General features: G+C 32.8%; 4 protein-coding genes, 2 long non-coding RNA genes and 1 other non-coding gene across 7 annotated transcripts in view; 1 reads left to right on the top strand and 6 right to left on the bottom strand.

Annotated features, from left to right (window-relative positions):
- The window catches only part of LOC128294125 (uncharacterized), a 2,224-nt gene extending 99 nt beyond the window's left edge, over positions 1-2,125 (bottom strand). The window contains exons 1-3 of the long non-coding RNA XR_008284388.1: positions 1,942-2,125; positions 983-1,024; positions 1-101 (exon numbers count right to left, since the gene is read on the bottom strand). The exon at positions 1-101 is cut by the window's left edge and continues 99 nt beyond it. This is a non-coding gene — a long non-coding RNA (uncharacterized LOC128294125). The remainder of the gene's footprint in view (positions 102-982; positions 1,025-1,941) is intronic.
- Positions 2,126-26,941: 24,816 nt separating this feature from the next.
- Positions 26,942-30,119, bottom strand: LOC108484183 (uncharacterized). Its single transcript, XM_017787878.2, has 3 exons — positions 30,059-30,119; positions 29,350-29,895; positions 26,942-27,340 (listed from the first exon to the last, which is right to left on the bottom strand). Exons 2-3 carry the CDS (start codon positions 29,891-29,893, stop codon positions 27,078-27,080), a joined length of 807 nt encoding a protein of 268 aa, XP_017643367.1. The 5' UTR covers positions 29,894-29,895; positions 30,059-30,119; the 3' UTR covers positions 26,942-27,077.
- A 4,356-nt stretch (positions 30,120-34,475) lies between these two features.
- Positions 34,476-36,812, bottom strand: LOC108485939 (uncharacterized). The gene is made up of 5 exons (XR_001871383.2): positions 36,537-36,812; positions 36,194-36,244; positions 35,994-36,066; positions 35,796-35,864; positions 34,476-34,673 (listed from the first exon to the last, which is right to left on the bottom strand). It is a non-coding gene; the product is annotated as an uncharacterized LOC108485939 (long non-coding RNA).
- A 19,757-nt stretch (positions 36,813-56,569) lies between these two features.
- On the bottom strand, positions 56,570-56,641 carry TRNAE-UUC (transfer RNA glutamic acid (anticodon UUC)). The gene has a single exon. It is a non-coding gene; the product is annotated as a tRNA-Glu (tRNA).
- Positions 56,642-58,870: 2,229 nt separating this feature from the next.
- LOC108486118 (nascent polypeptide-associated complex subunit alpha-like protein 1) lies at positions 58,871-61,582 on the top strand. Its single transcript, XM_017789953.2, has 4 exons — positions 58,871-59,002; positions 59,080-59,161; positions 60,633-60,772; positions 61,028-61,582. The coding sequence occupies exons 1-4, from the start codon at positions 58,934-58,936 to the stop codon at positions 61,358-61,360; spliced, it is 624 nt and encodes a 207-aa protein (XP_017645442.1). The 5' UTR covers positions 58,871-58,933; the 3' UTR covers positions 61,361-61,582.
- On the bottom strand, positions 61,159-67,012 carry LOC108486117 (protein ELC-like). Its single transcript, XM_017789952.2, has 2 exons — positions 65,550-67,012; positions 61,159-65,306 (listed from the first exon to the last, which is right to left on the bottom strand). Exon 1 carries the CDS (start codon positions 66,860-66,862, stop codon positions 65,603-65,605), a length of 1,260 nt encoding a protein of 419 aa, XP_017645441.1. The 5' UTR covers positions 66,863-67,012; the 3' UTR covers positions 61,159-65,306; positions 65,550-65,602.
- Positions 61,784-63,211, bottom strand: LOC108486116 (protein ENDOPLASMIC RETICULUM-ARRESTED PEN3). Its single transcript, XM_017789951.2, has one exon. The coding sequence runs from the start codon at positions 63,209-63,211 to the stop codon at positions 61,784-61,786; it is 1,428 nt and encodes a 475-aa protein (XP_017645440.1).
- Positions 67,013-72,089: the final 5,077 nt, after the last annotated feature.

Below are 72,089 nucleotides of genomic sequence, written 5' to 3'. Positions count from 1 at the left end.
TTAAAAGGATGTCCAGTTCACCAGAAGAAAATCAAACTTTCAGAACGGGTGGCCACTCCGAATTCCCTCACAGCTCCAAGCCCACTATGGTTGGGGATTACCTGCGTGGATGAAAATAAAAGGGGTGAGTTTGGGGAAACTCAGTGTGTAAAATAACCCAACCATAGCCTATATCAGCTCAACCCACAGAAACATAATAAGTTGGCCTTAGCCCAGAACAGAATTCAGAATAAAGCCCATAGGCCCATAACAGAACAAAACAGATTTTACATGTTTATGCAGAAACCCAACCCAGATTCATCCATAACACCCCCGTACCAACCTTACACCGTGTGGGGAGACAACTCGACCCACCCAACCGCTACACACCACAGAATTTGCAGCATGGCTGCCAGAACAGATAATGTGACAGAGTCACCAGATACAGATAATCGTGGCAGAGCCACCAGAACAGATATATGTGGCAGAGCCACCAGATCAGATATTTGTGGCATAGCCACCAGAACGCTTCCTCCATAATATAACCCATGTCCCCATGCAACAGATATATAATCATGGAATACATCATACAGAATCAGATCGTCATGCTTTTCAGTCAAAATTAACCCTAGGGGTATAACGGTAATTTTACACCTAGGGGTATAACAGTAATTTTCCATACATAAGGGTATTATAGTAATTTAGCTACTTTTAGCGTTTTCATGCATATCCTAACTATTTACGTACTATCAGAACACTTACACAGATACTTATCGAATTGGGCCCGTTGGCCCATGAACCCGAGCTTTGGCCCATTAAGCCCAAATTATCAAAATGTACGAAATCGCGTCTGCGCAGTTTATTACTTTAGATTACCAAATATACAAACCCAACTATTTTACGAGCATTCGCACACTCGCAAATTCCCAAAATACCGACTTTTAAGCATTTCGGCTTTTCGGCTTTTGCCAATCTAGTCTATGAGAGGGTGTCAGTTACACACCTGTTTGCGACGATATGCTGACGAGATCCACACATGAACCGCCTACAATTGGATTACTAACACGTTAATCTAACTATTCAAATACAAACTACGTATTAACCCCTTACAATATTCGGCCAACCACACCTACAGATCATAGTAAGCTTATAAGAAATCAATAAGCAACTCATTAACAAATTTTTGTCAATGTTTACCACATACTCATAATTTCACTGCAAGCTGTCTTCCTGAGCAACAGTCACTAAATTATTTATAACTGGAGCTACGAAACTCCAAATCAAGTTCCGTTAATTTTCCCTGAAAATAGACTCATATATCTTCTATCCATAAAATTTTCAGAATTTTTGGTATGGCCAATAAATACCAGATTTTTCTTAAAGTTTCCCATGTTTCACTGTTTGACTAATCTGACCACTCTTCATTACGAATCAAATTTCTCATTGTACAGAATTCAAAATATGTTCTCGTTTATTCCATTTGAAACTAGACTCAACAAGATTTAATTACATAATTTATTCAGCTTCTAATTCATCTCCCACAATTTATGGTGATTTTCCAAAGTCACGTTACTGCTGCTGTCCCAAGCAGATTTATTACCAAATCACTCTTTCACACATACCTTGCATGCATGTTATTTAAACATGTATATCACCAATCAATCATCACATATCTATGATTTTACTTAAGTATAATCTCTATTTCATCATTTTAAAGCACAACATGTTAGCCGATTTTTCCCTTTAACATCTAAGGCATATGCATGCTCATTTGTTTGGCTCAACTTCACCTATTTTCCATTTTTTCATCAAAAGAACATGAAACAACAACCATTTCCTTCATTTTAATTCATGACTAAATGCTCACAACACAACTAAAAATCAAAATATACTTCAAGAGTTAAGGTAGAATCAAGAAGAACTCATGAACCTCAAAATAGAAGCAAGGTACCAAGAACTTACCTTCAATTTTCCTCCTCCTAATGACCGAATACTCAAGAGCTTTCTCCTCTCCTTTCTCTTCTCTAACTTTCAGCTATGATGAACAAAGATGGACAAAACTTTGTTCTTTTCACCCCTTTTTCTTTTAATAAAACTTCATATTTCATCCATTTAATTCTTTAATACAAAAGACATGAAATTCTTATCATGAAACATTTAACTAACACATTATCATGAAACATTTACCTAACCCATTATCATGAAACATTTACCTAACACATTATCATGAAACATTTACCTAACCTATTATCAATTTGTATCAATTTGTACCATAAATTATGGATATCAAGTGTACATTTTGTCTACATTCAACATGATGGCTGGCCACTTCATGTAAAATGGGAGGTTTGTCATGCAAATCCTCCTATTTTGCACTCCTATTTATTTGGCCACTTCAATTTAGCCTATAGCATTTTCAAACATTTTCACATAGGTCCTATTTCATAATTTCACCCCCTTTTTCTTATGGAACAAAAATTAACTAAAATTGTCGGGTTCTATCTTAAGTTTGGGCTTTCTAGAGGCCCACTAACATAATTAAACCTATGCCAACATTCACAGGATTCCCGAAAATTGGGGCGTTACAAATTATTTACTAATATTTTATTTTGTTGTTCACTATTTACCATTAGTAATTTCATAATTTAATAGTGCTTTCTATTTAAATATTTTTTAAAAATATTTATTATAATATGCTTTTTGGAAAGTTATCTTATAGAATATGTTTTTATTATACCTCGACACCTCGAGTTTAGTGATGTTTATTTTACCATCAAATTTTTTGTCATTGGAATTAGAGTAATTATTTTGAAATTATTACAACACATTTATTGATGTTGAATTTTTTGTAAAATTTAAAAAAAACATATATAGTAATTTGTAACCGTTAATTAAAAGGGAGACACAAAACTTAATTGATCTCGCTGCCCATGAGAATATTTAAAAAACACTAATAAAACTCTAATTTTAAAACCTATAAATTAATATGCCATGCAATGAAAATGCAAAATATTTATCATTTATATAACTATATTAAAATGATTTTAATTCTTATAGAAAAATATATAATTTAATTATGAATTTTCGAAAAAATTCTTACATCACTCTAATTCGAACTTCAAAAGTTACTCGAATAAAAAAAACAAAAAGGAAAAATCAGAGGAAAGTTGTATAAAATGTATGTAGTAGGAGGGATTAGATATTTATAAATTTAATTTATGTTTTATTATTTAATTTTTATTTTACATTTCGTTAATTAAATGAATTAAATAAGATAATATATAATATTTTTTCTCTTGATTTTCAATATTTTCCTTTTAAAAAATTCAAATTCAATTAAAAAATTAGAAATCTGATTTATCATTCTTTTATTAAAAGGAATAGAGATGACGTGAAATCACAATTTCATACAATTTTTTCTTCTCACAGTTCCTCATCCTCGTTGTTTGGTTTCCAAGTTGTGACCCAAAGTCAAGATTGATTTTTGAATGTTTGGCCATCAGTATCCATTGTAAAGCACATCAAACAAAGATACAAATTGATACAACTATTCTCAAGTTCAAAGAAAACAATATATTCTTAGGTAGAGTGAACAAAATCACTAAATTATTTTTTATGTCAATTAGATTTATAGTTTTTATTCAATTAGTTGGATTGATTAATTTGATAAAAAAAATAACTATAATTTTAATTTTAGATAAGTATTAAAAATATTAATAATTTATAAACACATTCATTTAAATTAATTTTATGTTGTAATAATTGTTTAATAAATTAAAAAATTTAAGTGAAAAATTAAAAAAAGAAAGATGTTTAATAATTAATAAAGTGTACGAGAGTGAAGCGTTAGATATTTTTGGATATGTTTAATGTACTCGTGTTGTCGTTGTTTGGACACCATAATCAATTCACTTTTGCTTCATCCAAAATAAATGTGCACAACTCTCAAGTACAATACTTAATCTATGGATTGCGAGATAGAACTTTGTCTTTGTTTTTTTTTTTTTAGCTTAATAGATAATAGCAAATTTGTGGAAATACAAAAACTTAGCTTTAACATATTTCATATCTAGTACTTGGGTTAGGATAGAAATTTAGCCTATCCATCGAAAGTATAAATAATCAAACATATAAATCAAATCATGCGTTCTAAGGCATAAATAATAAACAACTTCTCAATAATGTGGTATTTAATATCTATCAGTTTTGTACGAGAGTAAAGTAAGTATAAAGTGTAACACCCCAAACCTGGCCTAGATGTCCAGTTCAAGTTTAGAGAGTTACATCATCGATACTCAAATACCACACAAATAACACAATAATACTAAACCATACTTCACATAATATTCATCACAAAGATTAGTTAAGTGCATAATCTTCCAAAGTCCTACTATCATAGATTACCGAAACTCCTAACGTAATACTTAAAAAAAAAAGGTAAAAGCTTGACTGAGCTTCCGTGTCACCGACCCGTTCAAGACTGAGAACCACTTGATATCCAATCAATAACAAAATGAGTTGTGAACTCAGTGCGTAAAAGAAATTTGTTCAATTAATGCACACTTATAAAATAATTCCAAATTCGAAGATTCGCTTTGATACAGTCGTAATTTCAGTTCAGATTCATAGCAGATTAGTTACACATACATATGTAAGCAATTTCAGTTCCAAATATAGTACAGATCAGATTCAAATGCAATATTCCTACCCCCAACCGCTACACGCCGTCTTCGACCATCCCAACACGCCGTTAAGGACATTCAATGCCCAACCAACCCTGCACACCTTAGAGTGTCCGCTTGAAACTTTTACAGAAACGCAACTTAGCTGCAAGATTAGAATGCAACAAAATGCCAGAATCAGATTTATACGCATTGTAACTTAGCCACTATTTTAGAATAGATTACTTCTTTCTTCGCAATATCCCAACCCATGCAAATGTAGAGCACAAATACCCGTATCAAATATTCCGTCATTCTAATTTATTTCACAAACAAATAAGACAATTCAATCTCAGAATAAGTATCATAGTATACATACAACTATGTTATTCATACATCAGTCTCTGATATCATACAGTTCTCATATAATCAAGTTTAATCATTCATACAATAAGGAAGCCAGTACCAGTGTTAAACAACATTCACGGCCTCAAGAACAGGTTTTGGGCCCCAATAACATGCCACACAGCCTGGTCACATGCCTATGTGCCTTACTCGTGTGGTTCCAAAGCACAAACAGTGAGTTACACAGCCTGGACATATGCCCATGTCCCTACCCGTGTGACTCACACGACCTGGGTACATGCCCGTGTCCCTGGTCGTGTGGTTTTGTACCACAAACAGTAAGTTACACTGCCTAGACACATGCCTGTGTCCCTGGCCATGTGGTCTTGTACCACAAACAGTGAGTTACACTTCCAAACACATGCCCATGTCCGTTGCCTGTGTGAACCCTGTACTAATATGGCCACACAGAGCTTAAACACATGGCCGTGTGCCTTGCCCGTGTGGTCCCAAATCAATAAAAAATGAGTTACACGGCCAACCACATGGTCATGTGGCTTACATGGCCTAGAGACACTCCCGTGTGCCTGGTCGTGTAAAGTCGAAAGCCACCATTTCCTGTGACCAAAATTTGCAAAAACTAAGGTTTCCAGTACGCACCTGGATAGATTTCAAAGTAACAACAATGAAAAAGATCCTCGAAGCCTAAAACAATCATTCAGTAATACAATTTAGCCATTTTAATCGGTAAAATTTCCTGACTACACACTTAATGCCTATGTCGAAAGTTTTGAACCGAAACCTTCAACAGACCCAAACTCACCGAAACTTCAACAACAATAACAGAAATTGTCTAGTTGCTATTCCTTATTGCTAATATTCTCGCCTATTAGGAAACAAATGATCATTTATCAGATATTGTCGAAACTCACAAAATAATCAATTCAACGCAAGTTACAAAAACGAAAGAAAACCACAAAAACGCTCACATTGACAGTTACTTACCCGATAGCCTTTTGACTAGTGACTAACAACAAAATTTTTGTTAATCCCGTATCCCTCAGGATTTTGATTAGCTAAATAAAATAAAATAAAACGGATGAGAATAAAGAAGAAGATAAAAACGGTGAAGAAAAAAGAAATAAAAATTAAAGAAGAAAAGAAAAACTAACGTTAATTAAATTCCTAACTTCCAAGAAATCGACAAAAATGTTCCTTATTATTCCCTTTAGGACTCAAATACAGAACTAACAAAATATAGACAGATGCTTAACCACTGAACCAGTAGGCTCATTCTTGGCACAATTTCACACTGAATTGGACTTAACCGGGTAACGTATGATTAAGGGTTGATTTTAAAATAACAAAACTTTTAACGATGCAACTTGAACTTCAGACCTTAAACTCAATCGCAGAACGCAAAACCACAAATACAAAAATTTAATTACTGCAGATTCTCACAATAAAATTCTTAAAAATTTCGAGGTGATACATAAAGACTAAAAAATGATTAAATTAAAATAAAAAAAAAACTAAAGCTACAACTTACATGTACCAATGAAAGTTTTTTTATTAGGCGAGGGATACAGCTGGATCCATTATCTAGTTGTTGTCCATGGTGTGATAGAGTTACAGAAAATGTTAATCATTTATTTTTTCTATGTCCTTTTATTAATATATACTTTTTGATCTCGTATTTTTAATTGGTGCAGTTTTGATTGGAAGAATGTGGTAAATTTTGAAGAATTCTTTACTTTTTGATGGAACATGCCCCTGATAGGTTATAGCTAGTGGCGATTATAGCATTTTGTTGGACGGTGTGGTTATCTCGGAATGGTATTGTGTTTGACAGGTTGGTTACAACTATTGACGCTTTATTATTTCATTCTAAGATGAGAGCGTTAATGTAGGCAAGAGCTGTTCATAATGAATGTATCTTCTCGGAAAGTGATTGGTGGAGATGGCCGGTGAAATGTATTGTGGGTGGAAGATCAATGAGGACTCGAGACTTAGTTTGGATCCTTCTCCCATGGGTAGGATAAAATTCAATGTGGCAGGGGTTGTTGTGAATGAGATAGCAACTTGTGGAGGAGTGTTGAGGGATGATAATAGGGTGGTTTCGGCTTGATTTTCTAGTAGATATGCAGCGAGGGGCTTGGAAATAGCGGTTCTAATGGCAATTAAAGAGGCTGCAAAGATGGTTATAGAGTTGATTCGAAAGAGCAGGTCCCTTTAATCATAGAATGTGATTCAAGTACTGTTTCGGATTGGTTGAAATATAGTTGTCTTCGACCGTGGTCGTTTAAGAATTTGTTCGCAAATATTGAAGGAAGTTTAAGGCGAATGGCTGAGGTTCAGATTGAAGTCACAAATCGAGGTAAGAATGGAATAGCAAAACCCTTGGCTAAAGCAGGTTTGTCAAGGAATACCTTGTTTAGAGCATATTGGTAATTTTTTTAGGGTTGTTATTTTTCTGGTTGTTTGTGCTCTATTTTGGAATAATTTGGTTGCTTTTGATTCCTTGTTCGAATTGGTATGGGTTGGGTGATCCCAATGCCTTTTCCTATAATCAATTGACTGAGAAAAAAAATATTGTGGTTATTTGTTATATGTATATACTGGCATTGATACAATATTTTCATTTTAATATTAACTTAAAATTGTTAGATAAATATATGTTAAATTATACTTTCATTATAATTTAAATAATATAATTTTAAGTTACACTTTTACTATAATTTCAATAATATAAAACTAAGAGTTACTACTATAAAACAACATTCAATATATAGATATTTTCATTCAATTAATAGTTAAAAAAAGTTTTAAATTTTGTCTTCCTAAATCTAGTAAAACTCTACTTGCTAGCACGTTTTCCTCTACTTGTTAGCACGTCCTACCTTTTTTTCTTTTCCTTTCTTCCTTTTCGGGTTTATTTGGCCTTGTTCATTTTTGTTTTTTGTGGAAGAGACCTTTGTTGGTCTGTCCATCAGGGAGGAGGAGAAGGTGGCGACGATTCCACTGGGTTCAAAGGGACCAGATGGTGGGGTGTCCTATGAGCATTGTTTTGTTGGCTCCTTTCTGACATCAAATGTGATTAATTTCCCATCGATGAAAATGACATTAGCAAATGTATGGCATCCAATTAGAGGCATTTCAATTTTTGACTTGAATGAGGGTCGCTATCTCTTTCGATTGTGTCACAAGGTGGATGTAGATAGGATTGAGGCTGGTGGTCCATGGTCTTTTAACTCCCATCTTCTTGTTATGCATCGTCTACGGGGTAGGGCAGATCCTATGGTTCCTCTGGTTACCATTGATTTCTAGGTTTTAGTTCATGACTTGCCCCATGTAGAAGATGTTCCACTGGACGTTGAGGCCATCATCACAAAAGAGCAATGATGGTAAGAGAAGATTTTTTTCATTCTGAGTCCGGAGTGTTTGTTTTCTGTTTTGAAAACTCCGAGGAGCTCAAAAATCTACGGAGTTGGGACGAAAAGAGAGGCACTTGTGAAGTGAGTAAAGGTTTTCAACTCCCATAGAGAAATTCCTCCGGTGCGTCGGAAGCAAATGATTTTGCAGGGAAGATTGAAGGACTTGGGTTTTTTGTTTGCGTTTTGTTTAGAAGTTTTTTTTTTTTTTAGGTTTTTCATTTTAATGCTTTAAGTTTTTCCAGTCTTTTTAGAGATACCAGAGGCACCACCCATTAGCAGTAATAGGCTTCTGCCAGCTGGCTGATGGGTTGAAACGTTGCAGGGTTTAGGATTGTGTTCCATCCTTTAATCTTCTATTGTAATGCATCAGTTGATTTTATTTGAAAAAAAAATTGTAAGTAAATCCCTTCATATATATATATATATTAAAGTTAGTTTCTAAAGGGAAAGGATTAATATACCATTTGGTATGTAGGGTTTTTTTGTTTAAATTTAATACATGAGTTTTACTTCAATGTTCAATTTGGTACCCATACCAAACAAATGTGCCTAATGAAAACTTGGCACGTATATCCTAGTAATAAAAATAATCACCTACAAAACGATCTGATAAAATCGTCACCCTGGATTACTTGACAACGATGATTCAAGTATGAAAATTACCACCCCAGATTGCCAAGAAACGATCGTTTCCAAATAATAACCTGACCCTATGTATGCCAACTAACTCAGTCCGACAGCTAATAGGGTAACCAAATTTCAATTTCAATATACAATCTGATTCATGTTTATTTATTCTAATTTTCATAATCAATTAACCAATTCAATACATAACTTATATATATCAACTGATATTCAATGTTTATTCACATATCAAGTAAGTCATAAATTTTCTATTCTATTCATTTTAGTCCTTGCTTCGATATTCAATTCAAATCATACTTAGCTCAAACAATCATCAAGAACATCTCACTTCCAATTCCATATAATGCAAAATGATATAAATATGCAACAATTAAATGGTTCCCAAAATCATAGAATTACAAACCAAAAATTTTGATCTACTCATCGACATCTTTGGATATTCCTTTTCCTCTCGATGAATCTAGGTCAACGTTAGTTATGGATTAACATAAACACATAACACTATCAATAAACAACCAATTCACAATCAACTGTCAATTTATACAAAATTTTTAATTTATTCATTTTAGTCCCTAAAACCAATACTAACATAACTTTCAATTTAAAACTCCAAATTAAAATTTGATTTCACTATGGTCCATTAGATACCTCCTATTTCTTATTTCTATATTCAATTTTACATTTAATTCAATTTAGTCCTTATTATATGAAACTATCAATTAGCTTTAGAATTTAGTTCTTTTTCATAACTAAGCTTAAAATCTATCAATTTAACTCCTAAAGCTTTCAATTCTCAACAATGGCATCTTTCAAAACTTTAACAATTTCACAAATTGGTACATGAGCTAGCTAAATCAAGCTCTCATGACCTTAAATCTATAGCGATTAGACTTTTATAATTTAGTCCCTTGACCTTAATTAAATACAATTTCGGTAAAGTACTTATCCAAATTTCAATTCACCTATATAAAAATATTTACGGTCTTGATTTACGGAAACAGAATCTTGGAACCATCTTTTCTGACATCATTAAAAATTGAACCGTTACATCAACAACTTTTAGAAAGGCTTGAAATACATCAGCTTCAAATACATTTAAAAGATAAGGATGAGGATAAAGTTTACTTTAAATCAATCTCTTCTCTCATTCGGTCAAGAAAAAAAAATCATCCATCAACAATAAAGTTAATCTAAGCAAAAGCTAGAACCAAAATTATCCAAGTAAAAAATGTAAACAAACTCACTGCATTTTAACTATCCCAACACATTGTTTTAAGTGCTATCTTAACTTGTTGTTTCAAGTCTTATTCAAACAAAGAACGAAACGTCCAAAGTGTTGTCCTAACTTGCTATTTCAAGTGTTGTTTGAACAAAGAATCAAACAATGGCATCCCATATAATTAACCAACATAAAAACATATGTTAAATAATATTTAATTTAAATAATTAATGATTTAAAAAAAAAGAATGGTAGTTCTTTTCTAATTTATAAAATAATTTTTGAAGAGATGATTTTTGTCAAGTATTCTTTTAGATATTTTATATATTTAAATATTAGTTACTAATTTATGTAAATGGGTTTTTAAATCCTTTTGTAACTGAATTAATAAAATGATGAGCAGAATGGAAGGGAGGGTTGTTCTGGCAAAATCAGTGCTTGCTTCCTTCCTACGAACACTATACAAACGACACTACTCTCGACGATAAGCTTTATGGGGGGTTTTGTATGGGATTCGACTTTACGTTCTAATCGAATTCATCTTATTTTCACAACCAATGTAGGTGGAATGGTATTTCGTGCTATGAGGTACTGGAATCTTGTCCTATTAGCTAAATTACGATGGAGATTAGTGGTCGAAGCGGATGCACTATGGCCGAGGGTTGTTCATGCGAAGTATCTTTCATCTGGGAACTTTTTGGACGCTATTAAACCTCTAAACTGTTCGCATACATGGAGAAGTATGTTGGCTGGTATAGAGGTGCTTAACAAGGGTCTTCCGTGCCAAATAGGGAATGGATCTATAGTGAGGTTTTAAAAAAATGGTTTGTTAATTTTTAGTGCAGTTTTGACCTCAAAAGTCAGATGTTTTTCATTGCTTCTGTGGTGAAAGCACTTTTGGAATCCCAAACGTAGTGAAGAACAAGCTTTAAGTCGACCTCTAGATTGTATTTTGGAAGGGATCATAAGTCTTCTCCTGTTTCCGGTGGCAAATATGGCTGGCATGGAGAGAGAGAATTTTGTCAAATGAGAATCGCAAGAAGAGATTGATCAAAGATGGTTATGGTCATATTGGAGACAGTACTTCACATATATTGAGGGGCTGTTAAGCAGGAAAGGAACTTTGGTTGCAGTTTTCAGGAAGAGGTCATGATTCTGGATTTTTCTTTTTTTCCAACCGCTGAATGCTGGGTTTTGTGATGGGAGACTGGTGTTGGCCTGTTGCTTGAATTGCAAAGGGATGTGTGTTTGTCTTCAACATTCCTACAAGACTGCAATGGAAAGGATTATGGAAAATCTGAGTTTCATGGAAATCTTCAAGTAGATGAACATCATGTACATAATATCTCTAAAATATGTATGATACATGACCCAAAATCAAGATTTATTTGAATAATATTACGAGTATAATATAAGAAAAATAATTAAAAGGCAACATGAATACGCGAATATGTCAAAATCTATACAAAATATTATTAACCTATCAAGTTTATAAAAATATACAATAACTTAAATAAAATTAAGACATTAAAACCAAACATGAGCATCGCATAAATACACAAATTTTCTTTTTACATATAAGTACATGTGTTCAACCCTGTATGTTCATATGAACTTTTAAGAATCTTCTGAATACATAAAAGACCTAAAATAAAATTAAACCTTACTCATGTCTAAATAAAATCAATCCAACAATCACACCCATGTCTGAACAACCAAATATTACACAAGGGGTTAAAGAGGATTACCAAATATCTTGTTTGATGAAGAACCAAGATAACTGAAACCAAGAATTACATCAAACAGACTTCCAAAAGCATATCAATAGACAGTGAACCAGAGAACCTGACTTCAAAATTCAAACAAGGATGAAGCTTTGAACCTATTTCAAGCTCCAACTTTTCATTTTTATTGAAATATTCATGTCAGACGTGTATTTGGACATGGATATAGAGATACGATCCTCTAAATATATGAAAGCACACGAAAAATTTGAATATATGCATGTCAAGCATATATTCGTGTGTGACAATATAATGACCCGAAATTTTCAAGCATTGGAAAAGTGCAATATCGGGCCTCCGTCTTAGTAAATTGAGTTAAAAAAAACAATTATTAGAAATATTTATGAGTCTAGTGATGTGTTTAATTAGGTTTAAATTAGGTGAATTTAGCTTAATTTAGAGTAATTAGTGAAAAGGACTAAATTGAATAAGGTGTAAAGTTTAATTATAAAGTAAAAGAAAATAAGAGGGACTAAGTAGGTAAATAAGCCAATGGCTTAAGATGAGGCGGCAATACATGGAAAAATCTTAGATTTTTTTATATTATAAAAATATTATTTAATTAAAACATTATAAATTATATTAATTAAATTTAAGATATTATATTATAGGAAATAAATAAAATAAAGACAATTGTATGATAAAATAATTAAAAATTTTCCAAATGGATGGTGAAGATATTGTACAAATTAATTTATTAAATTATAATTTATATTAATTATATTATGAGATTTTTATAGGACGATGAAATATTATATGATGAAATAAAATGAAGACAAGTGGATGGAGATGATTTATTACAAGTGTATAAATAAAATATATACATTTGTAATATTTATATTTAAATTGAAAAATAGATATTTATTAATTATTATTATTAAGTTAAAGATATTTATTAATTAAATAATTAAATTATAATTGTAACGCCCTAATTTTCGGGAATTCTGTGAATGTTGGCATAGGTTTAATTATGTTAGTGGGCCTCTAGAAAGCCCAATCTTAAGATAGAACCCGATAATTTTAGTTAATTTTTGTTCCATAAGAAAAAGGGAGTGAAATTAGGAAATAGGACCTATGTGGAAATGTTTGAAAATGCTATAGGCTAATTTGTAGTGGCCAAATAAATAGGAGTGCAAAATAGGAGGATTTGCATGACAAACCTCACATTTTACATGTAGTGGTTGGTCATCATTTTGTTGTAGATAAAATGTGCACTTGATATCCATAATTTATGGTACAAATTGATACAAATTGATAATGAGTTAGGTAAATATTCCATGATAATGGGTTAGGTAAATGTTCCATGATGGGAATTTCATGTCTTTTGTATTAAAGAATTAAATGGATGAAATATGAAATTTTATTAAAAAAAAAAGGGGTGAAAAGAACAAAGTTTTGTCCATCTTTGTTCATCATAGCCTAAAGTTAGAGAAGAGAAGGGATAGGAGAAAGCTCTTGAATGTTCGGTCACTTGGGGAAGAAAATTGAAGGTAAGTTCATGGTAGTTTGCTTTTATTTTGAGGTTCATGAGTTCTTCTTGATTCTACCTTAACTCTTGAAGCATATTTTGGTTTTTGGTTGTGTTGTGAGCATTTGGTCATGAATTAAAATGAAGGAAATGGTTGTTGTTTCACGTTCTTTTGATGAAAAATGGAAGATAGGTGAAGTTGAGCTAAACAAATAAGCATGCATGTGCCTTAGATGCTAAGGGGAAAAATCGGCTAACATGTTGTACTTTAAAATGATGAAATGGAGATTATAGTTAAGTAAAATCATAGATATGTGATGATTGATTGGTGATATACATGTTTAAATAACATGCATGCAAGATAGGTGTATGAAAGAGTGATTTGGTAATAAATCTGCTAAGGGCAGCAGCAGTAACGTGACTTTGGAAAATCACCATAAATTGTGGGAGATGAATTAGAAGCTAAATAAATTATGTAATTAAAGCTTAATGAGTCTAGTTTCAAATGGAATAAACGAGAACATATTTTTAATTCTGTACAATAAGAAATTTGATTCGTAATGAAGAGTGGTCAGATTAGTCAAACAGTGAAACATGGGAAACTTTGATAAAAATCTGGTATTGATTGGCTAAACCAAAAATTCTGAAAATTTTATGGACCGAAGATATATGAGTCTATTTTCAGGGAAAATTAACGGCACTTTATTTGGAGTTTCATAGCTCCAGCTATAAATAATTTAGTAACTGTTGCTGAGGAAGACAGCTTGCAGTGAAATTATGATTATGTGGTAAACATTGACAAAAATTTGTTAATGAGTTACTTATTATTTTCTTATAAGCTTACTATGATCTGTAGGTGTGGTTAGCCGAATATTGTAAGGGGTTAATACGTAGTTTGTATTTGAATAGTTAGATTAACGTGTTAGTAATCCAATTGTAGGCGGTTCGTGTGTGGATCTCGTCAGCATATCGTCGCAAACAAGTGTGTAACTAACACCCTCTTTCTTAGTCTAGATCGGCAAAAGCCAAAAAGCGAAATGTCGAAAACCGTATTTTGTAGATTTGCAGTGTTCGAATGCTCGTGAGGTAAATCGATTAATGTTTTGGTAAGCTACAATGTTTGGACCGCAAAGTGCATGATTTACGTGCCCTCGATATTTTTGGGCTTAATGGGCCAAAATTGGAATGATGGGCCAACGCCCAATTCGGTAAGAACCCTCGATGCGTGATTCTATTAGTACGTGAAAAGTAGGAATATGCATGAAAACCCTAAAATAGATAAATTATTGAAATACCTTTAAAAGTGGAAAATTTACGCTTTACCCCTAGGAGATAAATTACCAAATACCCCTAGGGTTAAATTGACTTAAATGCATGTTTGATTGTTGTTATTTACTTGCATGCCATGTTGTTATTATCGATGCATGGGATTGGGATATTGACGGAGGAAGTATGAAAGTGGCTTGTCCACGATTGGAGGCTTTGCCTCAATTTATCGATAATCGAGCGAAGAATGTTTAATTGTGGAGTGTTAATGGGTGGGTTGAGCTATCCCCATATGGAGTGTATGGCTGGTACGGGTGGAGTGTAGTGGTTGGTGGGTTGAGTAGTCTCCCAAATGGGCTTGCATATGTTTATTGATGTTGCATGTATTTTGAAATGGGCCTATGGGCCATCTTTATTATCTGAATAAGGGCTAAGGCCCGCTTTATTGTAATCTAAAAGGGCTCGCCTAGTACCACTTATTACTGAATGGGCTTAGGCCCAATAGGCTTGAGTGACTTGGGCTTTGAATGGGTTTTCCTTACACACTGAGTTTCCCAAACTCACCCTTTTATTTTCATCCACGCAGAAATCCCCAACCATAGTGGGCTTGGAGTGTGAGGGAATTGAGTGGCCACCCGCTCGAAAGTTTGGTTTTCTTCTGGTGAACTAGACATCCTATTATTTACGTTGAGGTTTGGGTTTTTTAAATGTAATAAAGCCGCTTAATTATTTTTTATGGTTTTAATATGTATTACTAAGATAAGTATTACTTATTTTAACTGTTGAAATTGGATAGCTTTAGGGCGCGTTTTCAAAAAGAAAAAAACAACAATTAATTTCAAAATAACACGACAACAAGCAAAGCTTCCGTAATGAAAGTATTTTCCAAAATTAATCACTTTTCCTAAAAATGACTTAATCAAATCGGTTTCCTAGAAATATACATGACGTTAAGGTGTGGCAATGACGGTGTGCATATCTAAGATTGGATCCGAAGGGAGCTTGGTACTTAAGTAGTCCGATAGACTCACCTCCTCTTTTCCGGTTTCCTACCTAGTGCACAGCTTCCATTCACTTTAACTTATAATGAAATTATCTTTTAAAACACTAAGTAGGTTTTTTCTGGATCAACAATACAAAATGTTTTGAACGCTTCGATGTGGCATGTCGGATCCGGCCATAACGTCTGGGCCGGGTTTGGGGTCCTACATTTAGTGGTATCAGAGCCTAGGTTGCAACAACTCGGCTGTGGAATGGGTTTACAAAAACAAAGATTTTCGAAAGCGAAAATTTTATAAAGAATGCGAAAAACTCGATTTTCAAAATTTAGATCTTTAGAAGGTGGCATTCAATCTCCTACTCAAGTCTGTAAGTATTACTCGAACTCTTCTCAATATTTTTCGACTTATCTGTCTGCATCTTGAAATTCGCTAGGATACTCTAGATAGGATGATCTGAGACCATAGGAAAATCGATAAGAGATCAAATCGTAGCTAGACTTGATTCTGCGAAAACAAACTCGAACTCTTATCGATTCATAAAACATCTGTAATAAACACTGGAATATTAATTGATGCACAAAAATTTGTAATCAAGATAATACGATATGAGTACAAGAGGCCGTGAACGAAGCCGAGGAAGTGCTCGAGTGAGATCTTCGTCTTCGAGACATATACCGGCGGTGGATGCACCGGTACCACCGGCAACAGAGGTAGAGTCTCATGACTGCGGTGCCGGGGATGATGCCCTGTCACAGGTAATGCTTCGTGTTCTGGAAAGGGTTGCCGAGGCAAGTACGAGCAATGGAGTTCGGGGATCTATTTCTGAACGACTTCGGGCTAACGGAGCGGAGATCTTTAGGGCGTGTCTGGTATAGCCCGAATGTGGCGAGTATTGGTTGGAGGCCACGAACGGATTATGGACAACTTGGACCGCTCGAGGAGATTGTGAGTGGGGTATCTGTACTAAGTCCTTTGGGTCACTCGGTTAGGGTAGACAAACTGTATAGGGATGTACCCTTAGAAACTCAATGTAAGATTTTTCCTGGAGATCTGATGGAGTTACCGTTCAGAGAGTTTGATATCATTTTGGGAATGGACTGGCTTGTTAAGCATAAAGCGACTCTGGATTGTGCTGCTAAACGAATGATGTTAAAGACCACAAAGGATGAGGAGGTTATGGTGATAGGTGAACGAAGGGATTATTTGTCCAATGTGGTATCGGCATTAAGAGTCGAGAAGTGGATTCGGAAAGGTTGTGAGGCCTATTTGGCATTTGTAAGTCAATCGGAAGATGAGGGATTGACAGTGGATAAGGTTAGGACCGTAAAGGAGCTCTAAGATGTTTTTCTGGAGGAGCTTCCAAGATTGCCTCCGAACCGAGAAGTTGAGTTTGGAATAGATTTGTTGCCTGGAACGGCGCCCTTGTCCATCGCACCATATAGGATGGCACCGAAGGAGTTAGTGGAGTTAAAGGCTCAAATTCAAGAGTTGTTGGATAGGGGCTTCATTAGGCCAAACGTGTCTCCATGGGGAGCACCGGTGCTATTCGTAAAAAAGAAGGATGGTACGATGCGGATGTGCATTGATTATCTCCAGTTGAACAAACTGACGATTAAGAATAAGTATCCACTGCCAAGGATTGATGATCTGTTCGACCAACTTAGAGAAGCTTCTGTATTTTCCAAGATCGACCTTCGATCTGGATATCATCAGTTAAGGGTCAAGGAGGCAGATATCCATAAGACAGCATTCAGGACTCGGTATGGTCATTACGAGTTTCTGGTTATGCCATTTGGACTGACGAACGCTCCTGCAGCGTTTATGGATCTGATGAATCGTGTGTTCCAACCAGTTTTAGATCAGTTCGTAGTCGTCTTTATTGACGATATCCTGGTATATTCTGAAACTGAAGCGAAACATGATGAGCATCTCCGTATAGTGCTGCGAGTGTTAAGGGAGAAAGAACTCTTTGCGAAGTTCAGCAAGTGTGAATTTTGGTTGAGGGAGGTAACCTTCTTAGGACATGTGGTCTCTGCCGAAGGGATTAAGGCGGACCCTCAAAAGATTGAAGCAATTTTGGAGTGGAAGCCACCTAGGACGGTGTCGAAAATACGGAGTTTCCTAGGACTGACAGGATACTACAGAAGGTTTGTGGAAGGTTTTTCTGTGATGGCAGCACCTTTGAAAAAACTCATAAGGAAAGGAGTACCGTTTGTATGGACTAAGAAGCAGCAGAAAGCTTTTGAGAAGTTGAAGAAAGTTCTGACTGAAGCACTTGTGTTAATTCAGCCGAAGTCTGGGAATGATTTTACTGTGTACAGTGATGCATCACACGTGGGTTTAGGCTGCGTGTTAATGCAAGAGGGTAAGGTGGTTGCATATGCATCACGACAGCTTAAGCCTCATGAGGGGAACTATCCGACTCATGATTTGGAGTTGGCAGCAGTGATATTCGTACTTAAGATTTGGAGACATTACTTGTACGGAGAAAGGTGTATTATATACACTGACCATAAGAGTCTTAAGTATTTGTTGACTCAGAAGGAGCTGAACCTTAGGCAAAGGAGATGGATTGAGTTGCTTAAGGATTATGACTCTTTGATCGAGTATCACCCAGGCAAGGCTAATGTGGTAGCCGATGCTCTAAGTCGAGAATCAGATTCGATCTGAGAGCAATGTTTGCTCGTTTGAGTCTCAGATGATGATGGAAGTCTGCTGGTGAGTTGCAAGTGAGGCCAACCTGGGTGGATCAGATTAAGGAAAAGCAGTTGAACGATGAGTCTTTGGTCGCTCATTTTCAACAAGTTAAGGAAGGGGGAAACTTCTGAGTTTGGGAGCCAGAAGAGGCGATGCAAGAATAATACCCTCATCTGTTTGGATCAGGTAAATTTTGAGGACGAAATTTCTTTAAGGAGGGTAGAGTTGTAACGCCCCAATTTTCGGGAATTCTGTGAATGTTGGCATAGGTTTAATTATGTTAGTGGGCCTCTAGAAGGCCCAATCTTAAGATAGAACCTGATAATTTTAGTTAATTTTTGTTCCATAAGAAAAAGGGAGTGAAATTAGGAAATAAGACCTATGTGGAAATGTTTGAAAATGCTATAGGCTAATTTGTAGTGGCCAAATAAATAGGAGTGCAAAATAGAAGGATTTGCATGACAAACCTCTCATTTTACATATAGTGGTTGGCCATCATGTTGTTGTAGACAAAATGTGCACTTGATATCTATAATTTATGGTACAAATTGATACAAATTGATAATGAGTTAGGTAAATGTTTCATGATAATGGGTTAGGTAAATGTTTCATGATAATGGGTTAGGTAAATATTCCATGATAATGGGTTAGGTAAATGTTTCATGATGGGAATTTCATGTCTTTTGTATTAAAGAATTAAATGGATGAAATATGAAATTTTATTAAAAAAAAAAAGGGGTGAAAAGAACAAAGTTTTGTCCATCTTTGTTCATCATAGCCTAAAGTTAGAGAAGAGAAGGGAGAGGAGAAAGCTCTTGAATGTTCGGTCACTTGGGGAAGAAAATTGAAGGTAAGTTCATGGTAGTTTGCTTTTATTTTGAGGTTCATGAGTTCTTCTTGATTCTACCTTAACTCTTGAAGCATATTTTGGTTTTTGGTTGTGTTGTGAGCATTTGGTCATGAATTAAAATGAAGGAAATGTGTAACACCCCAAACCCGGCCCAGACTTTATGGTCGGATCCGACATGCCACATCGAAGCATTCAAAACATTTTATATTATTGGTCCAGAAAAACTTATTTAGTGTTTTAAAAAATAATTTCATTATAGGTTAAAGTGAATGGAAGCTATGCACCAGGTAGGAAACCGGAAAAGAGGTGGTGAGTCCATCGGACTGCTTAAGTACCAAGCTCCCTTCGGATCCAATCCTAGACATGCATACAGCCATTGCCACACCTTAACGTCATGGATATTTCTAGGAAACCGATTTGATTAAGTCATTTTTAGGAAAAGTGATTAATTTTGGAAAATACTTTCATTGCGGAAGCTTTATTTATTGTCGTGTTATTTTGAAATCAATTGTTGTTTTTGAAAACGCGCCCTAAAGCTATCCAATTTCAACAATTAAAATAAGTAATACCTATCTTAGTAATACATATTAAAACCATCAAAAATAATTAAGTGGCCTTATTACATTTAAAAGCCTAAAAACTTCAAACGTAAATAAAAGGATGTCCAGTTCACTAGAAGAAAATCAAACTTTCAGAACGGGTGGCCACTCCGAATTCCCTCATAGCTCCAAGCCTACTATGGTTGGGGATTTCCTGCGTGGATGAAAATAAAAGGGTGAGTTTGGGGAAACTCAGTGTGTAAGGAAAACCCATTCAAAGCCCAAGTCAGCTCAAGCCTATTGGGCCTAAGCCCATTCAGGTAACAGTGATACTGGGCCAGAGCCATTTTCAGATTACAATAAAGTGGGCCTTAGCCCCTTATTCAAATAACAGTATGGCCCATAGGCCCATTTCAAAATACATGCAACATCAATAACATATGCAAGCCCATTTGGGGAGACTACTCAACCCACCAACCACTACACTCCACCCGTACCAGCCATACACTCCATGTGGGGAATAGCTCAACCCACCCAGCCCAACACTCCACAGTTGCAGCCTTGCTACTTAGTTAACAGTAAATTGGGGCAAAGCCTCCGGTACGTGGACAAGCCACTTTCAGTACTTCCTCCGTCAATAGCCCAATCCCATGCATCAGATAATAACAATATGACATGCAGTAAATAACAACAGTCAAACATGCATTTAGGTCAATTTAACCCTAGGGGTATTTGGTAATTTATCTACTAGGGTAAAATCAAATTTTCCACTTTTAAAGGTATTTCAGTAATTTATCTATTTTAGGGTTTTCATGCATATTCCTACTTTTCACGTACTAATGAATCACTACCGAGGGTTCTTACGAATTGGGCAGTTGGCCCATCATTCCAATTTTGGCCCATTAAGCCTAAAAATATCGAGGGCACGTAAATCATGCACTTTGCGGTCCAAACATTATAGCTTACCAAAAACATTAATCGATTTACCTCACGAGCATTCAGACACTCAGCAAATCTACAAAATACCGATTTTCGGCATTTTGGCTTTTCGACTTTTGCCGATCTAGACTAAGAAAGAGGGTGTTAGTTACACACATTTTATTTATATCTTGACGAGATCCACACACGAACCGCCTACAATTGGATTACTAACACGTTAATCTAACTATTCAAATACAAACTACGATTAACCCCTTACAATATTCGGCCAACCACACCTACAGATCATAGTAAGCTTATAAGAAAACAATAAACAACTCATTAACAAATTTTTGTCAATGTTTACCACATAATCATAATTTCACTGCAAGCTGTCTTCCTGAGCAACAGTCACTAAATCATTTATAACTGGAGCTACGAAACTCCAAATCAAGTTCCGTTATTTTTCCTTGAAAATAGACTCATATATCTTCTATCTATAAAATTTTCAGAATTTTTGGTTTAGCCAATCAATACCAGATTTTTCTCAAAGTTTCCCATGTTTCACTGTTTGACTAATCTGACCACTCTTCATTACGAATCAAATTTCTCATTGTACAGAATTCAAAATATGTTCTTATTTATTTCATTAGAAATTAAACTCAATAAGATTTAATTACATAATTTATTCAGCTTCTAATTCATCTCCCACAATTTATGGTGATTTTCCAAAGCCACGTTACTGCTGCTGTTCCAAGCAGATTTATTACCAAATCACTCTTTCATACACCTATCTTGCATGCATGTTATTTAAACATGTATATCACCAATCAATCATCACATATCTATGATTTTTACTTAAGCATAATCTCCATTTCATCATTTTAAAGCACAACATGTTAGCCGATTTTTCCCTTTAGCATCTAAGGCACATGCATGCTCATTTGTTTGGCTCAACTTCACATATCTTCCATTTTTCATCAAAAGAACATGAAACAACAACCATTTCCTTCATTTTAATTCATGACCAAATGCTCACAACACAACTAAAAATCAAAATATACTTCAAGAGTTAAGGTAGAATCAAGAAGAACTCATGAGCCTCAAAATAGAAGCAAGGTACCAAGAACTTACCTTCAATTTTCCTCCTCCTAATGACCGAATACTCAAGAGCTTTCTCCTCTCCTTTCTCTTCTCTAACTTTCAGCTATGATGAACAAAGATGGACAAAACTTTGTTCTTTTCACCCCTTTTTCTTTTAGTAAAACTTCATATTTCATCCATTTAATTCTTTAATACAAAAGACATGAAATTCTTATCATGAAACATTTACCTAACCCATTATCATGAAACATTTACCTAACCCATTATCATGGAACATTTACCTAACCTATTATCAATTTGTATCAATTTGTACCATAAATTATGGATATCAAGTGCACATTTTGTCTACAACAACATGATGGCTGGCCACTTCATGTAAAATGGGAGGTTTGTCATGCAAATCCTCCTATTTTGCACTCCTATTTATTTGGCGACTTCAATTTAGCATATAGCATTTTCAAACATTTTCACATAGGTCCTATTTCATAATTTCACTCCCTTTTTCTTATGGAACAAAAATTAACTAAAATTATCGGGTTCTATCTTAAGCTTGGGCCTTCTAGAGGCCCACTAACATAATTAAACCTATGCCAACATTCACAGGATCCCTGAAAATTGGGGCGTTACAAAATGGTTGTTGTTTCATGTTCTTTTGATGAAAAATGGAAGATAGGTGAAGTTGAGCCAAACAAATGAGCATGCATGTGCCTTAGATGCTAAGGGGAAAAAATCGGCTTACATGTTGTAATTTAAAATGATAAAATGGAGATTATACTTAAGTAAAATCATAGATATGTGATGATTGATTGGTGATATACATGTTTAAATAACATGCATGCAAGATAGGTGTATGAAAGAGTGATTTGGTAATAAATCTGCTTGGGACAGCAGCAGTAACGTGACTTTGGAAAATCACCATAAATTGTGGGAGATGAATTAGAAGCTGAATAAATTATGTAATTAAAGCTTAATGAGTATAGTTTCAAATGGAATAAACGAGAACATATTTTGAATTCTGTACAATGAGAAATTTGATTCGTAATGAAGAGTGGTCAGATTAGTCAAACAGTGAAACATGGGAAACTTTGATAAAAATCTGGTATTGATTGGCTAAACCAAAAATTCTGAAAATTTTATGGATAGAAGATATATGAGTCTATTTTCAGGGAAAATTAACGGCACTTGATTTGGAGTTTCATAGCTCCAGCTATAAATAATTTAGTAACTGTTGCTCAGGAAGACAGCTTGCAGTGGAATTATGATTATGTGGTAAACATTGACAAAAATTTGTTAATGAGTTGCTTATTGTTTTCTTATAAGCTTACTATGATCTGTAGGTGTGGTTGGCCGAATATTGTAAGGGGTTAATACGTAGTTTGTATTTGAATAGTTAGATTAACGTGTTAGTAATCCAATTGTAGGCGGTTCGTGTGTGAATCTCGTCAGCATATCGTCGCAAACAAGTGTGTAACTAACACCCTCTTTCTTAGTCTAGATCGGCAAAAGCCAAAAAGCCGAAATGTCGAAAACCGGTATTTTGTAGATTTGCGAGTGTGCGAATGCTCGTGAGGTAAATCGATTAATGTTTTTGGTAAGCTACAATGTTTGGACTGCAAAGTGCATGATTTCTGTGCCCTCGATATTTTTGGGCTTAATGGGCCAAAATTAGAATGATGGGCCAACGGGCCCAATTCGGTAAGAACCCTCGGTACGTGATTCTGTTAGTACGTGAAAAGTAGGAATATGCATGAAAAACCCTAAAATAGATAAATTACTGAAATACCTTTAAAAGTGGAAAATTTACGGTTTTACCCCTAAGAGATAAATTACCGAAATACCCCTAGGGTTAAATTGACTTAAATGCATGTTTGACTGTTGTTATTTACTGCATGCCATGTTGTTATTATCTGATGCATGGGATTGGGATATTGACGGAGGAAGTACTGAAAGTGGCTTGTCCACGTACTGGAGGCTTTGCCTCAATTCTTCGATAATCGAAAGGCAATCTTGCAATGTGGAGTGTTGGGCTGGGTGGGTTGAGCTATTCCCCACATGGAGTGTATGGCTGGTACGGGTGGAGTGTAGTGGTTGGTGGGTTGAGTAGTCTCCCAAATGGGCTTGCATATGTTTATTGATGTTGCATGTATTTTGAAATGGGCCTATGGGCCATACTGTTATCTGAATAAGGGGCTAAGGCCCAGTTTATTGTAATCTGAAAAGGGCTCTGGCCCAGTACCACTGTTACCTGAATGGGCTTAGGCCCAATAGGCTTGAGCTGACTTGGGCTTTGAATGGGTTTTCCTTACACACTGAGTTTCCCAAACTCACCCTTTTATTTTCATCCACGCAGGAAATCCCCAACCATAGTGGGCTTGGAGCTGTAAGGGAATTCGGAGTGGCCACCCGTTCTGAAAGTTTGGTTTTCTTCTGGTGAACTGGACATCCTATTATTTACGTTGAGGTTTGGGTTTTTAAATGTAATAAGGCCACTTAATTATTTTTGATGGTTTTAATATGTATTACTAAGATAGGTATTACTTATTTTAACTGTTGAAATTGGATAGCTTTAGGGCGCGTTTTCAAAAAGAAAAAAACAACAATTGATTTCAAAATAACACGACAACAAGCAAAGCTTCCAAGAATGAAAGTATTTTCCAAAATTAATCACTTTTCTTAAAATGACTTAATCAAATCGGTTTCTAGAAATATACATGACGTTAAGGTGTGGCAATGGCGGTGTGCATATCTCGATTGGATCCGAAGGAGCTTGGTACTTAAGTAGTCCGATAGACTCACCTCCTCTTTTCGAGCTTCCTACCGGTGCACAGACTTCCATTCACTTTAACCTATAATGAAATTATCTTTTAAAACACTAAGTAGGTTTTTTCGGATCAACAATATAAAATGTTTTGAACGCTCGATGTGGCATGTCGGATCCGCCATAACGTCTGGGCCGGGTTTGGAGTGTTACAATAATATTTTTTTTTGATAAACAAATTAAATAATGAAAATTGTAATAAAATTATTAGTATAAATGTAAAATAAATATATAATTACTTATAATTTAAGCTAAAATATATTTGTTATTAAATAATTATTATATATTATATTATTATAACATAAAGTAAATAAACCAAAAAGAAATAAAAAGAAGAAAGAAGCAGAGGCATTCGAAACAAGCAGGAAAAAGAAGGAAAGAAAAGAAAAAGGAAAAACTAAGGGTTTAAGGTTTAAAGCTTTGATTGGTAAGTCAATTAAGCCATTTTTATTTAATTTTGATGATTTAGAAGCTTTAAAATAAAGATTTGTTGAAAATAAGTTTAGGTTTTGGAAATTTATAGGTTTTTAAGCATGGTTCATGTTGGACAAATTGTTGAATTAGGGATTTAATTGAATGAATTTCAAGTTATTGATAAAGGGATTAAATTGCAAAAGAAACTATAAGTTTTGTGTTGTAGGGACTAAATTGAGAAAAATTAGAAATTAGGGATTTATGCTGAAAATTTAATAGTTAAATGTGAGTTTGGTCAAAATTTGAATAGAAATAAAGTATAAATTGAGTTAGGAAAGTAAGTGAACTTAGTTAGAATCAAATTGAGAATAAGGAAGAAATTGAATAGAAATTCAATTATTATTATAAAATTAGTGTTGTAATTAATAGCATAATTATTTAATTTTCGTAACTAATAAAGAATTCGAGGTATCGGCACAAAAAGGGAAGGAGAAGGTCGTCGAGGAGTAACTGTGAAATTCGGGTTTGTATTACTATAATTCAAATTATTTATTTATTTATTAAATGTTAAATTAATCTATTTATATGGTAAGTAAATTATAAGGTAAGTGTTATTATTGAATTGAATGAAAATTGAGTTGAATGATGAATATGTATTGAAATTGAATTGTATGTGGATTGAAATGGAAAAGTATATTGAATTGAGTTGTAATTAAATTGAGAATGAAATTGAAATTGAAAAGTAATATGGAATACCCTATTAACTAGTCGGGCTGAGTCGGATATAATTGGCATGCCATAGGATTTGGAAGAGTACGGGATTTATTGGTTTTGCTGATCAGGCACTTTATGTATCGTAATTAAAGCACCTCGTGTGTCGTATCAGGCACCTTGTGTGTCGTTTCAGGCACTTATGTGTCGTATACTGATCAGGTACTATGTACCGTTTTAGGCACAATGTGTCGTACTGGTGTGTTTGGGTTGGAATCCGTGTATCCGTCAAAGTTTGGGTTTGTTAATAGGGTGAACAACTAAAATGAGAAAATTTAAAATAAATTGATTGATTATATTATTGAAAATATTGAAAGAAATGAGAAAGTTGAATTATGTATTGAAATTGAGTTTGAAAATGAAAGGCATTAACTTAATGTTTATGTGGTGATTGAAATTGTTACATGTGATATGTGATGGAAATTGAAGAATAGCTAAAAATTGTATTGTTATTGTTATTTAATGAAAGTTTAAGAATGAATTGATATTTGAGAAATTGGATAGTTACATGCTTGGTAATTATAATTCTTTATTGCTATTATAATTTGAATTATGATAATACCACTGAGTAAAGAATACTCAGCGTATGGTTGTTTCCGTGCACAGGTTGATAGGAGTCCAATGTCTCGGTCCAACATCCGAACGATCCCGAGTCCAACATCAAAATTTTGGTAATGTTTTCTTCCTTTAAGTTGTTAAGTTAATATGTCAAGTATGATTTAAGTATATTTGAGTATATAAATGCATTGATTGAAATACTAGAATTAGTTTGGTTGCTATTTGAAATTTGCAAGGAATGTTAAATATTTATAAAGGATTATATTAATTTTTTTAAAATAAAAATAAATGAAGTCATTTAGCAAAAAAAAAATTATATGAACTTATGATTATATTATAATATGTTTGTTATTTATTTAAGAATTATTTATAAATTGTCCGATATGTTCAGTAATACCTCGTAACCATGTTTCGACGACGGTTTAAGGTTAAGGGGTGTTACATACAATCGTACCCAAGCCAAAATAACATAGCTTAAGAATATCATATCATTAGAATATACCATATCCATGGGAGCTTTAAGCAGCACATAACAAGGACGAGTACAAACTACAACCATTGACAATGTAAATTAGGAAATAATGACCAAGACTACTTTCATAAAAATCAATCAATTTTGTTTTCCACCATTGAAGCCTTTGTGTTACCAGAGGAGTTTGACTGACTAACTGAATTTACATCCAGTTCTTCATTTCTCTTAGGAGAAGATAGTCTAGAACTAGACCATTCTTCTAAAGCTTTGTAGTGGAGAGAGTTCATTTTAATACAAGGCCGCCTTTCTCGTATGTATTTTTCAGCGGCTTTCCAGTTTTCCACAACGCCTAAAGCCACTAGTAATGCACACATCACAGCAACACTTCGACCATGGCCTAGAAGGACGAATAATTAAAATATGTTCTGACTTCTGTATCAACTTTCACTTGCAAAGTAAGTTAAGAATATCTAATATCAGTACGTGAATCATATAAACAATGAAGCATTTCAAATCTCAAATATCCTGCAACAACTATACTTAAGTATCCTGCAACAACTATACTTAAGATTCATGGCTGATTGTGGCTTAGTGTCCCATTTTAAGTTCGTAGAAATTAACTCAAAGAAACACTAAATGCACTAAAAGTTGAGAATCCAAATACATTTAAGCAAAAGCAAGTATATAAACAATATAAGTGCAAGTCCCCCAAATCTTGCAAATAGTCATACTTAAATAAGTTACAAAATATCATGCACATTTCAACTATGTTTCTCTGACTCTTCATTTTATTTGAAGTAGCCATGTCTGACACAAATATGGACATTGGTATAGAGAAATGACCCTCCAAGAATCCTCTAAGAACATGAAATAACTTTTTTTTTAAAATGAATATAGTCTATCAGATACATACTCATATGTGATACACTAACTAAAACCAAGTAACATTGGAGCATTTCAAATTAATAAAATCCTCACTAAAGATGCGCATTTATTTCTCTAATGCAAGAAAATTCACGATGCCTTCCTTTTTTCTTTTTCTTTCTTTCGGAAATGCTCATGTCCTACACATTTTCAGACACAGGTATTTGATATGACTCTCCAAGGACTTTCAAAATAAATGGAAAAAATAGACCATACCTGTGCGGGACACATGCTTGTACCCGACACTCACACTCAAGTCCAAGCATCGTAGAGTTAATGGAAATAGTAGAGGCACCTCAAAATGAAATCAATTTATATATCGGCGGGAAAAAGAAAAAAGGGAAAAAGGTAATGAATGAGAAGACGACAGCTGCAGGTTGGGATCAATTTTTATAAGTGGCTATGGAGAAAGTTCTAACATAACCTAATTTACAATCCCACTATTGAATCACTTTTAAATGATAATCAGATTATACCTTCATGTTTCAGCTACTAAAGACTCGGGACTAATCTCTACACTTCTATTCAAATTGGAAAGGTTGAGACAAACTTGTTTTACCTCCGGCTCAGCCTAATTTGTTGTATGGAAAATGTTTGTCCATTAATATATACACTAAGAGGTAGAGATAAAAAAAGTCGTTGAATTCTATCCTAAAATGCCTGCAAGCCCTCCAGCTTTCATCACATTCAACCAAGAATATAAACCTGTTTAATGCAATCAGCCCATCATATATGTGGAATAGTGTATTAACTAGCTAAACTGGTACAATACCACAATAAAAGAAGATTAACAGGATTAAATACATCCAAGTAAACAATAAATTTTACTGAACAAAATGAATTGGTGGAAGTAGGCCTCCTGAAGCTGAATTGATGATTGAGCAGGTTAAATCTATCATACAAATGCAATGAATAGAAAACCAGACCGGACCGGCTAGTCAAACCAATTGAACAAGGATCCAGTGGCCTCTTCAGATTGGATACTGCAAATCATACTCACCAACATGAACACACAAAGCAAGCACTTGAAACATAAATCAAGATTGGTATCTAAGCTAGCAATCAAAAACAATAATAAGACTTTACTTACCAGTAAGAATAATTTAATCATAGGTACAAGCTTAAGCTTTAATATAAGTATGAGACTACATTTAACCATACTCACCTAGATGAGCATACAATGCAAGCATATGAAACATAAATCAAGAAGCCATATTTAAACTAGTAATCAAAAACAATAATACTACTCCACTTACTAGTAATAGCAATGTTACCATAGGTAAAAGTTTAAGCTTTAATACTAGTATGCAACCACATCGAACCATACTCACCTAGACGAACATGTATTTTTTTTTTTTAAATAGAAAACAATAATTATAGTCAACTTACTAGTAATAAGAAAACAAAACTCCATGTTAAAGCAAGCAAACTGAGCCGAAATAAATGAAAATAAACAGCGTTGATTCAGTTTTCAGAACATACCATAAGCACAGTGGACGTAAACAGGCTGATTTCGAGCTCTCTTTCGACATGCCCACTTCACAGCTGATTCTATCTGGCCTGGCTGAGGTGCCCTTGTGTCCCAAGTAGGAACACATAAATATGAATGACCCTTGAACTCCTTTATTCTTGGGAATTCAGATGTGCAATCAATAATGGCAGGGTTACCAGGCGGCAATAAACGAGGTGAAGCAGGCCAACCACCAACATATAAACCCTCACATATTTGAGAGTAAGGTTCTTCACCACTAAGGAACCTTCTCACCATTGAAAAAGCTCTAGCAAAATACAGATATGGGGAGAACATGATAGTGGACAAAATTGGGAAAGTCCCATCTGGGTTTTTGCCCAAAAGCATGGGAAGGTCGATTGAAGGGTGAGAAGCAATTGAAACAAGCCATGAAATCAATGATGCATACAACAATGGTATTGCCAACACTGTGAACCCAAATCTACTGAAGAAGAGATATAATAACATCCATGCCGTTGCCTTTATAGCTATTAAGACTGATAAGCCTAAACCCATCTCTGATTCACAATAAGAAATCAAAAACAAGAAATTCCCAAATCAGAAATCGGAAATAATTTGATAATTTCACAAATTTCTTTATCTTTTGACTACGAAACTGAAAATTCCTTTAATGCTATTGTGACTGATAAGTCCAACGCGAATGCAGGAAGCTTCCCTTACCCTTTGCCGCTCTAAAAATGAAATTTTGTGCGGGGAATAGATGGGTTTTCTTAATGCCAATTGGCTTAATTTATAAGAGGAAAAAAAATATATTAAATTTTAAGCAGGCATGGGCCGGGCCGGGTTCGGGCCAGGCCTAATTAAAAATTTAGACTCGTTTTTTAGGCCTGGTCTGGCCCTAAAAATGGGCCTAAAATTTTGTCCAAACTCGGCCCGAATAAAAATGTTAAAATCCGAGCTCAACCTAGTCCGCCTATATTAATTTTTATATTATTTTTATATAATTTTAAAATATATATAAACTATCAAAATACTAAAAACATCAAAATAAATATTCCTTAACAAATTGAAAATAAATTTTAAAAAATATGTATACTTAAATAACACTAAAATAAATGCAACTTAACAAATAAATCCCTCTAAAATAATAACAAAATTAGCAAATGTCTTTAAAATAATAAAAAAAATAACAATAAAATAAGTTTTATACAATATCCAAACAATAACAACAAAATAGTAGCAACATAATAGTAAAATAGTAGCAAAATAGGGAGAAAATAATAAGAAGATAATATTAAAAAATAGATTTTTTTGTCATTTAGTGAATTCAAGCCGGGCCAGGCTGGTCCCGGGCCAAAAATGCCTTACCCGAGGCCCGACCCATTTTTTAAACGGGCCTTATCTTTTTGCGCAAGCCCATTTTTCAAGCCTATATTTTTGCCCAAACCCTCACACACCCGGGACATGCACACCTCTAATTTTAAGCATCGTATTTATTAGGATAAACTACAAAAATAGTCACTTTTATTTGTCTTAGATAACATTTTAGTCATTTATGTTTGAAATGTTACATTTTAGTCACTTATGTTATCGTTTTGTTACAAAGTGGTCACTCTACTATTAAACTCCATTACCTCCCTGACGACGGTCCTACATAGTAGTCTAAATGAGTTTTAAATGCCAACTTGGATGTCTTGTTGTTAGGATAAAAATAGGTTTTTAATTAAATAAATTTAATTTGCACTGCCACGTAAGACATCCAAGCAGGGGCGAAGCCAGAAAATTTTCTGGGGAGGCCGAAATTAAATTGTAATTTTTTACGATAGTAAAAATGAAATTTTACTATTTTAATAGCCTCTATCTTTATAATTTTTAAAGGATTAAATCTAATTTTTATCATTTTTAGGAGGCCAAAGTGCAATTTTACCTTTACTAATTTAAATTTTTAAAAATTTCAAAGGGCCTAAATGAAAATTTTTCCAATTTGGGGGGGCGGGAACCCTGCTAGCCCCCTAGTTTCGCCCCTGCATCTAAGTTAGCATTTAAAACCCATTTGCACTGCCACGTAGGACAACAATCAAACACGCAAACAAAGAATTCCATCATTAATCATGAAACTAATTTCTTGGCAAAAAGGACAACAACCAAAGATTTCAGAAATTGCACAACCGAATTCACAAAGTTTACCAAAAATGAACTCACAATGAGCATGAATCTACGTAGATGGTAAGAAGAAAAAGAAAGAAACCAATGACAACAACAAGCGAAGGAAAAGAAAAAAGAGAAGCGAAAGGAAATAAGAAAGAAAAAATAAAAGATTAGGGAGAAGGACGTTAAATTAATTTTTTAAACCACCAACCAGAAATCCGACAGTTAACAAAATATTTCTCAATGCATACGTTGGGATTCAAACACAAGACCAAACAGAATACAAATACTTAACCAATGAACTAGCAGTCTCATTCTTAACATAGGTTTGCACTAAATTAGGCTTCAATATGTAACACGAGAATAGAGGTTATCTTAAAATAAAATAACAAAATTTTTAAGAACACAGCTCAAACTCTTAACCTTAAACACAAAAGTAGAGCACCTATCCACTTATACAGAAACTCAATTACAACAAAATTCAACAGTCAAACATTCAAATTTTTGGGGCATATAAATACTCTAACAACATTCAAATTCTATGTATAATTTATTAGAGCAAAAAAATATATTAAATTTTAAGTATCATATTTATGATTAAGCACTTAAATCTTAATCATTTTGTACGACAACAATGTCGATGTCAACTGAGTTAATAGTTTATTCAATCAACAATAAAAATAAAAATAAAATACTATAATAAATTATGTAAAATATAGAATAATTTAAGATGTGATAAAAATATATAAAATAATTAAAACATGTGGGTGTTATAAAAATAATATATATATATATATATAAAACACATACTCAAACACCATTTAAAATTTACGCAAAACAAGCCATTGATGTCAATGATGTAAATAATAATAATAATAATGTGAACACAATATGAATGATTTTTTTATATAAATTGAATCAACATAAAAATATATAATAAATTTTAAGTATCATATTTATTATTAATATATTTAATCTAAGGATAAAATTTTGAAGTCAATGAAATTAAAATTAAAATACTATAATAAATTATTTAAAATATGAAATAATTAAAGATGTAACAAAAATATATAAAATAATTTAAACATGTGGGTGTCATAAAAATAATATTATATATATAACACAAAGACTCGAACAACATTTAAAATTTACGCAAAACAAATCATTGATGTTAATGTTGTATACAGCAAATAATAATAATGTGAACATGAATGATTTCTTTTATATATAAATTGAATCTTCATAACAAATTATGAAATATATGAGATAATTGAATACATAACACAAACACAAAAGTAATTTTTTAAAATAATTGAATTATTGTGAAAAATTATATAAAATATAATACAATACAAATATAACATAAAAATAATTTTAATTGAATCACTATGATAAATAATATAAAATATAATATAATACAAAAATATTTTAAACACAACAAGCACACAATACGTTAAAATGTACATATAACGAATAGTGTGAAAGTTATATATAAGTTTATAGTATTCTTAACACATAAATATAACACAAACATGAATATAATATATGTGAGGAGTAGCGGAGCTTGAAATTTTGTTGGGGGCCGGAATTAAATTGTATATTTTTACAACAGTAAAAATGCAATTGAATCATTTTAATAGCCTTTATCTCTATAATTTTTAAAGGGTTAAATCAAATTTTTATCATTTTAGGAGATCAAAGTACAATTTAACCATTACTAATTTAAAATTTTATAAATTGTAAAAGGCATAAATTAATAATTTACCATTTTAGGGGAACCATGGTCTCTTATGTCTCCGCTACGCTCTGCCACTACATGTGAATATATAAAAAATATAGAGAAAAAATGAACACAAATTAAATGCACAATGAAAAGAAACATGATATAAAATTAAAAATTGAATTGAATAATTAAAACAAATAATATCACAAAAATAACAAACATAATATAAATATATAAATATGTTAAAATTTACATAAAATTAATTAAAATGTGTTACAAGTCTTTGTACTTTTTAAAATTAAGAATTTAATCCCTATACTTTTATTTTCTAGAATTTAGTCTCTCTCCTTTTCAGATTTCAAAATTCAAGTACAATTATTAACTTTGTTAACTTCTCTTTTTTTTGTTAAAATATGTATAAATATGATAATCAACCAAAATATGTGCAATATCTTTTAAGTCACATGAGAATAGGGATAAAGTCAGAAAATATTTTTAGGGTCAAAATTAAATTATAATTTTTACGATAGTAAAATACAAATTTATCATTTTAATAATTTATAATTTTATAAAATTTAAAGGATTAAATCAATTTTTATCATTTTAAGGGACTCAAAGTGTAATTTTACCTTTACTAATTTAAAATTTTAAAAATTTTAAAAGACCTAGATAAAATTCTCCTATTTTAAAAGGATCGAGTCCCTGCCAGTCCCTAACTAGTCACTTGCATGGGAAGCTATTAACGATATTTTGATATCAATGAAACTATTAAAAGAAAACATTATTGGATTACTTTGAATCAGTTTAGTACATAAAACTAGATATCTAATTCATAAACAAATTTAATCCATATTAATGGACACATTATTTGTAACCTCCCAAATCCAGCCTTATTGCTAGATTGAGAAGGCTACATTAGCCACCGAAATGGCTAAGCTAACTTATGTTACTTTTTAAGACTTAAATAAACTCATTTTAAAGAAAACTGTAGTTGTACTTTGAGTTAGCTTAAAAGCATTCATTCATTAGGTCGTGTATGCTTAAGATTCATTTTATTATTGACAGTATTTTTTTAGAAAAACTGTTCGCTTGTCGCTCTCCTTTAAAAAAAAACTTGAAGTTAAACTAATGCAGCAGAAAAACCATTTTTCAAGTCATTTTGGAAAATTAGTTGCCTTATCGATTTGTTTTTCAAAAACAATTCCTTTGCAGTGTAGTGGAAACTAGGGAACAATATCAAATTTTACTTAAGCCCGATATCATGCATTATTCGGTTATTATGCTTGAGTAATCCATTCATGCAAAAATCCCCAAAAGAAAAGTTACCAAGCCATAAACCAAAAATAATTAAAAATTACAAGCCAAAACCAATAAAGACTTAATAATACTTAATTAAAATAATAATAATCCGAGGCCCAAGTTGATTCTCCGAACGCCGAGTCCGGTCCTAATTTTGAGGTTTACCTGAAAAGTTAAACACTATTGGGGGTGAGCTTATGAAAAGCTCAGTGTGAGTCAAACAATTATTTAAACGGGAAAAAAACATCAAATACAGTGAAACATATTAGCATTAACAAAAGAAAACAGAACCATCATAGGAATTTCATGTCATTACATAGCCATTATCAAATTGAAGTCAAATAGTGTATGAGCATAGGTCATCATTCATTCGAGTAACAATCATTAATTTCGATACCATTCAATATAACACAATACACCACACATCATAAATCAATAACATTCGAATACATCGTAAGCATGATGCAATGCAAAAAGGTTCCTACCCATACCATCCGCTACATACCACGAGTTCCCCAAAACCCGTCATCCGAACTCCAAAACATTATGGGCTTAAGCCTATTGTGGTTAAAACCACTGATAACAATATGTAGAAAATTCTGCCAAAAAAATGCAGACAAGCTGCCAGTAAAAATGCTATAAATCACCATTCCCCTCGGTACTCCAAGTGCAGTGCATTGACTACGAATAGTGCTGACTTAATATACCGCTGGTACTCCACGGAACTCATCCGTCAACCACAAAATCCCAACCCAATACTTATGCAATATGCCACACAATCTTATACATAATTATATCTCAATACTTTTCATATTCATTTGACATGCTTAGCATGTCCTTAATAATAACATATTTTTAGTAAATGGAAACAGCGTTCCAATCTTTCAAATTACCATTGAGTTGGTATCAATCAATATCGTTCAATTTCACATACCATACAGATTTTCATTGTGCATAAATAGCATCCTTTTCAATACACAATATAGCAAATATCTCATGCGTTTAAATCATACAAAATATTAATATTTCAACACATTGTATCATTCAGTCAAACATTCTCATATCTCATAACTCAAATATGCAATTACAAACTCAATCAAACATCCATACTATCAAACTAGCAATTTTGCCAACATGTCAATCTTTTAAGGCTCGAAACATACCTAGTTCGGCCACTCAAAAAATCAATAATTTGGCTATTAAGACAATCCAAACAGAGAGCTAATTTATCATATATAACATGATATTTAACATTTTCAAACAATTTTATGAGTTTAGGACCCACACCTTATTTTTCGCTTCCTCGCAGTGCACTAGCGAATCTTCCAATTTTCCTTAATAATTCCTTAAACAAACCTAAACAAAAATTCAGTATGAATTCAATCAATTTACCATTAAACCAGCCCCCAAACACCCACTTATGATTTCAAACCAGTCGTTGAAATTATAACTATTTTATTAGTCCAAACTAGTTAGATTCCTTACACTGTATCGATGTGAAACGTACGTACAATCATTCTTCGCCTTTACGGATGATTTGGGGCATTTGGGTCAGCACCTAATTCAATAATATAATGGAAAATCAGTAGATAATTAATGATTAAATTCCTTCATTTAATCAATTCATAACCTTTACCCAACAACTATGTCGAAATAACAAACTAGTTACCCTTAATTGCACTTACGCTTCACGATTTGTGGGATCCGAATGGCCAATCGATCAAGAACGTTTTTCCCTAATTTAAATGGGTTTAAAAGCTGATTAGGAGGGTTCAAGAACTCAAATTAATGCTGGAAAAATATAGGCAAGAACCAAGAAACAAAACAATCACTTTTCTTGCCCATAGGTGCACACACCACCACTTGTGGTGACCAAAATTGGGGTTGAATTTTAAAACGGTTTGAGATCTCATTAAATTCTGGAAAAATACCTTTGAAATCATTAAAAATCCCCAAAATTCTAGATCTGGAAATTAGGTTTTTAATGGACAAGATTAATTAAGAAATTGAAGAGTGTAGAGACCTTACCCAAGCTAGTCAAGAGAAACGGCAATGGCACTTTCTTGGCAATGTTCAAGATCGATCTTGGAGTTCAAGATTTCAGATTTGGGGCTGATTTTAATGAGAAAAAATGACAGCAATATGGTAGAGAATATGTTAACAAATCTTGTGGCAAAAAGAAAAAGAAAAAGAAAGAGATGGTAAAACCAGGTGTAGGCGCAAACAACAATGGGAGAAAGAAAGAAAATTGAAGAGAAAAGAGGAGAGGAAGAGGGTGAACGGCTTGGGTAGGTAAAAGTTGAATTAAAGGATAAAAAATGCAATAAAAAGTTATATTTATACTTAGGGTTCAAAGGTATGGATGGCACATGCATTAAAAAAACAAGGGATTTTGTAAAATTTAATTATTTCACAAGGAAAGGGATTCGATCTTGGGACCTCATTTAATTTCCATGTTTTCTTATATCTCGTTTAACCATTAGGCTTTTCCCTCATTCTTAAAATAATTTTGCAATATTTATTTTAAAAACAAGGCATGTCGCATACTAGGATTTAAGGCAAAATTTGCAAAATAATAAAATTTGTGAGAGAGAAGGGATTTGAACTTGGATTTTTAGGAATGTTTCACTAACACCTAACTAACAAACCAATATCTCATTTATTTCCTAAAAATGCATAGATAATCTTAAAAAATTAAGGCATGACCACTCTCTCTCGATTCCCAAACCTAATTCTAATAACCCCCGATTTTCGGGATATTACTATAACAGCCCGGTTTTAGCTAAATCCTAACAGTGGTTTCGAAACCATAAATCTGAGGTTGTAAAAATTTTTTAATATTATTTTTGATGTTTACAATATGTGATTATATATGTGTGAAAATTTCGTATGTTAATTTTATTGTTTAAGTGGTTAATTTGACTAAATGACTAAATCGTGTAAAATACAAAATATGCATTCTACTTGTTAAAAGTGCTTAATTGCCATGACTTATAAAAAGAAAGGTCCTTATGTTTCAATTAGACCATGGTTAGTGAAGATGGACATATATGACCTTATATTAAGTGATTTATATGTTTATTATTAAGGGTTAAAATTGGAAATTGATAATTAAGTTAATATTAATAAAACAAAACATAAAAATTAGTGTAAATGTTCATATTTGTCACTGAAAATCAAAATAAGAAAGACCATTTGAAGAATTTTAGGGTTTGAAAACTTAGAAGCTTGATTAAGGTACGGTTTTGACTCAGTTTTTGATGATATTTATATTTTTGTGATCGTTGCTTTGAGTACTAGCTAGCCCGTACCCTAATTTCTGAAATTTTTGATGATTTTGTGAAATTCCATTGATGAATCCATGAGTTTTATGATGTTTGATGATGAATTGTGCAAGTTTGGTGTTTGATATACATGTTTTGTAAAGTGATTTTTGACAAAAATGTCAATTAGGGATTAAATTGAGAAAAGTGTAAATTGAGGGGTTAAATTGTGAAAATATGAAAAGTATGGGCTGCTAAGGACCTATAGATAATTCTACATAGCATGGGTTTTGTCCAATTTTGTGAATTTTGTGTATTTATGAAATAGGGACTAAATTGAATACATGTGTAACTTTAGGGGCTAAAGTGAAAAAATGCCCAAATATGTGTTTTTTGATGAAATTGAATGTGTTGATGAATAAAAGAGTTAATTATGAATGTATATAGATCAAGAACGAAAGAAATCAGATTTAGATCGGGGGGAAACGAAAGTTATCGAATAGTCGAACCCGTCCGTTACTTCCGACTACGAGGTAAGTTCATATGCAAATGAATGTATTTAAATTGAATTATATGTGTTTACTTGATTGAGTTGTTATGAATGTTGAATGAGCAGTTACGAGCAAGAATCTATGAAGTTACGACATCCGAAAGTCCTGTACGAACCTTAGGAATAACACAGGATACGAATGTCATGACATTAGGATATCGAGATGTGATTACATGTAAAACCATGTCTGGGACATCGGCATTGTATTGAGATTACGTGTAAGACCAAGTCTGGGACATTGGCATCGTTAATCGATTTCATGTAAGGCCCTATCTAGGACAGTGGCATCGATATGTGATAACATGTAATACCATATCTGGGATATGGCATTGTACGAGTTTATGTGATTTTCGAGTATCCTTAATGATTCTGAATGGTTCAAAGGGCAAAGACAAGCCGAGAAAGAATGTCTTAATGAGTTGAATGACTCAGGTACTTTCGAGATTCATACCAGTATTGGAAAGTGAAGTATTTGATGAATTCAATGGTGAAATTGAATATGTGTACCATGAGAAAGGTTTGTGATCATGTATGTGGTTAATTACGCTTAGCATATTTAAATTGATATGTAAACATTCATATGATGATTTTATTTTCATATGTCTTACTAAGCTTTTAAAGCTTACTTTGTGGGTTTTTCTTTTCATGTTTTATAGATTATCGAAGCTAACTTGGACTCGGGGATCATCAGGAAACGTCATCACACTATCGACTACTTGTTGGTACTTTTGGATCTTTGTATATATGGTATATGGCATGTATAGGCTAATGTCATCTTAGTATATCTTGAGTTGTGATTATAGCCATGAGATTTGGCTTGTAAATGTTGATGTGTTTATAGCCATTTAAGTTGGCTTGAAATATGTGTTTGATGACTAATATATAATGTATAAGTTGCCTCATGTTTTGGTATGGTTATATGGTTGCTCATGGAGTTAGTTGCCATTTGGTAAGTTAATGCTTGAAAGATGATGTGTTGTGGATTGATTTTGAGGCATAAGAGAGATGACAAGTTGATGAGTTAATGCATTTGAAATTATATAAGTTTTTGATGAATTTGGCATATTAAAATTGTATGTTTTGATTGTGGAATTGAGTGGTTGTATAGGTTGTGAATAGATGGCATGATATGAGTATGGATTTGGCATGTTTTTTGGTTGCCTAAAGATGTATTGAAATGGTGTTATTTTGGTTGCTATGTGTGATTGTGAAAAGGGTGGTAAATTGGTTTTTCAAATGGCCTATTTTTGTCCACACAGTCAAAGACACGGGCGTATGTCTCAGCCGTGTGAGACACACGGTCATGTCATAAGGCCGTGTGTCCCCTGGGGTAGCCCTACGAATTAAGTCAGTATACCCTATAGGTTTGGCATGACCTAGACACACGGACGTGTGACTGGCCGTGTGATATAAGTCAGTATACCCCCTAAATGGTACATGGCCTAGCACACGGGCGTGTGTGGCCATTTCGAATGGCACATAGACGTGTGGTCGGCCATGTGACCCAAGTCAGTAACCTTTCTAGTTTTCCCACGGCCATGGCACATGGGCATGTCTTCGACCGTGTGATACAAGTCAGTATGTATGTCCTGTTTTCACACGGCCTGCGCCAGGGGCATGACTGGTGGCCGTGTGAGGCACACGACTTGTTCACACGGGCGTGTGACCCTTAAATATTGGAAAATTTTTTATGTTTCCCTAAGTTTGCAAATGTTATCGATTTCAGACCTTTTTTAAGCATGCTTTAAGGCCTCGTAGAGCCATAAAAAGGGGACAATATGATTTTGTTGGATGGGTTATTATATATGAATGCATAAATGTATATGTTATGTATGTGAATAATATGTATTGATCGGTAATGCCTCATGACCCTATTCCGGTGATAGATATGGGTATGGGGTGTTACAGTTACATTATTTATCTATAAAAACATTACATCTTAAATCGAAACAATTTATTAAATCAAATAGTAAATTATTGAATAATAAATAGCAAGCGCCACATTATTACTAGTTGAATGTTGCCGTCATTATTGGTGTATTGTAGGATAGGTCAATTATAAGATCAGCTAAGTATCCATATTTAATATTTCTAGCTTTATATTCAGATACGTTTTGATCTGATGATTTTTTACCTAACGCCTATCAATTCCTCTTTCACTTACTTTATTAATTTTACTATACACCTATAATTTATATTTAATACATAAATAAAATAAATTAATTATTATTTAAATTTTAAAATGTTAAATATTAAATTTTATATTAATTTTATATTTTTATAATTGAATTTAACTAAAAATTATTTTATATTTACTTCATGAATGTGGTGAAGGCTCAATAAACATGACCTTTATAAATAGGATTTCAAATATATATATATAATTCAAGTTGACTTTGCTTAATTATTATGCAACAATTTTTTTAAATTGGTTAAAATATGTTATAAGTTTTGTACTCTATGTGAATATGAAATTTAGTTTCTACACTTTTATTTTCTTGAATTTTGTTTTTTATTTTTAGATTTTAAAATCCAGATATGATTATTATTACCATTAAAACTCTTCTGTTAAATTTACTTGTGTGACATTTTACAATAAAAAAATACTCATTTGGTTGACAAGGGTGAAGTTAGAAATTTTTATTTTTGTAAGGGTTAAAATGAAATTCCACCATTGTATTGGTTTATATATTTATAGTTTTAGGAGAACTAAATCAAAATTTTATCAATTTTTGGGCCAAATTATAATTTTACCATTTTATTAACTTAAAATTTATAATTTTTGACATATTTAAAGTACAAATTTCTAATTTTTGGGGGGCAAGGCCCTTGCTTCCCCCCTATGTCCCTATTGGTTTTCATATAATAAAAAAATATGTAAAAAAATCAAGATTTTATTAAAGAATTTTATTGAAGGATTTTATTCGAAATACCTGCAGCCTGGAGGGAAGCATCAATAAATTCCCAACGAACTCGATCATATGCATTCTCAAGATCAATCTCAAGATCAATCTTGGCAGCCAACCATTTTTTTATTATTTTGTTTTCTTTTCATGGAGTGAATCAGTTCCTGTGTTATAATAATATTGTCTGAGATGTTCCTACCTACAACTAACCCAGTCTACTCTTTCCCAATGATTCTAGGAAAAATCATTTTAAACAGATTAGCAATAACTTTCATAACCAGTTTGTAGAGAACCGAACACAGACTAATAGGTTGAAATTGTGAAGAACTCTATGGAATTTGAACCTTTAGAATAATGACAACCAAAGTGTTGTTCAACTCAGGATCAATGCACTCCTCTGCGAAAATCTTCATAACCTATGTGCAAACAGAAGCACCAACACGGTCCCATTGGCTCTGAAAGAAAAGAGATGAAAATTGTAGCTACCTGGAGCCTTTAGAGGGCTCATACCAAACAAAGTAGATCTAATTTACTCATCAGAGATCGGCTCACTCAAACACTGTATCTCCCCTTCATTGAGCTGCAGGAATGAGCTAGAAAGTAAACTCCTCATCGAACCTAGTTCCCCGCCATATAAATTTTTAAAAAACCTAGTCGCCTCATGCTGTAATTCCTCCTCATCAAATATCCATTCACCGAAATCATCTTCAAAGCCATAATTCGATTCTGTTTCCTCCTTTGAAGCGTGCCCCTATGAAAAAATTTTGTATTCTGGTCACCTAAAAGAAGCCAATCACATCTTACCTTTTATTTCCAATAGAGTTCTTCATGCTGAAGAACATTATCTAACTCCTCATGAACCTCTATTTCTAATTGAACTAAATAGTCAGACAATTAATCCTAAGCCTTCTGAATACAAATGAGCCATTGAATTAAACTTTTTTTGTGAATCTCAATGTGACCGTAAACATCCTTATTTCAGTTTTTAAGCTGACTGATAAAATGAGTAAGTGAGGCCGACATACATCCATTAAAACTCCATTTGTCTTGAACGAACTCTGAAAAATCCAGGTGTTCTACCCATCCTATAAGAAATCGAAACGGTCATCCCTTAGGAGAGTGAAGTGAAGGCCTAAGGGACAACAAAAGTGGTCTATGATCGGATTTGAGTCTATGAAGATAAGCCACCACGCAATTATGGAAATGAGAGACCCTCTCCAACTTTTAAATAAGAGTATAATGCACTTCAGTGCACTCAAACCCACGTCATCTTATACTGACAACAATGTCGATGTCAACTGAGTTAAGACTCAATCAGGAATGAAATTAAAATTAAAATACTATAATAAATTATGTAAAATATGGAATAATTTAAGATGTGATAAAATTTATAAAATAATTAAAACAATTGGGTGTCACAAAAATAATATATATAACACAAATACTCGAACTGTAACATCCCAAAAATTAGGAGTTACAATTTTAAAATTATTCAAATCTTATGTTTTTTTAAATAAAAGATAATTTAAATAGAATTAAAATTCCATCACTTTTTTATCTTCTTATCCTAATTTAGGATCATATCTTATCCTTGTTTAAATATTAAAATTCCATATATTTTTATCTTCTTATCCTAATTTGAAATTATAACTTATCATTGTTTAAAATTTAAATATAAATAAAATTTCATATCTTTTATCTTCTTATCTTAATTAAAATTTCAAATTACTCGTTTTCAAATCCTAATAAAATTTATCCTTCTTCATTCTATTTATTCTCTATTTTTCTTCAAAACCCTATTGCAAAATTCTTTCAAATTATTGAGTTCTTTCTTTTCTCTTCCATTGTTAAATCATGTTTCAATCAAGGAATTCAAAATCTTCAAAATCATCCCTCTTTTCTTGAGTAGATCATCAATCTCTCCAAAGCTAAGGTTTTTAAGTCTTCAAATCAGGTGTGGGATCTAAACTTAAAACTTTATGTATAATTAATTGTAGTGTTAGGGAGTAAAAAGGGTTGTTACACAAACTATATATTATGCAAACCTATAGGAATAACATGTAAACACTATAGGAATTGTAATGTGAACACGTAGAAGTTATATGTGAACCCATAGAAATTATATGCGAACCGTAATTGCTTAATCGGTGAGGTGTGCATATTTATCATGCAAACCCTATACATGCTATGTGCAAACTCTCTATATGCTTTTTATGAAACCCTGTATATGCAATATTGTTATTTTTTTTACACACACCAATTATATGTGGGTTTATGTGAGATTGATTGAATGCATGATTGCATGCCTTTTGATGATAATTTGTGACAATAAATGTGCTAAATAAGCATATTATCAAATATTGACAATGAGTATGATATGATTAGTATATGTGCATAATACATGAAATTGGGAATGGAAAATGGAGGAGTTCCGTTTGAGATAGTGGCAATTTAAGTCCACACCAAAAGTCAGTATTGCACGAAGTAGGAGGTAAAAAGTCATCAAAATCGGTCAAGCTAGGATGGTAGGCCAACAAGCCACCAAACCAGGAACAATCGGGATGGCTAAGTAATTGTAGTAAATTAACCATCTAAACCGAATAGGACGGGATGGTCGTTTAAAACACCATCAAAATTGGAGCAAATCAAGGTGGTAAGTTAGTAAAAAACATCGTCATCAAATGTCAAGTGGACGGCCATCGTCACTGGAAATCAAACTGGGATGGTCAGTATCGTAGTGGGTTTTTGGAGTGTCAAGCAATGCTCGAGGGCGGTTCGAATGGACGGGTAGGAAATTAAAACACGACTTTGCATTTATATTTACATTTACATCTTGAATATATTACGTTTATACATTGATTTAATATATGTTGGTTACATTATACTTTCAATTGTTATTATGTTGAATTTACTATTATGTTATAAATTTTATGTTTTACTATTTGAATAATTATATATAATGGTTTAAGGTTAGTCTTACATTGAGTCGTTGTAAGCTCACGCCTCATTTTCCTTACCTCTCAAGTAGCAGAAATATAACACCCCTAACCCGACCTTAACGTTATGGCCGAATCTAGGTGTGTTACGAAGAAGGGTTTTAAATTATATCTTTTAAGTTCAAACGTATCATTTTATTAGTTTACCAATCGGAGTCTTAATATATCAAAAAACTTGAGTTTATAATCTTATTTGAAACCATTTTAAGTTATCAAGAATTTGCAATGGAAGTTTGAAAAACGTTTTATTCGAAATCAAGCTCGTGTTTCCAAAAACCATTTGTTAAAACCATTTGTTTGCGTAAGATGTTTTTGTCAATGTTGCGGAAAAGAAAGCAAAACAAAAACCAAATCCAAAAGTTAAAAACCATACAGTCTAGAGAGTCCCAAAAATTACAAACTCCCAAGAAAAACCAGATTTTAAAATAAAATCGATAGTACTAAATAAAAATAGTTCTTTGTCGAGTGCTCACTGCTAAGCCTCCGTCTCACCGACCCACCTAAGTTTGTGGATTACCTGAACAGAATAGACAAACAAATGTGAGTTTTCGTAAACTCAGTGTGTAACCCAATGGAAATAGTCATGCAACATACACAGAATTTGATTTACAGTCAGATACAGATTCGGACCTAAGTACATAATAGATACAGATATCAGAATCAAATAAATAGAATAGATATACAGAATCCTACCCCCATCCTCTACACACCATCTTCGACCATCCCATCACACCATGTGGGGTTAAAAATACCCACCCATCCCAACATACCATATAGTGTCAATGTGACACATAATAGAATAATATACAGTCAAGCTGCCAGAATATAGGCGAAAGGTCGCCGTACAGATCACTTTCTCCATATATGCAAATCCCACCCTAAACACAGATACAGAATACAGAATTAGCATACTTAACATGCTCGTATACAGATAACATATATACTCCAACAAAACAATCAGACATACCTATCAGTGTCCTACTCAGATCAGATTATCAGATCACATGAATTAGGGTTTGGTTAGCCCTTACCGACCCTACAGTAGGCCCACAGTCGATCGGAACGACTTGTACGACCCTAGGGAAAATTTTAGAATCTTGAGCCCACATGCTCATGTGGCCCATACGGCTTGGACCAAAACCCACACGCTCGTGTGGTATGCCCATGTGGCCCACACGCCCAATCTGGCATAGCCTGTGTAGCCCACACGGCCATACTCACACCGTCACACGACCGTGTCTAGCGCATGGCCACACCTATGACATTCACACGATCGTGTCTCGCACACGGCCAGCTACATGGTCGGGCACGCGCCTGTTTGGGGTCGACAATGTCCTTTTTCGGCTTTTACCGAACCTCAATTTTTCGTGTTTAGGGTATATACCTAGTACGATTTTGATACTACTGCAATCCCGAGCTTACCAGAACCATCAACAAAAATAACTACAGACACGATTTAAGCCGTTGAAGTAAAATTCACTGATTCAGCACCTTTTCCTACGAAAGAAAAATCCTTAACGATCAAAAACTTCCAACCACACCACTACGCCAATTCCGAAAAGAAAGAGACGGTCACACTAAAGTCAAAACCACCATCAATAAAGCCCTACTTACCTAAACCGAATGGGAAGCAATGATTTTACAGATGCAACGATAGGAATTCAATAGATGAAAAGCAAAATTTGAGAGAAAACAAAAAAAAGTTGAGAAGGAAGAAAGGAAAACAAAAAAAAGTTGAGAAGGAAGAAAGGGAATGTCAGAAACAAAGGGAAAATTGGGAAGAGAGAGGAAAAAATAAAAATAAAAAAAAATAAGATAATAAAACAATATCTCAACTCCCCCCATTATCCCACTAACTAACCGACCCACTATCTTACAACTTGACTCTCATCCAAAAACTTCAGAGTTTCGATTCCACCGAAGCAAAAATTATCACCCACACTTACACAGGGATTTGAACACAAGATCTCCAACACACTAACTCCTTACCACTCGAACCAATAAGTTCATTTTGATATAAATTTACAAACAATATTACAAAAGCCTACCCAGTAGGGATAACGCTAGGATCAAAAATAATAAAATTGCCAAAAATGAGACTTAAACCCAAGACCTCACACACACACCTAGAACACTTAACCACTAAAACAGATACACATTTATGCCAAATTTCACCAAAAGCAGACTTAAATTATTCAGGGCATTACAACTAAAGTTGTTCATGGGCCAGGCTACCCGGCCCGGCCCGAAGGCCCGCCGGAAATGTGGGACGGTTTGGGCAAAAATATAGGCCTAAAAAATGGGCTTGGACAAAAAATAAGGCCCGTTTAAAAAATGGGCCGGGCCTCGGGTAAGATATTTTTAGCCAGGGCCCGAATTCACTAAAAGACAAAAAATCTGCATTTTTTATTATTTTTGAATGTTATTTTCTTGTTGTTTTCTTCCTATTTTGCTACCATTTTACTTACTGCTATTTTGTTGTTATTGTTTGGATATTATATAAAACTTATTTTATTGTTAATTTTGTTATTATTTTAAAGCCATTTGTTATTTTTTTTTTAGAGGTATTTACTTGTTAAGTTACATCTATCTTAATGTTATTTAAGTCTACGTATTTTTTAAAATTTATTTTCAATTTGTTGGAAAATATTTATTTTTGTAACGCCCCAATTTTCGGGAATTCTGTGAATGTTGGCATAGGTTTAATTATGTTAGTGGGCCTCTAGAAAGCCCAAACTTAAGATAGAACCCGACAATTTTAGTTAATTTTGTTCCATAAGAAAAAGGGGGTGAAATTATGAAATAGAACCTATGTGAAAATGTTTGAAAATGCTATAGGCTAAATTGAAGTGGCCAAATAAATAGGAGTGCAAAATAGGAGGAATTGCATGACAAACCTCCCATTTTACATGAAGTGGCCAGCCATCATGTTGTTGTAGACAAAATGTACACTTGATATCCATAATTTATGGTACAAATTGATACAAATTGATAATAGGTTAGGTAAATGTTCAATGATAATAGGTTAGGTAAATGTTCCATGATAATGGGTTAGGTAAATGTTTCATGATAATGGGTTAGGTAAATGTTTCATGATAAGAATTTCATGTCTTTTGTATTAAAGAATTAAATTGATGAAATATGAAGTTTTATTAAAAGAAAAAGGGGTGAAAAGAACAAAGTTTTGTCCATCTTTGTTCATCATAGCTGAAAGTTAGAGAAGAGAAAGGAGAGGAGAAAGCTCTTGAGTATTTGGTCATTAGGAGGAGGAAAATTGAAGGTAAGTTCTTGGTACCTTGCTTCTCTTTTAAGGTTCATGAGTTCTTCTTGATTCTACCTTAACTCTTGAAGTATATTTTGATTTTTAGTTGTGTTGTGAGCATTTAGTCATGAATTAAAATGAAGGAAATGGTTGTTGTTTCATGTTCTTTTGATGAAAAATGGAAGATAGGTGAAGTTGAGCCAAACAAATTAGCATGCATGTGCCTTAGATGCTAAGGGGAAAAATCGGCTAACATGTTGTGCTTTAAAATGATGAAATGGAGATTATACTTAAGTAAAATCATAGATATGTGATGATTGATTGGTGATATACATGTTTAAATAACAAGCATGCAAGTTAGGTGTGAAAGAGTGATTTGGTAATAAATCTGCTTGGGACAGCAGCAGTAACGTGACTTTGGAAAATCACCATAAATTGTGGGAGATGAATTAGAAGCTGAATAAATTATGTAATTAAAGCTTATTGAGTCTAGTTTCTAATGAAATAAACAAGAACATATTTTGAATTCTGTAAAATGAGAAATTTGATTCGTAATGAAGAGTGGTCAGATTAGTCAAACAGTGAAACATGGGAAACTTTAAGAAAAATCTGGTATTGATTGGCCATACCAAAAATTCTGAAAATTTTATGGATAAAAGATATATGAGTCTATTTTCAGGGAAAATTAATGGCACTTGATTTGGAGTTTCGTAGCTCCAGTTATAAATAATTTAGTGACTGTTGCTCAGGAAGACAGCTTGCAGTGAAATTATGATTATGTGGTAAACATTGACAAAAATTTGTTAATGAGTTGCTTATTGATTTCTTATAAGCTTACTATGATCTGTAGGTGTGGTTGGCCGAATATTGTAAGGGGTTAATACGTAGTTTGTATTTGAATAGTTAGATTAACGTGTTAATAATCCAATTGTAGGCGGTTCGTGTGTGGATCTCGTCAGCATATCGTCGCAAACAGGTGTGTAACTGACACCCTCTCATAGACTAAATTGGCAAAAGCCGAAAAGCCGAAGTGCCGAAAAGTCGGTATTTTGGGAATTTGCGAGTGTGCGAATGCTCGTAAAATAGTTAGATTTGTATATTTGGTAATCTAAAGTAATAAACTGCAGTACGTGCGATTTCGTACATTTTTATAATTTGGGCTTAATGGGCCAAAGAACGGGTTCATGGGCCAACGGGCCCAATTCGGTAAGTATCTTGTAAGTGTTCGATAGTACGTAAATAGTTAGGATATACATGAAAACCCTAAAAGTAGCTAAATTACTATAATACCCCTATGTATGGAAAATTACTGTTATACCTCTAGGTGCAAAATTACCGTTATACCCCTAGGGTTAATTTTGACTGAAAAGCATGACGATCTGATTCTGTATGATGTATGCCATGATTATATATCTGTTGCATGGGGACGTGGGTTATATTATGGAGAAAGCGTTCTGGTGGCTATGCCACAAATATCTGATCTGGTGACTCTGCCACAAATATCCGATCCGGTGGCTCATCACATATATCTGCTTCGGTGGCTCGCCACGATTATCAGATCTGGTGACTCACACATTATTCGCTCGCAGCCATGCTGCAAATTCGTGGTGTGTGTAGTGGTTGGGTGGGTCGAGTTGTCTCCCCACACGGTGTAAGGTTGGTACGGGGTGTATACGGTTGGATATGGTTGGGTTTCGCATAAACATGTAATATCTGCTCGCTCATTATGGGCCTATGGGCTTTATTCTCAATTTCGCTCGGCTAAGGCCAACTTATTCATTTTCGTGGTTGAGCTAATTTAGACTATGGTTGGGTTATTTTACACATCGAGTTTCCCCAAACTCACCCTTTTATTTTCATCCACGCAGTAATCCCCAACCATAGTGGGCTTGGAGTCGTGAGGGAATTGAGTGGCCACCGTTCTAAAAGTTTGATTTTCTTCGTGAACTGAACATCCTTTTATTTACGTTTGAAGTTTTGGGTTTTAAATGTAATAAGGCCGCTTAATTATTTTTGATGGTTTTAATATGTATTACTAAGATAGATATTACTTATTTTAATTGTTGAAATTGGATAGCTTTAGGCGCGTTTTCAAAAACAACAATTGATTTCAAAATAATCGACAACAAGCAAAGCTTCCGAATGAAAGTATTTTCCAAAATTAATCACTTTTCCTAAAAATGACTTAATCAAAATCAGTTTCCTAGAAATATCCATGTCGTTAAGGTGTGGCAATGGCGGTATGCATGTCTAGGATTGGATCCGAAGGGAGCTTGGTACTTAAGCAGTCCGATGGACTCACCACCTCTTTTCCGGTTTCCTACCTGGTGCACAGCTTCCATTCACTTTAACTCTTAATGAATTAATCTTTTGAACATCAAGTACGATTTTCTGGACTTAGAATGGAAATTTTTTTTTAACGTTTTTGATGTGGCATGCCGGATCCGGCCATAACTTCTGGGCCGGGTTTGGGGTGCTACAATTTTGATGTTTTTAGTATTTTTAATGTATTATATAAATTTTAAAATAATATAAAAATTAATACGGGCAGGACATGTCGGGCCTGAGTTTTAGTATTTTTATCTGGGTAGGGTTTGGACAAAATTTTAGGCCCATTTTTTGGGCCCGGCCCGAGCCCAATAAATGGGCATTTTTTTAGTTGAGCCAGACACAAACTCGGCCCGGCCTGGCCCATGAACACCTCTAATTACAACAAAAGAAGGGGATTCGATTCCACATCATAGGACCCTTAGATTAGCAAGTTGTTTTCTTTATTTATTTCTACTTTTAAGTTTTATTCAAAAATTTTCTTAATCGTTTATTTTTTTGGGGTTTGTAATTATGTAGTATTTTCCTCGTTTTTATATCTTAGGTTTGGGATTGCTAGTTTATTTATTTTATACATGACATTTAAATATTGCTACTAGTATTTGCATGCCATTTGGTTCTGCTTTACAAAATACTCAAAATTTTGATAAGACTTTTCTTGAAAAACCTTACATCGTTCTATTTAAATCCTCACGTTAATATTGAATTACTAAATAAATTTGGTTTAAATTAATGAATGATTCTCCTAAAAAATAAAGTGATTTTCAATCAAATCGACTCAAGTAAAAAGAATAACTTTACAGGACCACTTCGGTGACCGAATGTAACGTATTTAACTTTGTCAAAACTCTTAAACCGAGTTGAGGGCGTTACACGAACAACATTTAAAATCTACACAAAACAAACCATTGATGTCAATGATATGTACGGAAAATAAACCATTGATGTCAATGATGTGTGCCGATAATAATAATGTGAACACAATATGAATGATTTCTTTATATAAATTGAATCAACATAAAAAATATATTAAATTTTAAGTAATCTTGAAGTCAATGAAATTAAAATTAATATATGAAATAATTTAAGATGTAATAAAATATATAAAAAATTAAAACTTGTGGTATATATATATATAACACAAATACTCGAACAACATTCAAAATCTACGCAAAATAAGTTATTGATGTCAACGATCTATACGGAAAATAAACCATTGATGCCCATGATGTGTACGGAAAATAACAATAATAATAATAATAATAATAATAATAATAATAATAATAATAATTTAATATGAATGATTTTCTTTATATAAATTGGATCAATCTAACAAATTATGAAATATATGAGTTTATTTAATACATAAAACAAACACAAAAATTATTTTTGAAATAATTGAATTATTATGAAAAATTATATAAAATATAATACAATACGAATATAACATAAAAATAAATTTTAATTGAATAAATAATATAAAATATAATATAATACAAAAATAATTTAAACACAGCACACAATACGTTAAAATGTACATATAACGAATAGTGTGAAAGTTATATATAAGTTTATAGTATTCTTAATATATATATTTATTTAAAATTAGGAATTTAATCACTATATTTTTATTTCATGGAATTTAAGTTCTCTACTTTTCAAATTTTAAAATTAAAGTGCAATTGTTAATTTTTTTTGGTTAAAATATGTATAAATATGATGATTTATAGTAATTTTAAGAAGTAGCAACCAAAATATGTGCAATACCTTTTTAAGTCACATGAGAAATATTTTAAGTGAGACCGAAATTAAATTATAATTTTTACGATAGTAAAATATAATTTCACCATTTCTAATATCCTATAATTTTATAAATTTTAGGAGAAGCTTTAATATAATTTTACCTTTACTAATTTAAAATTGTAAAACTTTTAAAAGACTTAAGTAAAAAAATTTCTATTTTAAAAGAGTCGAGCCCCTACTAGCAACCTAGCTACATCCTTGAGAAGCTATTAACAACATTTTAATATCAACAAAACTATTAAAAGAAAACATTATTGGATTACTTTGAATCAATTTAATACATAAAACGAGCTATTTAATCCATATTAATGGACATATTATTTATGTATAAAAAAAGTACATCTTAAATCAAAATAATTTATTAAACCAAAGAGTAAATTATTGGATAATCAATAGCAAGCGCCACATTTGAATGTTGCCGTCATTGTTGGTGTATTGCTGGTTGGGTCAATCATAAGATCAGCTGAATATCCATAATTATTATTTCTAGCTGTATACTTGGGCACGTTTTGATCCAATGATTCTTTTATCGAACACCAGTCAATTCCTTCTTCACTTACTTCATTAATCTCACTATACACCGCAATTTATATTTAATACATAAATAAAATAAATTAATTTTTTATTATTTGAATTTCTAAAATGTTAAATATTAAAAATATATTAATTTTATATTTTATAATTAAATTTAACTGAAAATCATTTTATATTTACTTCATGAATGTGGTGAAGTTCCTCTTCAAGTTACTTTTATAAATAGGATTTCAAATATAGTTCAGGTTGACTTTGACTAATTATTATGCTAACAATAATTTTTTTAAATTGATTAAAATATGTTATAAATTTTATATTCTATTTTTTTATAAATTTTGTCTTTTATTTTCAAATTTTAAAATTCAGATACATGCGATTGTTATTATTATTAAATTTTTCTGTTAAATTTACTTGTGTGACATATTGTAATAAGAAAAATACTCATTTGGTTGGCAAGAGTGAAGCTAGAAATTTGTTTTTTATAAGGGTTAAAATGTAATTCCACCCTTGTATTGGTTTATATATTTATAGTTTTAGGAAAACTAAATCAAAATTTTATCAATTTTAAAACTAAATTATAATTTTTACTATTTTGTTAACTTAAAATTTTATAATTTTGACAGATCTAAAGCATAAATTTTCAATTTAGTGAGGCCAAGTCCCTGCTTCCCCTTTTTCCTATTGATTTTCGTATAACTTAAAAGATGTTGTAATAAATCAGGATTTTATTATAATGATATTAATAATTACTGTAATGAACTAAAAAACATGTTATAATAAATCACGATTTGATTAAATAATTTTAACAGTATTAATAATTGAATTTATATTTTAAATTAAAAATAAAAAAATTGAAATAAAAATAGGTGATTAGCAATAACTGAAAATTATAGCATCTTTTAATAAAAAAATTTATAAAATTCAGGATCACATTGCATAATTATTAAGTAATAATAGAAATATTTTATTTAAATTTAATTATAATATATATTAATATAAAATGAGTTTTAAAAATTAGATTGCAGTTTATTTTATTTATTTAAAAATGAGTAAATTAATTTATGTATGTCATATAAAAATAAATTAGTCCTTTTATTAAAAAATTATGTACTTTATGATTAAAACTAATTTATTTATATTATGAGATACAAGTAATATGTCACGTGTTACTTGTCTAATTATTTTAGTAGTTACATTAATTTTTAACTCAACTTACTCTTTTATATAGTATATAAAGATTAATTAATTAATTTTTATTGTAAAGGGTTTCCAAAAATAACTGAATATGAATGAATATGATACCTTGTTAAGCTCGAGCGTATCTTCTCCGCTGTTGCTCCAGGCAATAATCCACCTAACCTTATCTCCGACAAGATACGAAACAGCTCCAACTGAACCTACGGTGTCACCCGAGTGCCTAAACTCACTTGCTGACTGTTGAGCTATAGTTTCCGGTGGATCTCCATATCCATGCCAATAAATGTGGTCTTCCAGCTTTAAATCCTGACCGTAACGGTTCCGAAACTGGCACTGCGTAAAAAACAGAACCCCCATTAAATTTGACGACGACGGTGACGATAAAACTTCAGGGTTGGCACCCATGATTCTCGTGTCTGAGCTTCTGCTGGGAACCGAATTTCTACGTAGTAATGGGGACTGTGTCTGTGTGGGTGTAGAAAGAATCGAAGCTGCACGTCCGTATTTCACTGCTGGATTGGCAGCCGCCATAACTTTGTGGCTTTGGGTCGCTGTATTTCTATGAACACCCATAGAATATGGTGCTGCTACTGCTGGATTGATGGCAGCCATGGTTAAGAGCTTAATTTCTTTTTTGGTTTACCGAATTTCTAAAACCTTGAAATGAGTATTTAGTTTTGATTGCTTTGTGCTTCCAAAGTTGTGTATATATATATATACTACTTCGTAGCTTGAACCGGCTATGATATTGACAAGTATGAACTCTTTTATTTTTATCTATTTTTATCCTTAAATATGTAACAATTAAATCTATTTTTTTACCTAAAATTTAATAAATATAATAATTTAATAATACTATATTATAAAAATATATTATGTCATCACTTAAAAATTTAAAAAAAATAAAAAATTTTAACCATGATATTAATGGCTCCCAATCACACCCATGTTTAACATATTGACAAAATTGGACCGTCACATAAAGGTTTGTCAATCCTTATCTATTCACGTAAAAGACAATGTGAGGTGCATGTTAAAACTACAAACCGACCACTATTATTATTTTTTATCACAGCCACCCATGTGTAATTCATTTTGTTTTACAATTAATTGTTTATTATATTTCCAACTTAATCAAGCAGATAACTCAAATTTAATTTTTAATTTTTTAAAATAATATTTATTATTTTTAAACTTATTAAAAACAATAAAAGAAAATTCCAAAAGCCCCAACGATTATGCAATTTTTCAAAGGCGGATAAGTAAAAATTTAAAGGTTATGATATTCTTAAAATTTTTGTACTCTTTATCTATTTAGAATTTGTGATAATAAAATGTCGATAATAATAATGTGTTGCAAAGAAGAAAAGAAAAATAGAACACATAAAATTTTACATAAAAGTTCTTTAGGGAAAAAAATCACGGGCAAATGAGAGGAAAATTTACTATATTGAATTCGAATAATATAAGAGAAGAGACGATCGATTACGTCTATTTATAAATTTGTAAAATCATATTCTAATTAAAATCAAGTAGAAGTAATGAGGTGAAGTTAAAACATATTATTCTGATCAACATCAAATAGGGGTAGTATACTTCTATACAAAATTCACTTGTGCAGCCTGTACTGTACCGAGGCCCTCACCCTCGTAGATCCCTCTATCTTGCCACTTGTATTTTATTTTAACAAGAATTTGAGTTACATATCTTCAACAGGGTTTAATCTTTATATTTTTATTTTTAAGAATTTAATCCATTTTTTTTTATTTTTAAAATTTAGGTCTATTTGTTAACACTGTTAAAATCTTTATGTTAAATTTATTGGTGTGATATTTTGAAATTAAAAAAATCATTTGGTATCCATGTAATAAAAAATAACCTTATAATGAACTTGAATTTAATAGAGAATTTAATGGTGTTAACAATATTTAAAAATTCACCTCAACATTTTAATCAGAATAAAATATTTAGACTAACTAATTTGAGCGAAATATATGGATCAAAATTAAAATTTAACCATTCTTGTATAATTTTAAAATGTAGATGGATTAGAACTGAAATTCATTATTTTCTCATGTCAAGAGAAGAGAAAAGAAAAGAACGAACAAGTGTCTAAATTATGTCAAAATTAAAGTATAGAAATTAAATATCAAATTTGAACCAAATATAAAGATTGAAATTGAAATTTAACCATACTTATATAATTATAAAAAGTAGAGAGGTTAGAACTGAAATTTAACCATTATTTTTCCATGTGAAAAAAATAGTCGACATATGTCTTTTAAGGAATCTGACACAGGTAAAATTTTATTATTAAATCCTGTACTTTATAAAAGCTTTGGATTTAGTCCTTATACTTTAATTTGATCATTTTTAGTCTTTGTACTTTTTGAATTGGTCAATTTTATTCCTTATACTTTTTGAAGTTTGAAATTTTAGTCCTGTACCAAATTTAGCAGCTAAATTCATTTAGTTAACTTCAATTACTAGTTGTGTATATGCGTACAGTTGTAGATTTAGCTCATGTTCTCCAATTGGATCATTCTAAGTCCCCATGCTTTTTAAAATTTGAAATCTTAATCTTGACACAAACGATAGTTGTTAATCCATTAATTGAAAAAATATTATCATACGTGTAATGTTATGTTAGCTTGTTACTTTCACAAAATACTTACTAAAAACCCAGATAATCAATTAATAATTGTCATTTGCATGTCAAGACTGAAAATTCAAATTTTGAAAAGTATAGGGACTTAGAATGATTCAATTGGAAAATATAGACAAAATCTACAACTTACATATAGTATAGAACTAGTAATTAATTTTAACCAAATAGATTTAACTATTATTATTTGGATTAGGACTAAATTTTCAAAATTTTAAAAGTACAGGGGCTAAAAGTGACCAATTCAAAAAGCATAGGAATTAAAATTGATCAAATTAAAGTATATGGACTAAATTCACAACTTTTACAAAGTAAGAGACTAATAGCATAGTTCAAATTTAACAAAATAGATTTAACTATTACTCAGGACTAAAATTTCAAAATTTGAAAAGTAAGTAACTAAAAGTGACCAATTCAAAAAGCACATAAACTAAAATTTATCAAATTGAAATATATAGGCTAAATTCATAATTTTTGCAAAGTAAGGGACTAATAGCTAGTTTAACCTTAGCAAAACAAAGCTACGACTTTCTGAATAATAAAAAAGGATTATAATATTCCATTGCCGGGAATTGAACCCGGGTCTCCTGGGTGAAAGCCAGATATCCTAACCACTGGACGACAATGGATTTTTGATAAGCGGTAGTGTAAAACTATTTTAAACTGTATAAAGTTGTTGAAGTCCAGAATATGAAAAATTAATCTACCTTTGATTAAATAACTAAATTTAAATTGATTTTTTGGATTATTTATTTGATTAAATAAATAAATTAAAATTAATTTTATCATTTTAATTAATTAATTTTAATGTTTTAATAATATTATTTAATATATTATAATTTTTATATTATATATGAAAATTAGATTTACGATAACAGTTTAGGATTAACTAAGTATATTAAATCTATTTGGGGATAAATTTAAAATTATTTATAAAATTTAGTTTAATGTGTAATTTTATATATAGAATTTTGATTTTAATCAATTCTCACAATTTATTAACACAATTATTGGTATAGCATAATTTTATGTTTATATAATACATACATAAATAATTATATTTATTTAATATAAAAATACACTGATGTATTTATTTTTGAAATGTGTATGATTGAATCAAAATTAAAGTTTCATATATCAATTTCGTATTGAGTCAAAGTTCATGTATAATTTTGAGTAGTGGTGAAGCCAGAAATTTGTTTTAGGGGGGTTGAAATTAAATTATAAATTTTACGATAGTAAAATGCAATTTCACCATTTCAATAGCCTATTTAGTTATAATTTTAAAGGATTAAATTAAAATTTTATCATTTTTAAAGGGCAAAGTACAATTTTACCTTTACTAATTTAAAATTTTAAAAATTTTAACGAGATTAAATAGAAAATTTTTCATTTTTAGAAGATCAAGCCTCCTAACTACTCCCTTGATTTTGAGATTAATTCCACTCTACTTATGAGTTAAGTTAGAGGCATAAAGTGGAAAAAATCTTGTTGAATTTGAATATTAAATGAAGCTCTAAATAAATCTAAAAAAAATTTATTTTTCAAAAACTACAAACAAATTAGGTATAGATTAAAATATAAATATTAAAAATATTATATTTTTAATTTCTAAAATTAAATTTATGATAATTTATAAAATATATATATACAATTATTATTTTAAATTAAAAACTTAATTTTTTTCTAAATGACTAAAGAACAAATACTAAATCGATTTGAGAGCAAACAGATGGATTAACTTAATTAAATACATTATTTAAATATTAGTTTTATAAATTTTTATCATATTTCTAATTTTACTTGTGAAATTAAATACACTATTTAAATATTATTAGTCTATCAACTATCATTTTAACTTTTAATTTCACAACCAAAATTAAAAAGAAAATACAAACTTTTATTTTTTCATTTCTATTTTACTTTTCTCGCTTTTTAGCTTAATTATATCCTCGATCTTTATACTTCTCAAACTTTTGAAATTTAGTTATACTTTTAATTTTAAGAATTTAAATTTCTCTAATTGATTGGTTTAAAGATTAAAGTTCAATCGGTGACGTTTTTATTGGATTTCGTTGATTTTGAATATGTGACATTTTAATATTCAAAGGCTTGATTTAAAAATTAAAATTTAATTAATAACATATATTCAAATTTAATAGAAATCAATTAACAACGTTATAAAAAAACAACGAAGCTAAATTTCAAAAGTTGAGGGACAATTAGACTCGTTTTTTCCCTCTACTTTCCGTTTTGCCCAAATGCTTACATGTCAAACATTTGAAGTTCAATTTTATGTAGTACTCTTTAGTATTTCTTTTTTATTCTTTATGTCCATTTTACCCCTATATTCAGGGTTTATGGTTGTCCCTTCCAGTGATATCGTCTCTAAGGTTCGAACTTACGTTTCTCCTTGAAAATGTAATGTACCTTACAATGCATGCAACACTTATTTTAATATATATATTTATAGATGTTTTGTTTTAGGTAAGATATTTTGGTAATTTACATTTTGAAAAGTTTAAAAATAAAAGTGAAAAGTTAAATTTGCATAAAAAATTATAAGGATTAATTATATAATTTGACCTAAAATTTTATCCAAATGATAACATTATCATGTCACATCAGCTTGCATTGATACACTAAATTAGAGTTAAATGACCATAACGTAATAAATCAATAATATTAATAATCATATAATTTTTTAAAGTTCAATGGTCAAAAAGTAATTTCAAGCAAAATCAAGTGGCTAAATTTGAAATTTTCCCTTTATATTTGTTTTGGGCTTATAGGTGATTTGGAGTTGGCCCAATAACAGCTCAAAATGCTTAATTAACAGACATCGGCGCTTCGTTTTTGGGGTTTTAGGGTTTTGCTTATTGCTTCTGCCTTTGCTTTTTGCTTCTTACTCTCAACCAAAAATGACTGCTCAGGCCGACAAAGAGATCGAAGAGATTCTGGCAGCCCATCTCGACCAACAAAAAATCGATGTATTTTCTTAAGATCAGGATTTCTTCTTTTCTCCTGATTTTTTTATATTTTTTAATTTTTTTTTTCTGATTTTCAGTCCGAGAAACCAGAGCAACCTGTTGTTGAAGATGACGACGAGGAAGATGACGATGACGATGATGATGAAGATGATGCCGAAGGTCAATATTCATTTTCCACTTTCTTTTTCATTTTCTAAACTTAATTTTTTTTTTAAGATTTGGCTTGAAGTAACCTGAACGACGCTATCGTATTTGGTTATTGTAGTTCCTTTAGTTCATGGATTTTTATTTGATCTTTGGTTTGTGTTATGAAATGTGCTTAAATCTTCTTTAAGATTCACTAGTCTGAGATTGATTCTGAGATGTGCTCCTACTTGGCTTCCCGATCTAGTTTAACTCAAATAGTTCAACTTGTCGATCTAGCCCTATTTGAGTATTTTAATAGGGAGCTGAGTTTCTCGAACCTTGAATATATGCATACTCGAGCTTCAGAGAAAGGTTTATGCTCTTTTGACTTGGATTGACTCAATTGCGCTCCTGTATAGGCTTACCTCTAAGTTGTGTTGTTGATATTATTTAAATATTTGTGCTTGCAAGCTACTCGGGTTTGAGTAAAAAAATAACTTCAATTTTTTCTATATCTCAAGTATCGACTGGAGTAACTTGTGAGCCGAATAGAGTTTTTTTTTTTTAAAAAAAAAAAAGAAAAAGAAAAAGAAAAATTGATATTGAGAAAACTTAAATCGAACTTGACCTTGAGTTCAAGAATCAGTTATGAATTTGAAGTCAAGCATCTGAATCGAGCACATATTTTACTAGGTAAGCGAGTTTAATCAACCCTAATCAGATAATATTGAGTTTTTAGAGTGAAACTTGATTGAGCATGAAACTAATATTGAGTCTCGAATTTTGAGTCAAGTTTGATTGTAGCTCTACTTCCACTTGTATGGGTAGTTTTACTTCTTTGGAATGTACAAAGAAAATTGGCTGTCATAGTTGTGTATTAAATGTTCATTCATATGGATTTAGATACTGTATCATGAAGTGTTTTTAAGGGTTTAAGATGCACTGAAAGGCACTTAAAATCCTTATTGTCGTTTGAGGCAAGAGACAAAAAAAAGGCTAACTCAATCAAGCACAATATGTATATTTGTGGGTTTATGCTGAAGATGTAAAACTTTGTTTCAAGTTTGTTGTTGAATATCCAAGTACTGAATTATAATTGTGTGTATAAATGTTATATATGCACCAATTCCTTATATTTTTAAGTTTATTGTTGCAGTGTTATCAAGGCACGTGCCAAGGTATGCTTGTACCTTGCACCTTAGTGCTAGACAACAAAGCGTGCATGGTGTCTTGACTTATAAAGGTTGAGATGCTTTTGTTGTCTAGTGTTATGGTGCTGCACCTGTCATGACAACATTTGTCTCGTGTTAATCTTTGAAAATATTAAAACATCAAATGCATAAAGGTCTTCAATTAAATTGTTTTAAGCATTTCCTTTTGGCATGCTAAATGTATCTATTATCTTACCAAATTAACATGACAGGATTTTCGTGAATCACTTTATTCATTAGTTTCACATTCAGGGAATTTATATGTCAATGTTTATATTGTTGTTATGTCTTAGGTCATCATGAGGGAGAAGGAGATGGAACTGGTAGGTCAAAGCAAAGCCGAAGTGAAAAGAAGAGTCGCAAAGCTATGTTGAAGCTTGGGATGAAACCGATCTCTGGTGTTAGCCGGGTCACTGTGAAGAAGAGCAAGAATGTAAGTCGTCCTCTTTTCACATTGTTAATCATTTATCTGGATTTAATTAGCTCTCCTAATATGATACTAGGACCGTATTTTGCAATTTGTTCTTTTGGCTACCATAATGGCATTTATTGTGTTTTCAATCACGATAATTGCCCCACGATCACAATTCTTTGCAGCAAAAGTAGACTTCAGTCATTGAGATTTGAATTCTAAACTTGAACCAACGTTTATTTGTTTTGATAACTGATATTTACATGTCGAATCCAGATCTTATTTGTCATCTCAAAACCAGACGTGTTCAAGAGCCCAGCATCAGATACTTATGTAATATTTGGAGAGGCTAAGATTGAGGACTTAAGCTCACAACTGCAGACTCAAGCTGCAGAGCAATTCAAGGCTCCTGATCTAAGCCATGTCATATCGAAACCGGAGTCATCAACAGCAGTCCAGGACGATGAAGAAGTGGATGACACAGGGGTGGAGCCCAAGGACATTGAATTAGTTATGACACAAGCAGGAGTGTCCAGGTCAAAGGCTGTCAAGGCACTCAAGGCTGCTGATGGTGACATTGTTAGTGCTATAATGGAGCTTACTACCTAATAACGGTGTTGATTTAGCAATTGTTTTGGTTGCTGAAAGTCGTGTGCTTCATTTCAGATATTCCTACTGTTTTTTTGAGAATGTTATTGTGTCGTTTTTCTTCTTGTCGGTTGTTGTATTAGTAAAAAAAACCATTTGTGAGGACGTTTCTGTTATAAAAATGGTCTCGGTTAAGAATTCTTGGTTGAGGGAGAGAATCCCGTTACCAAGAAATTTCACAAATTTTCTTAGCTGTATCGACTGAGTTCCTTAACAATTTTCCTCATGGCACAAATTGAAAGAGAATTTCTTGAAAATGTCGAAAGGCAATACCTTTTATTACAAGAGAAATAACCAATAACAGTACAAACTAAAGAAAGAGTAAAAAGCTTCTCTTCAGAGATGCCAAGAAGAATGTCCTATTTCCAAGGATCAAATTGTGATTTAAGAGGAAACAGAAATGATAGCAGAATGATTAGAACTCTCCCAGACCTCAATCCCTTCCACATTTTCTCTGCTAACAAACAATCTCTCCCCACCTCCTTCAATTCTCTTTATCAACCCTCTCTCTCCCATCTCCACTTTATCCACATAATTCCTCTTCAAACTCATCTCATCTCTTCCATTTTCACTATCCCCTCTTTGCTCACTCCAACCACCTCTCTCATTCAATCTCGACCAAACCTCCAATCCTCCATCTTTCCCCACGAATACCTGCCTTTTATAGCAATGCAAATGAACCTCATTCCCACCATAGCTAGCTTCTCTCATGCTAGGATTTGTATCTTCCATATATACCCAAGGATCATCCCCTAATTTACGAATATCTGCCATTGCCAAATCCCCAGATTTTGAACATATCTTGAAGAGTATCGAATCGTCAATGTCGACACCGACGTCGGCGAATGAGTCTCCGAACCTACTGCTCCGCCCTGAACCCGGCTCGTTCGTTTCCCATACCACTTCCTTATTTCTCGGGTCCCATATCCTAATATAACCTGAATAACCAAATGCCCCACATGTGACAGCACTTCCGATAACCAAACTAGTTTCCGGTAGCCACGTCAGTTTTCCGGGGAATGTGTTCTTGGCGGCGCTTCCTGATTGGCGAGTCAGCTCTGATGAGACCTGAAGCGTTGATTTGTCGATAACGAGGACGCTGTTTTCTCTATGGGGACAATCGAATGATACGAAGACCGAGTCGGGTGAGTTAGCGATGGCGCAGACTCGGGCTTTGTATATCCGTGGATCGTCCTGGTCGGTCCAGTGAACTGAACCGGTATAGTGACCGCTGGAGAGGTCGTAGATATGGAGACCCGATGAGGATTCGGATCCGACAGCGGCTATTTCTGGCCATACCCGGCAAATCGAGGTGATATCATCGAGATGCGTACGGACGGCGGTGGAGTATGATAAGTAGGAATCGTATATTGAAATTTGACCACCGTGAGCGATCCAAAGTGAACCATCTTCTCCGGCGGAGAAAGTGGAAGGAACAGCGTCTGAGGCAGGGCGGATGGTATCGACGATGGCGGCGTCTATGCCATGAAGCGGCGAGGGCAAAGAGGCAGAGCGGAGACGGGACTCCACGCCGTAATAAAGAGCCTCTTCGGCGAGTTCGTGGATAGAGAAGCGGCGGAGGGCGGCGGAAGGGAGGCGGTTAGAGCGGAGGAGGGAGAGAAGGACGGAAAAGATTTCAGGATCCCGGTCGATGAAGATAGGGTTATAGGCAGCGCGGTTGGAAAGGGCAGCTAGGAGGGAATCAGGACCGGCGGACTGGAGGGTGGAGAGGGTAGTTTCAAAAAACTTGCCCCCGACGTTGAGCTTTATGCGGCGGCAAGGCGCGATTGGATTGGAAATTTGGGCAGCCATTGAAGCTCATATAATTCAATGATTAAAGCTTTGAGATCCCCTTTAAGAGACCACAGCTTTTGTCTTTAAGCTTTAAAGTCGATGCTTTGGGTTAAATATAAAATATGAAAAAGTAGGGAAACCTCCCCGAAATCATCGACTTCAACACTGTTACATTTCTCTCAAACATTTCTTCGAACAGTTTATAAGCAAATGTTTAACGTTACTTCCGCCACACCGCTCGACATGATAGAAGGATTAAAGCTTTTCATTTAACTTAAATAGTATGCTTCATGATTCGATTTGGAAGCTTACCGTGAAACGATTAACGTTGATTTATGTTATTGTAGTTTGCAATCTCATAGTAACATATATCGCAATTCGTACCACTCAAAGAGCTTAACATACATTCCACCAGCTCACAAAATTACAGAGCTTCACTTTTTTTTTTTCACCACACATGTAGTGTGAAAATCCCATCCGCCATTTAAGTAGCTCATCTAAGCTTCCCCACAGCTTTCAATGACACACGGAGGCCATTTGGGAGAGTGTATGTGATCAATGATCCCTCGACAAGACATCTCAAATAAGGCTGACCGAGAAAACCCTCATATAGATTTCGTTCAAATACTACTTAAATGTATTAGGGTCGATTTGATTTTCAGTTCACAAGTTGAAACCTCGTAAGCATACATGATTGGTACGATACAAGGGATATGGGTTTCGACGGTGCAACAGAAGCTATAACATTCTTAAATGCAGTTAGAGAACACCCTTAAATGCAAGCTTTATAATTCAAAATTAATAGACTTGGCAACATCACCCAGCAATGAAACATAATCAACTATTCTTCGAGGAAGTGTCATATTTCCATATCTATGCCTGAATATGCATTGGAGACATGAGTGTTCAAACACAAGAAAAAAAAAGAATCGGAAATAAAAAATCTCGGTGACGAGAACAAACAACTTCAGACCTGGATAATCAACCTCCGGTATAAATGAAAAGTAACCAAACCATATCATCACCAAATAAGTAAAGCAATCATTTTCCATATGTATGATTGTAATTAGAGGAACACCAATGACAAGGGAAAAAAAAAATGCTCATGGCTGAGAAAAGCATATGGAGCTCCTAATAGTTTCAGATTCCAAACAAAATGATGACCAACTACCCTGGCCATGATTTACCACATAAGTTGATCTATGAATAACATCATATTGCTAAAAAAATATAGCACATGTTAATGTATCTCAACCATTAGAGTAAAAATTCTCCCATACTTGATACCAACCAGTATAAAGGAATAATAAACAACCACAACATGGATCCATCAAAACAACACACTGGATTCATCTCAATTATGGCAGCCAAAACTCCTAAATAATTTCTCCAACAAGTAGGGTAAGAAGCAGATTTGCAAGTTCTATTCAAAATTTAAACATAGCAAGAGAACAGTAATGTCACATGTGAAGTTCCAAGATAAAAGCCAATATAAGAAAATATTTTCGCTCGGTTTAGTACATTATTTCTCGACTACCATGACAAAAAATTTAACATTTGCAGAAGAGAAAAAAAGCTGATTGTAATATATTTTTTATATCTCACTTTCTATAGTAGTGTTGCCAAATTTATAATATATATATTAAGGAACAAGATGACAAGCAAGCTAGAGACAAGATATTACACCAGAGAATTAATATGGAAACTACTACTTGATAACCCTGAAGTGATTCTTCAAGTACAAGAGATCAATTAAAAAAGGGGAAAAGAAAAAACCTTAAAGCAAGAGACCTTGAAGTTAAGGTTTTAAAAATGATGCCTAGGAAATGAAATTAATGATTATCTCATAAATCTCACAAAAATGGGGGTGAATAAGTGGTTGAAAGTTTAGCCATAAAACTAATACATCATGAAACTTATAGTTCGTAGAATATGTCAGTCAGCCGAGACAAAAGTAAACAACCAGTGACAATTAAATAAGGGATCCATCCATTTACATGACAATCAGGTCAAGGGATGAGGAGAAAAAAACAGATAAAACCTATTGTAGTCATTATTAGACCCGTATGAAGTTAATCCTTCGCTCGTTAGGCCTTTGAAATAAAGGTACAACCTGAATATTACATGTAAACAACTCTATTTCAGTTTTCCACACAAATGGAACCAGAGTTAAAGCTAAAGAACCCGAATTCATTATAAAAAGAGAAAGCCCAAAACTGAGTGTCAACATATCAATTACATGAGCACATTATTCACATTATAATACCATTTCATCCCGAACGAATAATACATACCGATATGTAAATGAGCAATGCAGCTATATCATGATAATATCAAATCTTAACTAGAAGCTAACCTCGAATAGCTTGATCCTTTATATAGACAAATCTGAAACAGAACAATAACCAGTCATGAAACGAAATGTGATATTCTAGCAGCCATATTTGCCACCTGAGCCTGCATTTGAGCTTCCTTAACTTTGGAGGCAGTAGCCCTATGGAAGAACTGCTCCCTTGACAACAACCTCACATTCCTCAAATACTGATCAAACGGCACAACCCCATCTTGCACTGCCTTATCCAAGGAATATACCACATCTTCGATAGCTAAATCAGCAGCTGTGGAATCCAAGACTTGTTTAGAAAGAACATCGACGCAATGAATCGCTTCATCAACAGCTACATTATTATTCTTCTTCCCTAAGTTCTTTATTTTCCCTTCATTATCTCTAATCCAACTATCCAACACATCTGTATTCATCAAAACAACCTGTAATTGTTGTTCTAAACCTTCTTTTTCATCTTGCATCTCTTTCAACCCTTTATTAATCTCTTCCTCTCGCCTTCTTAAAACAGCTTGAGCCGAAAACATTCCTTCCATTTCAACTTCCCTTGCTTTTCTCATCCCAATTATATCCCCATGAACCATCTCCACCAACTTATTCATTGCGTTCCTCTTATAAACCTCGGCAGCATCATCCGTTGAAGTAGGACGAGCTTGCGAATGCTGTACCCTCCCATAAGGTGATGGGGGGTATCCTGCCGCCGCGGCCGTAGCAGCCACCCTAGGTCCTGGCGGCGGTGGATGTTGCCCATAAGTAGACGTCATGGAGGAATTAATCGAAGGGTTAGGGCTGGGGCTAGGGCTAGGGTTAGGGTTAGGATTGGGGCGGCGTTGCGAATAAAGAGGCGGATCACGAGAAAAAGCAGAGCTTAAATGAAGGACTAAATCAACAAGATTAGAACTTGGGTAAATCCAATTATGCAAATAAGGAATCGAAACTAACCCAGAAGGGGAAACATGAGGATGGGGTCGTTTGATGATCATGTCGCGCGTGGGATTGACATAGACGGCGGGGGCGTAACGAGGGTAAGATTCCATGAGCCAGATAATGATGGGGATGTTGTAAGTGACGCCTTGGAAAGGCATGGGGATGGTGCCGTCGGCTTGGAGGAGGTTAACGGATCGGCCGTCGTTATGGGTAAAAGTGGCGGTCTTAGGTTCGAGGGAAGGGTAGTTGGAGATGAGGGAAAGGAGTTGTTGACGGATTAGCCATTTGGTGTCTTCGGAGTAAGGGAGGGCGGAAGGGCCGCGTTGGGAGAGGACGGAGGAGAGGAATTGTTGGATTTGTTGGGGGTTTGGCGGCGGTGTTGACGACGGCGGAACCATTGGTGGCGGTGGGCGGTGGTATTGGTAGGTTCGGTACGAGAGATTGTATTTGTTTTTGGCTTTGGGATTTGCCTTGGCTTAGCGATGAGAAGCCTTGAGAAGTTTCCTTTCCTTAGTTACGAATCCTTTGCATTTTATAAAATTACTATTTTATATGATTTTTTAGTATTATATGATTTTATAGGGTTAAATATAAATTTGGTACTTAAATTTATTCACTTTTTTTAGATTGGTATTTAAGGTTTTTTTACCCCAGATTGGTACCTGAACTTTTTCTCCATCAACTAATTTGGTACTTTTTCTGTTAAATCTTAAACAAGTGACAGTATTTAGACCACACCACCATGATTGGCCATTTTTCTGGCCCGAAATGACACCTAATTGTTACTCTCCATTCCCTCTTTTGAATGCTTCAATTAGATTTCTCGAAAAAATTCCCCAAAAGCCACAAAAATGCCTTCAATTTTTTAACTTATATAACGTCGATCTAAAGATTCGATGTCGAACCATCGTATAACTTCGACCATGACTTCTCTTGGGTATGATGAACTTCTTCATTGCTCAGATCTCTCAAATGGGTTTCAAAAAAACTTACATTAAAAATCTAAAACATTGGGTTTCAAGTGTTTGATGGGTTGGCTATTACAACCATTGTGGTAGGTATTTAGCCTTTTGCCAAATCATTTTCTATAGCAACGGGATTTAAGGGTTTAAGTATAATGAAGGGTTGAAGGGTTGGTTGATGGGGGTTAAGAGTTAATGATTCAAGTACCTTAGATCTCATTGTTGTAATTTCTTGTAAGCAAACAAAATTGTTGCGGAATTAGGGTTTTCATTTTTCACAACTCCAAATTTAAGTTTTTCTTTTTATTTCTTGATATTCTAATTGATTTTAGATTAAATGAATGACGTTTTCCTTTTTTTGTTGAATATTCATTTTAAGTATTCATTTAATTATTTTATTTGTTTGCATGTCTGTCTGTTATCTTGAATCAATGTATTATTGGACTATTAATGAATGTTCTTAAACTTTTTTCAAATTTATTTGCAAAATCTCTGCTAGATTTGTAAAATAAATCTGAAATAAAACTTAATAAACTAGGATTTATCATGTCAAATCATCAAAAATAAATCAAAAACAAATCAAGAACAAAACTAGATGCGGAAGCGTACCTGTATCCATAAATTTCTTGAAGTTTTACCGGATCTTGGGGATTTGATCTTCCAAATTAGCACACAAGAAATTTAGAGAATATCTGCTCTCTCTTTCCTAATGATGGGATATTAGAAAAGATATCTTGTATATAATTTAGGGACCATAACCCTAATATTTATAACCTTGACGTATTAGTTCTAATCAAATTCTAATTAGCCCATCATTAATCAGAATTTGATTAGAATTCAATTACTAGAGTATCTACACATATTTGACCCATACTTTATTTAATAATTAAAGCCCAATAAAATTTTAACCAAATTAGATCACTTCTAATTTGGGCTAACCTATCATGATAGTAAATAATAACATGTAATTACCCTTATTATATATGTGATGTCCATATTTTTCAACAATCCCCACTTGGACCACATATATATACTAATTACTCTATAATTACATGTCATTATATAACCTTATGAGCTCAAAATTTTACTATCATATCCAAAAGGTATTCCGAACAATCTCATCCATTAATTATGTTAACATAGAACCAAGGCGACTTTCGTTACATATATCGTAACTAAATCCATCCATGATCATGTATATTAACACAACTAAATGACATAGATCAAGTATGGATGTGTAGCATGGAAATTACATGCAATATGATCTAAACATGCCTATTTCCAACTCGTCCTCCTTAGTGAGATCAAACCTTACCAAAATCAAAGTGTGAATAAACCAAATAAACTTTAGTTCTGCAGCAAATAAACTTTATTTCTGCAGAAAATAAACTTAATATCTTTAAACTAAAATAACTAAAAATGTGTTTATAACATAAAAGCATTTAAAAGTACAAACTCTCACTAAAACCAAATATCCTTAAATGATATTACACTCATATGAGCAATGTGCTCATGAAAAACCTTGGGTGTAGTCTCTTAGTAAACGGATCCGCAATCATGGAGTTTTTCCTAATATGGTTTATAGACACCTAACAAGTTTGAACTTTTACTTTAACAACTAGGAACTTAAAGACTATGTGTTTTGACTTTGATGTGCTCTTGTTGCTATTGGAATAAAAGACTGCAATTTGTTTTCACAATTTGCACCTTAGTGACAAAATCTTGTATCCATATTCCATCAAAATCGGAGTCTGTATACCTGATGATATCTAAATGGTTAGACCTCCGATATGTGAGCATGTAATCTTTTGTTCTCTGAAAATACCTTATAACTTTCTTGGATGCTAACCAATGGTTCAAACCAAGGTTGCTTAAAATATCTCCTAACATTCCAATAGTGTACACAATATTCCAATGTATACAAACTTAAACGTACATTAGACTTTCCACTACTAAAATGTAAAAAATCTAATGCATTTTTGTAATCTCAAAAACATTCTTAGGGAATTGATTGAGTCTATACTTATTATTAACAATCAGTATACCATTAACATATAAAACCAAATATAGAACCTTACTCCCACTAAACTTATGGTATATACGATTATCAATAAAATTCATCTCTAAACCAAATAAGATAATCATTTGGTAAAATTTGTAATATTATTGACGAAAAGTTTGCTTAAGCCCATAGATGAAGTTCTTTGCAAACCATTAACTTTGCATCATTAGACACAAAGCTTTCTAATTGCACCATATAAATGTATGATCAATGTTACCATTGAGAAACCATTAACTTAATATTCATCTGATGTAGGTTAATGTCAAAATATACCACTAAAGCCATTATAACCATTTCTCTAGTGGACCTTTTTAATGACATTCAGTCTGGAGGTTGTTGAGTTTTTCTTCTGGAATAATTACCTCATCTTGAATAAGGAGTTGTTCAATATTGTCTTATTAAAATTCTAGATTCACTTCTTAATCAATAATAGGTATGAAAACCTAAACATCATCAAAAGTGATAGTAGGAACTGAGTTAGAATCCAATTCCTCCTCAAAAGCAATGTCTCTAACCTTATTTCTCCCCCAAACTCAACATCCTCAAAGAATGTTGCAATTCTCGTCTAAAAAATATTCCTAATTGTGGGATCATAAAACTCATAGCCCTTAGATCGCTTAGAATTTCCTTAACCCTTAACTTTACAGACATCAAAGAAGTCATAAGTGATGTCATTTCAACCTTATCGTTTTTAGCAAAACGTTTCTCAATTTTGTCAAGGAAACCTTGGCCTGAGTAATCTTTTCAGATTCTATGCCCCTAAAGGCTTCTAAAATGTTGTGCTTCATGATCATTAGACTTATGCAATTTGAACGATCCCATCTCTCAAAATCCCTTTTAACATAAGGGGTGTTTTCCGCAGTAAGAGGTGCGGGTTGTTCTTCCCTTAGTGTAATGTCTATGTTCATACAGCCAAACACTATAAATAAGTGCATTTTCCATTCATTGAAATTAGTCCCATTAAGCATGGGTATAGAATTTATATTAGCAGATATTGTGGCAGTAGAAGATGAATTAGCTGATTATAGAACAAAAAATAAGCTCACATCAATATTCATAAGTAAACAATAAATTCAAGATAATGGCTAATCCCATCTCAAGATACCAAACACAACACTAATATCAAGTCTTTGTATAATAATATTAACAGTAAGCGGTACTCTTGTTGTAGCAATCAAACATTGACAATAAATTATGTCAAACAATTAATCAATCTTTGGACTAACTTATTGCTCACATAAAATACCTTATAATTGTCACACATTTATCACTACAGATGTCGTTGAAATTCTGTCAAATATTAACTTACCTTTGAGTCAATTAATAAACGCATGAATCACAAAAACATATAATCATCTTAATATTTCAAATAAACTAATCTACACAAAAGAGGTCACTTTGGCGGCATTTTGTTTCAACTAATCTATTTTAGAGGTGATCATGGGTCGGGCCGGGCCAATATAAAATTTTAGGCCCATTTACTAGGCCCGGCCCGGCCGAAAATGGGCCTAAAATTTTGTCCAAGCCCGACCCGAAATAAAATTACTAAGCCCGAGCCCGGCCCGGCCCGGCCCATATTAATTTTTTTTTCTTATTTTATTAAATAAAAAATTTAAAAATTTAATAAATCAAATATATTTAAAAACATAAAAACAAATATTAAAACAAATAAAAATAATACTAAAACAATTCTTAAAACAATACACAAATTAACAATATAATAAAAAATAGTTATATTAAAAATTTAAAAAATTTAAAAAATAAAAATATATATATTAATATATAATTGGGCAAGTAGAGCAGGCCCGGCCAAAAACTCTTACTCGAGGCCCGCCCGTTTTCTAAACAGCCTCGTTTTTTGCCCAAGCCCATATTTCGGCCTATATTTTACCCAAACCCTCCCATTTTTGGGGCGGGCCTTCGGGCCGGCCCGGACCACCCGGCCCATGATCAGCTCTAACCTATTTAAAATATTAGACATCATTAATTAAAACCCAAAGCTAAAATTTGAATTTATTTGTTTCGAAATATTTCTTTTAATTTCATCTTTCAATCAAATTAAAAGATACTAGTATATATATGTAAATATAGTTATCCCAAAACAACATACAGTGAAGTTGGCAAATATAATAATAGTTGAATAAATCATAAACCATAAACAACTTCACATAAGACTTCAAATTTAAACTAAAATAATTTGAATAAATGTAAACCTCATCTTAAGATATCCGACACTCCATTAATATTTTATCTTTGGACAAAATATTAGCTTGCAAGTGATATCTTAGTGTAGTAATCAAACATTGACAATAAGAACATGTCGAATAATAAATCTTCCTTTGGGCCGATTTATTACTCACATGTAAAACCGAATAATCTTCACATATTTATCACCATAGTTGCACATGTAATATTATTAACATTCATTGGGACCGATCAATATCAACATAACATAAGTTACATGCACAAAAACTTTTATATTTTAAAACAAAATAATTTATACAAAAAAATCATTTTGGTGACTTATTGCTTCAATTAAGTTATTTTAAAATATATATAAACATACCAATATTCAAATTTAAAATTTCTGCAATTGTCAAA

Source organism: Gossypium arboreum, chromosome 6 (genome assembly GCF_025698485.1).
Source record: "Gossypium arboreum isolate Shixiya-1 chromosome 6, ASM2569848v2, whole genome shotgun sequence".
NCBI lineage: Eukaryota > Viridiplantae > Streptophyta > Magnoliopsida > Malvales > Malvaceae > Gossypium > Gossypium arboreum.
This window is presented reverse-complemented; position numbering and strand designations above follow the sequence as displayed.

Bases quoted from the DNA above. Each gene is read 5' to 3' on its own strand.
- LOC108486116 (XM_017789951.2), bottom strand. From the start codon at position 63,211: ATGGCTGCCCAAATTTCCAATCCAATCGCGCCTTGCCGCCGCATAAAG.
- LOC108484183 (XM_017787878.2), bottom strand. From the start codon at position 29,893: ATGGGTTTAGGCTTATCAGTCTTAATAGCTATAAAGGCAACGGCATGG. The intron at 27,341-29,349 runs GTATGTTCTGAA...TCGTCCTTCTAG, and splicing joins TTACGTCCACTGTGCTTATG to GCCATGGTCGAAGTGTTGCT.
- LOC108486117 (XM_017789952.2), bottom strand. From the start codon at position 66,862: ATGGTTCCGCCGTCGTCAACACCGCCGCCAAACCCCCAACAAATCCAA.
- LOC108486118 (XM_017789953.2), top strand. From the start codon at position 58,934: ATGACTGCTCAGGCCGACAAAGAGATCGAAGAGATTCTGGCAGCCCAT. The intron at 59,003-59,079 runs GTATTTTCTTAA...TCTGATTTTCAG, and splicing joins TCGACCAACAAAAAATCGAT to TCCGAGAAACCAGAGCAACC. The intron at 60,773-61,027 runs GTAAGTCGTCCT...TGTCGAATCCAG, and splicing joins CTGTGAAGAAGAGCAAGAAT to ATCTTATTTGTCATCTCAAA.